Source organism: Urtica dioica, chromosome 3 (assembly GCF_054948205.1).
Source record: "Urtica dioica subsp. dioica isolate 48M chromosome 3, U.dioica_male_clone48M_v1_H2, whole genome shotgun sequence".
NCBI lineage: Eukaryota > Viridiplantae > Streptophyta > Magnoliopsida > Rosales > Urticaceae > Urtica > Urtica dioica.
Window position 1 is genome coordinate 283,489 of NC_142758.1, and position 68,073 is coordinate 351,561.

The 68,073-nt window shown below is 35.8% G+C and overlaps 5 protein-coding genes across 5 annotated transcripts; 1 reads left to right on the forward strand and 4 right to left on the reverse strand.

The window, feature by feature from the left end:
* Positions 1-384: 384 nt before the first annotated feature.
* Positions 385-1,776, reverse strand: LOC149401848 (NHL domain-containing protein). The gene has a single exon (XM_089610147.1). The coding sequence runs from the start codon at positions 1,579-1,581 to the stop codon at positions 511-513; it is 1,071 nt and encodes a 356-aa protein (XP_089466273.1). The 5' UTR covers positions 1,582-1,776; the 3' UTR covers positions 385-510.
* Positions 1,777-12,415: 10,639 nt separating this feature from the next.
* On the forward strand, positions 12,416-13,160 carry LOC149401849 (hydroxyproline-rich glycoprotein family protein). The gene has a single exon (XM_089608809.1). It carries the CDS (start codon positions 12,519-12,521, stop codon positions 12,936-12,938), a length of 420 nt encoding a protein of 139 aa, XP_089464935.1. The 5' UTR covers positions 12,416-12,518; the 3' UTR covers positions 12,939-13,160.
* Positions 13,161-22,970: 9,810 nt separating this feature from the next.
* LOC149401850 (putative aquaporin NIP-type) lies at positions 22,971-24,372 on the reverse strand. Its single transcript, XM_089609307.1, has 5 exons — positions 24,265-24,372; positions 23,947-24,168; positions 23,462-23,659; positions 23,296-23,357; positions 22,971-23,193 (listed from the first exon to the last, which is right to left on the reverse strand). The coding sequence occupies exons 1-5, from the start codon at positions 24,370-24,372 to the stop codon at positions 22,971-22,973; spliced, it is 813 nt and encodes a 270-aa protein (XP_089465433.1).
* Positions 24,373-49,015: 24,643 nt separating this feature from the next.
* LOC149401851 (auxin efflux carrier component 4-like) lies at positions 49,016-52,572 on the reverse strand. The gene is made up of 6 exons (XM_089609313.1): positions 51,914-52,572; positions 50,876-51,799; positions 50,706-50,791; positions 49,996-50,153; positions 49,829-49,905; positions 49,016-49,727 (listed from the first exon to the last, which is right to left on the reverse strand). Exons 1-6 carry the CDS (start codon positions 52,342-52,344, stop codon positions 49,661-49,663), a joined length of 1,743 nt encoding a protein of 580 aa, XP_089465439.1. The 5' UTR covers positions 52,345-52,572; the 3' UTR covers positions 49,016-49,660.
* Positions 52,573-66,654: 14,082 nt separating this feature from the next.
* NUDX25 (nudix hydrolase homolog 25) lies at positions 66,655-67,875 on the reverse strand. Its single transcript, XM_089609513.1, has 6 exons — positions 67,686-67,875; positions 67,513-67,563; positions 67,330-67,422; positions 67,166-67,263; positions 66,981-67,092; positions 66,655-66,893 (listed from the first exon to the last, which is right to left on the reverse strand). The coding sequence occupies exons 1-6, from the start codon at positions 67,749-67,751 to the stop codon at positions 66,792-66,794; spliced, it is 522 nt and encodes a 173-aa protein (XP_089465639.1). The 5' UTR covers positions 67,752-67,875; the 3' UTR covers positions 66,655-66,791.
* Positions 67,876-68,073: the final 198 nt, after the last annotated feature.

Below are 68,073 nucleotides of genomic sequence, written 5' to 3' on the forward strand. Positions count from 1 at the left end.
AAACATAATCGTAAAAAAGGAAAGAGACATTGAGTGTCAAAATATGGTAAGCATAATTTGTTGGTTGGTAATCAATATTTAATGTTCATCTTGTTTTCCGACTGGGGTACGTATGTGCCATTGTTCCATTTTATGTTTCAATAGCTAATGGTTTAATTTTTCAATATTTGATGTTTAATGGCTTTTTAAGTTTAAATTTGTAAGACTTGGGTATCGGGTAACTACGTTCAATTCACCACATAGGGATGAAATGGAGTTTATGTAAATGGAACCATCTCCTCTGTTAAGTAGACCAGTGTGACATAGTTAACTATGCAAATTCAGGTAGTAATAGTGGTTACAAACAAGCAAACTTTGAAGTAAGAAAAACAAACAGACTTGCCGTGCAAAATTGACTTTCCCGATAATAATTTATGTTTCGTTCAGTTCACAAAAAAACTCTAAAATTGAGTTCCCTAATAATTTATGAAGTGTTAAAAAAAGAAAAAGAAAAAAGAAAAGAGAGAGTGATTAGTTGATCTTCTTGTCCATGTTGGAGATAAGCCTCTTCATCTGAAACCTCCAGACCATGAAGTAGACAAGCCCAAACCCAACCAGCACGTAGAGCCACGCGCGCTCGTCCCTCGCTTCTTCCTCGCGGCCCCACCGAATCTCCTCGACCGCGAAAACCTCCCTCCCTGACCCGCCAGAGAGCCCCTCCCGCGCGTGCCCAAACAGCGCGTACACGCCACGCCCTTTCACCACGGCCAGTGACGTGGGAAACCTCTCCGCGTCCAGCTCAATCTCCGCCGCCACGGAGCCCTCGCCGAAGCTATCCTCCGATTTCACGACCCACGCCTTCCACGGCGACACCACCGCCAAAGCCCCGTCGCCGCGGACCACCACATCGTCGGCGATCGGAAGATCGCGGTCCAGCGGGACTCTCCGAGCGACTCCGTCGCTCTCGCTCACCTTGAAAAGCTTTCCGGTGTTGCTCTGGACCACCACAAAGTACCCCTTGCTGACGTAAGCGATCCCGTTGAGGCCGCAGAACGAGAACTCCGATCCCGGATCTAGAATCGGAGAGGAGTGAAACGCCGATGAGTTCGAAAACACCGCCGCGGTTCCATCGGGGCTCACTTTCCAGATCAGGTTGGCCACGGAGGAGGTGACGTACGCGTTCCCGGTTGAGTCGACGGCGACGGAGTTCGCGATCAGGCGGTCCTCGGAGAGGACGGAGAGGAAGATTCGCTCCTTCGATCGGAGGTCGTACGCGGCTAAGGCGGAGAGGCTTGGACCGTTGACCGCCGCCAGGAGGCGCTGACCGTCGACGGCGAGGCCGAGGAACGCGGAGTTCGGAGGGAGCTCGGGGTCGGAGATTAGGGCTTCGACGACGCCGGCGTCGGAGACGGAGACTATTTTGCGGTGGCGGGTTGAGCCCACGACGAAGTGTTGGGCGGTCGGGTCGTAGGCGAGGCCTTCCGGGTAGAGGTCCAACGATCGGAAGTTGATGACGTGGCGGCCTCGAGGATCGGGATCGGCACCGGCGGCGGAGGCCGCGATGAGGAAGAGTACGGCGATGAGGAGTGATTGGGGATTCATTGTTTACTTTATTGTGTGGTTTGAGAATTTGGGGATCGTTTGTTTGACTTTTGTAGGGTTTGGAATTGAAATTGGTTTCGTTGTTCGACTTCGACTTTACTTTGGACTCTCAAGACTTTGATTGGTGATGCAATTAAGCTCCTGAAAATATTTAGATTAATCATTAATTTATTAATATATATAATTGCTTTTTGTTACTTGTTCATTTACTTATTTTATACAATTTCTTATTTTATTTAACTTTTTTTTTTTTAAATCCTCTTATTTAACTACTTATTAGATATTTTCTTCCGATGGATATTATACTAGAAAACAAAAGTAGAAATTGCTTTTTTTTTCTTACCATATCATTAAAAATTATATAAATATATATTTAAATTTTTTATTACGAAAAATAATTTTAATTCTTGATTTTCTTTTTATCTTAACAATTTTTTAAAAATAGTTGTATACTGTTTTGGACACAATTTTAATTGGATTTATTGTTCATAATTTAATTCAGAAAGTAAATTTGTTTTCGTGTAAAAAAAAAAAAAGCTAATTTTGAAAGAAATTGAAATATCAACTATTTTTGAAATATTATACTTAAAAATGTTATCTTTGTAATTTTTCCGAAAAAGGTCTTGGTTCATTTTTGTTCCATCGGATCCCGAACTTTCCTCCGAGTCCTCCACCTCGAATGGGAACCTTGCCTCTTCAGACAAGAGCTCCTCCACATTCGCCTCCATGGGCCTTGTCTCCACCTAGCACGCCGACAGGTCTCGGACTCCCCAGAACCACTTCCCACGGCCATGGACCCAGCAACGCCGTCCGCCATAATCTCCGACTCTTCGGCATCAGCCCCCACGATTTTGGGCCCTTTGAGATCACCTGCCACGATCTTCGACTCTCCAAGATCACCTCCCACAAATCCAAGCTCACCAACACCATCCATTGCAACGCTTTGCCTCTCCGGACCCACACCCACGGATTTGGGCTCCTCCAAACAATTCTCCATGGCTTCGGGACCTTCAACGACCTCCTCCATGGAGTTTGGGATCTCATAGGTCTTTCTCACGTCATGAACACCCTCTGGGTCAAGAACCACGCCATGAGCACCTGCCACGCCGAGAGCTCGGACCCTCTCCATGGTCGTGACCCTCTCACCACCAAGCTCCTCCGCGGGACAAATCAAATCACAAGGGTTCAAATCAAGACCAAGCATGTTTCTCCCACTCTCAACACCCCTCTCACACAACTCAAAATCAAATGAGTGGGTTTCACCTTGAAGGTTAAGAGAAGAGAAGCTAGAATGTGTATTTGTAAGATGGAGTGGAATGTTTGCTAGAGAGGATTTGTGTGGAAAAAAAGAATAGCTATCTAACTCATCCAAGTCCCAAGAGCACCCTTTTCCACCATTAATATAGTCTATATTAATCATGAATGAAGAAGATGAAGATGCAAAGAAAAAAAAAAGACAAGAGATATAGAAATGGCCCACACCTTTCACTCTTCTCTTGGAAATGGGCATATGTGTAATGAAGTGAATTTCCCTCTTATGGTCATGCAAAACCCTATAGAAAGTTAGAGTTTTTGTCTTTAAAAAACAAGAGGGTTTTCTCTCTCACAAATTCAAAAAAAAAAGAAAAAAGAGGGATAAGGAAAAGCACAAGTCAAATCAAGGAAAAGATAATAAAATGGAATTTGCACAAAGCATAAAAAAAAAAAGCTTGTGTGTTTATATTATTTTAATAAATAGAAGGAATAAACAAATATTCAAGACCACAAGTCAACAAAAAGAAGTGGAAATTAACCAAGTGGTCGTGCCCGAGCTAGGTGCGCGGAACTCGAAAGTCTCGAGTGTCGCTCCTTTAGCTCAAGAACGATCTTCGTTCGTCCCGGAGATCTGAGAATAAAAATCAAAAGAAAATAAGCTAGAAGGGCACAAAGGTGGGGTAGGGGCCGTTATTCTATGAGTGAAGTGGGGGTCGTTATTCTTTTGAGAATATTTGAGATTTATGAGAGATTTAGAGTGAACACGTGCGGAAGGTCCTCTGCAGTGTTTCAAGTCTCTAAAAACGAGAAGAGGGAGTTTAGAATGGGTTGTGATTGTGTACATTTCCCTCTGGTTGAACGGTTTATTTATATAGAGGAGGAAGGCTTAAAAACCCACCTGGACGAGTGCATGGCGAGCGTGGCAGGCTTCTCTCAGCGCACCGCACGCGGCGCGCCAAGCCTTCCACGCCTCATATCAAGAGGCGCGCGCGGGAGGGATCTGTTAGGAATTCTTGCCCACGAGAAGATACTAATGTAAATTCTCATTGAAATTATTAATAAAATAAAGTTTGACATTTGTTATCTATTTGAATTGAAAGCGTTATTTCTTATTTAATGAGATTTATTAAACATTCATTATTCCATAGCCTCCGTATCTAATTGAGTAACGTGCTGGGCACCTGAGTTCGGGCGGTGTGCTAAAACATGATCGATGACTGATATACGCCTGGAAAACTATATCTAAAGTCATATATGTGGAACACATGGGTGAAGGCTGATCACTATGTGGGAGCATTCTACACTTGTGGTAAGTGTACGGGTGGTAAATGTACGACCCGGACAGGTCTTGGTGTAGATGTGTCGTTTAAGGACCGTTACGACACACTAACCGAGGCCACTATGATGGTCACAGTGAGACTTGATCTAAATCCTGAAGTGATCATGGACACTGGGTTATGTTACTGAGCTCTTTGACTCATTCGCTAAAAGGCTATTCATGCTAATCACAGCTTATGTCTTGTGAGTTTTCTTAGAGCATAATTCGAGTGAGAAATGATTTACAGATATGGAATCCAGCCTTCCTGAAAGAAGGTTAATGTTCTCTCACCTAAGGGTTGATTCCAGAACCGATAGATTGCGCGCACTTTCGAAGTAAGTAACGTTCGAAAGAATCTTTCGCTGGGGAAGCAACAATGCTTAGGGCTGATATGTATCAAGAGAAGTATAACGGAAAAATTGACTTCTCTTGACACGGGTTGAACCTGAAGGATCTTGGTCACGAACTGACTATATCAGTGGACACTCGTCACGATGAGTAAATATAATTCTAGTATAAAGGAGAGTTCAGTCTTGGCTTACAAGGTGGAGTATTTGACCAAGATTAAACGAATCGATGGAAAAAGAGAAAGAACTATTTCGTCTTTTTCATCGGATTTGTTAAGCTTTTATTACTAGGTCCATAGTCCCCGATTCGGCTCTGATAAAGGCGGATAAGAACTTTCGTATAATAATGTTTATCATTATTCATCTCACTTGCTGTAATTGTGATTGACAGCATTAATTCTGGAAAACGGGTATTCGCAGAATTAAATAAATATTTATGGTAGAATTGTTTATTTATTGTTTGATCAAGTAAATAAACAATTATTAATTATTTGTTTATTGTTTGACCAAGTAAATAAATGATTAATTGAGTTTTAAGCAATTGAGTCTTGCACACATGGAAAAATCGAATTAGGGTTTTGGCACTAGAAGTTGCGCAAATCCCCTTGGCCGTGTGCCTCCAAATCCGATTTTTTCAATATTGGTATTTACCAATATTTTCTCTTTAGTTGTTTAAATAAAGGAGAGGGAATAATATAAGATATTGTCCTATATTTTCTCTTTATTTAAAGGAAAATATTTAGGAGAATATATGAGAAGATATTTAAAGGGAAATAATATATTCTCATTTATTCTCTCACTAAATAAAATATCCTCTATTTAAATAGAGAATAATATCCCATAGATATTGATCTGATGGATGAGAGAAAAAGTATGATTCACTTGTTGAGATCCAATTGCCTAGATTTAATCCACTAGTGTGAACACAATAAAAAGAAATAAAATATTCTGGAAGATTTCATGAATATATCATTTTACTACTATAAATAGGGGTTCATGAGTAGGCAAAAATAAGCAATTATTTTGAGAGAAATTTCGTGCATCCTAGCCTCTCCTTGGCCGTGCATATGCCTCTCCCTCCCCTCGGAAATTCGTTTCCATTCTTAGTAAAATAAGAGAGAGATCTCGAAACACCTAGTTTCGTGATCTAGTGAGATAAAGACTGTGCCCACTCATCTTTCTTATTCGTCTCGGAGATTACGTTTCGGAAGACTAAGGTGTCATCACATCGAGTCCTTGAAGGAGAGTTCCTTATTTGATCGTGTGGAGGCTTGTACGTTCAAGACGAAAACGGATTGTGAAAGCTTTCAGTTCGTGAACCGAAAATCAATGTAAGTACTCGTTTACTCTTATTTCGGTTGCTTGACTTATATGCTCTCGCATAATTTTAATTAACGTAAATCTAGATCTTATCATATAATCATTGAATTAATTAGCTCATGATTAGCGTAATTAATTACTTTTCCGCATTTATATGGTTATATGGGGGAATCATCCCCGACAGGATCGGCTAGCGCCCATAGCGGGCTTCGCTCAATGCACCAGCGTGCTGCGTTTTTGTGTCTATGAGGCACGTTCGAGCATGGGATCGTCTTGGTCCTACGTTTTGTGGACTTTTCGATTATCCGGGCCCTTGTTGGACTTTCGAAATGGAATTCGTTGCAAGTTGTGACGAATTTAATATTTTCGATATTTCGAAAACGACCGCAAAGAGGAATAAGCGGATCGTAGTGGAAAGGAAGATGAATAGTCGTGAAAGCTTGAAGAAGAAGTTTATCGAGAAGAGAAAGAGATAGATCAAATAGTCGGAGTTTTTTTTTATTCACACACACGGTTTGAAGAAGAGAGAGACAATAATAAGATTACAATGGTAATTGTACAAAATATGTAGTCATGCTTTTAAATTAAATTATTAAGAAAGTCATACTTATTTGTGATAGTATCCCTAACATTCCTCCCTTGAACATTCTCCACTATTTTCGCGTTTATCATATTGGGCCGTTTGTCCACCATAATTTTATTTATCATATTGGGTTGTTTCTACTCTAGCCAGCCTAGTCGATTATTATTAGGGTAAACTAGCAACGTAGCCATTTTGAAACATGGTTTTTGGAATCTAGCCAACGTTTGGTAAATTTTGCAGTCTAGACATTTACTGAAATTTACAGATATAAAATACCTAATTTACCCTTTTTCTTATACTTACTTGATCAAAACACTAGCCCACGTTTGACCGGTTTGAATTGTATATAGCCAATTAATTTCATATTTTTTCGCAATTAATTGGATATTTAGCTAATTTAATAGGAGATTCGGTGATGTAATTAAAAGAGAAAATTTAATGCAATAAATGCACAAAACATTTACCATAATTAACAGAAATTAACAAATCAGCGGAGATTAACAAAAATTTACAAACATTTACACTGTATTTGCTTACACGGCTATAATTTCAGCAATTTAATTTCAGCTTTTTGAATTCATAATATGAGATTCGGTGATGTAATTAAACGGGAAAGGAAATATTTATTTGCTTGAATAAGTCAAATAAGATAATGAATACACGTAATTATGATAAAATCTCGTTCAAAATTAGAAAATAAATTTGGAAAATAAAAATACCGTATTAAATGCGTATTAAAGGAAATGAAAGAAATCGGCTATGCACATATGTAAATTTACCATAATTAACAGAAATTAACAAAGCAACGGAGATTAACAAAAATTTACGAACATTTACACTGTATTTGCTTACACGGCTATAATGTTCATTAAAGAAAAAAACGCTCAATAACTAACTTTGCCAAGTATAATTTTTTTTTAAAATTCGAAATATAAACCGAATATAACAAATTCGGCTACAAAACCAAGTTTCAAAACGTGGGCTAGTATTTTTTAAACCAAACCAAGGCTAATATAGTAAATACCATCTTACATAAATATGACACGTCATCAAATTTGGCTAGATTCGAAAATTAAACGAAACGTTGGCTAGATTACAATTGCAACGTTTGATGTGGCTTAGATCGACTAATTTTTCTTATTATTATTAGGATAAATTACACCGATGCCTCTTGAATTTGTTACGACTTAAAAACATGGTCATTACTTTTTTTTTTCTTAACAGCGGCAGCTTTAAACTTTCATTTTCTTAAATTAAGTCATCCCGTCTATTTTTTTCACGATTCTGTTAGTATTTTACTCACGTAAAAGTCACATGTATCGTAAAATCAGTTAAATTATTAAATATCCATCCCCCCCCCCCCCCTCTTTTTTTTTTTTTTTTTTTAAATAACACTTTACTCTTCTTCCTCGACTATGGCGTCAACAGCTCGGGCTTTCATATTGTCTCGTTTCGCCGATATATCTTCTCTCCGGTCACATTGGGCTCTCTAATCTCCATAACGACCGGCATTGCAGATTTCGTTCTCCGATTTTTAGCACAAGTAAAAATACAGATCCTGGACGATCGTCACCGTCCTCGTGGGTCGGAGCCCCGATAAGCTTCACAAAATCTCCAATGTATCTTTAGGGGAAGCTAGCATTACAGCGATGGACCTGAGCTTCTTCTTCGAAGATTCAGCGAACCTCACGGCGGTGTCGAGCTTCATCGCCGCCATCGGAAGCCTGGGATCCCTCTCTCTTCGATCGGCAAACCTCACATCGAACCTCTTGATTCCTCTGCTGCTATGAGCTCGCTCAACCTCTCATCGAACCTCCTCGATTTTCGAAGTCGATGAGAAAGAATTAGGTCTCAGTTTGAGGCTAAACTTAAAGGTTCTCAATCTCTCCTCCAACAAGATCTCTGGTCCGGGAATGATTCTATGGATTTCGTTGCGCAATACATGCTCGGAAATGACTTATTTGTCTCTCTCAAAGGCAACAAGATCGACAGCGACGCAAGTTGGGGAGAATTTGCATAACCTTAAAATTTCGTAGCTTGTCTGCAACTTTTAGCTCTCTAATGTTCGGCGAGACTAGTCTTCCATCATGCTGGCTTCTATTGTTACGAACTTCATTGTTTCGAAGACGTACATGAACATCAAGAACGACGGAAGCAAAGAGTGGATATTCAGAGGGATTAAGAATTGAAATCTGTGAATGTTAATCACCCCTTCACCGTAGACTTATTTTGTATATTAAAAACACACAATCATCTCTTCAATAATATCTTTCATCAATGTGGCCAAGTGGGAAATTCATTTGAATAGTATAGTACGTACTCTTTGCAATTGTACTTACAAATATGACCATCAATTTGGCTCACACAGACATGATTTCCACTCAAAGGTCTGTGAATGCAAAAAAAAAAAATCTACTTCTATTGTTGGAAAAAATAAGATTTTATTGTTGTTGCCAATAAGAAATAAAATATATGTGTGTATATTAAATGTGGGTTTCTTGGGTTTGTGAGAGGGGGAGAGATTTTTTTGTTTAAATAAATATTAAGAAAAACATTAAAAGTATTTAATAATTGTAAAATAAATATTTATGTTATTTTACCATTTTACTTTGTTTAAATAGTCGCATGCAAATCACATGGATAAAAATAGACGTAATATAGATAAATATAAACGGAATGACTAAATTCGTAAGAAAATGAAAGCTCAAAGTTAATGCTGTCAAGAAAAAAAGTAAGGACCACATTGCTAAGTAGTCAAAAGTTTAAGGGGCATCGGTGTAATTTATTATTATTATTATTATTATTATTATTATTATTATTATTATTATTATTATTATTATTATTATCTTTGGAATTAGGGGACTCGGCTACTTAACGATTCCATTAGCACCTACGGGCACTGGTTTATTTTATGAAAAGTATGTCCCAAAAAGGTACAACGATGGATTTGGCACCAAGTAAATGGGTCGAAATTTAATAAACAAAAATTATAAAAAAAAAAAAAAAAAAAATTGAGGAATCAATTGAGTTAATGATATGAAAATAATTGGGAGTAGAACTTTTATGTCTCACAAAAAAAATATGCTTTATTGAAGTGGGACGGTGAACTTTCTAGTTAACTTAAACCTCTTCCACTTTACTCAACATTCCAATTTACTTTTTGTTTTCTCCTTTTTCTCACATTACTTTAGCACCAAGCTTACCTTTGCTTGTAGCTAAAATTTTCATTGAGATCTACAATGATTTATTTGGACTACCATTCAATTTCGAAGACACGTACACAAATAAAGTCATTAAGTCACGACCTAGCTATGAAAAAAAAATGTTATGTCTAAGCAGTCGATCCTTGACTTTTTTTACGCTCAATTCTTAACTACTAGTATTGACTATTGACTATTGGTAGCAAAATTTACACACATAAGTATTTTTGATGCAATGTTAATTTTAGATTGGCATCCATGAAACGCGAGTAATACACGTAACATATCTTATATTCCAAACAGTCATGATTCTTTATCGAAGGGGAATAAAAATGTAATTTATATGCTTAAAACAACACACTGGCAAGACGATAAGAGCAAAAAGGGTGACATCAAGATTCCCTTGAAAGAAGGCTAAAAATGAGAGTTTATGACCGACTTGACTACATACGTGTGTGTCTAATATTGATTGCAATTTGGAATATCTAATGTCATCAAGCTTCGAGAGGAAAACAAAATTACGTCGGTTATTAACTTATTAGTTGTTAAATTATAATAGGTCGATCACCATTTATTTAATTATTCAGAAAAGGAATTATTACAAATACATTAAACTAACGTATACAATTAGACAAAATTACAATAGTCATGCTAAATAATAATGAGCTCAGACTAAAATCACTATATTAAACAGTAATGTAATAATTAGCTCAGACTAAAATCACTATATTGAAAAGTAGTGTAATATCTTAAGTTTGATTCATTTAATAAATATCTTATCTAGCCACATTATTTTTCATATATTGATTGTTAAGTATATCTTTAAACGTTTTGATGATACATAAATTTGGTTGGATCTATTACAAAACAATATGCGGAAATCAGTGAATACCAATTTCTAAAATTAGATTTTTTTTTTTTGCTATAACTAATTATAGGAGATACATAACTATTAAACAATTAAAATACCAAAATAAAACATTAAACTAGAATAATGACATAAACAGATAAATTAGCTGAGACTCCTTAAACGATCTCATTAAAAATATATATTTATCTCCGACGTAATGTTTGGAAAATACGAGCAAATCCTTCTCGGGATATAACGATATGCAAGAAGAACACTACAGTAACTATTCTATTATATATAACGAACAAAACTTATATTAAAGAACCACCCAATTACAACAAAGTAAAAAAGAACCAGTTTTTGGAGGGAGAGCTAAAGCAATCTTGCTTCAGTGCATATATGACAATGGTTCAAACACAATCATCATATAAGTCATAATTAAATGCTCATTTATAAACATTTTGTCACATACAACTCATTTTCGTGTACATTGTTCAATACTCGGCTACAAACAATGAAATCATGCAAAAACCAAGTTTGAGAGCCCAAACCCTTGTTCAAGGTAAGTGCATATATATGCTATAAAATTTACATACGCTTTTGAATATATTTTGTTTTCACGACGCATTTATTTCTTTCATAATATTGTATTCGAACACACTTTAATAATCAATTTCTTATTTATCTTACCTTTCATTTTAGAAAATAAATAACTTATATTACACCTTTAGAAAGATGAATAATAATCAACTTTCCTCACTCCAATAATTACAAAAAATCAGATAGCTAGTGAAAATAACTCCATTTTTATTTTCCTGCTTTCGAACAAAAGTTGTATGAATAATTCGAAATATAAGATTGGCTATCGTGCATTAACTCAAGTCCATCTTTCTCTTTAGTGAAGCAAAATTAGGCTGGATTTTCGTCCATTGATGGGCTGTCTAATTCTAATAGCGTAGTGCGTTTACGAAAATAAAAAAAAAAAAAATCATCTTTTGCTTGCCAATTCATATGGCAATAGACATTATGCCTCCTTTGGAACGTTGATAATTAATTATTGATCAATTATTTGAATAAAAAGCGTAGAGCATCCACATCACATTGCACAAATATATAATAAATCGTCACAGAAAAAATAAGTAAAGTTTCCCATTTAATTATTATTGAAGAAGGACCATGCAAAATGCAATATTAAAGATCCATATCCCAAATGGTACATAGTACATACAACGAGTAATACTAAATTACACAAATAAATACTCATTTGCAAATACGGTGGGGCCCAGAATTTGAACCACCCACATGCAATGTGATTCCTATCTTGAAAAAGAGCTGAAATCACTAATAGAATTATTAAGGAAAAGCCTACAACTACACGTCTCTCTCTCTCTCATCTTTCTATTTCACTCCCTTTCATTGATTTTGCATATATCTATTTTTTCTTCTTCTTACGATTTACAAATAAATTACATTTAATAATTAAATAAAAACTATACTGAATAAATTTTGGAATTTTGACGCGTATCTATTTTACAAATATAGTTCATGATTCATGAATCGAATACCTTAGGGGTAATAATATCTTAATCCCCACACACACCAAAATATAAGGGAAAAAAAGAAGAAAAACTAAGTTAGAAACTAATACTGGCTAAGTCTAAAATTTATAAATCACTAATTTTATTTAAAGTCGTTGACAAACTCAACCTACTATGTTGACAAAGAAAATAGGAAACAGATGAATAAGTAAATTCAATAAAAATGTTTGGATATGAGTAAATAAACAATAAAATTAGTTCTCCATGAATAAAAATTATGATGAGGTATTTTTGAAATACAAAATAGTTTGTTTTTTAAAAAAATAAAACCATTTGAATAGTGAAGCCCAGTTTAGTCTTTTAACGATTCCCATGCACCCAAGTAACGTAACAAAACCGCACTCTCCCATATAAAAATAAATATTCACACAACTAAGCCTAAGGTCTCTAGTCTCTCTCTCTCTCTCTCTCTAAATTCAAAGTCACGAAATTAGGCACACAACGCAAACTCTGAAAGTGAACCACACATGATCGCCAAAATGAAACGCTCTAAATCCAATACCACAGCAAAGTTGATCCTCATCAACCTCTTCATATTGCTCTCAACCCTAATTCCGGTCAACGCCTCAGAGTCAACCATTAGGAAGCTCAGTGAGAAGTGCACGCCGTGCGGTGATCAAGACCCTCCGCCTCCGCCGCCGCCATCTCCACCGCCGCCAGCACCGTGCCCTCCGCCGCCGGCGCCGAAGAAGCCGCCGCCATCTCCGCCGGCGAATGGACAATATTGCCCTCCGCCGCCACCGGCCTCGTTCTTGTACATAACTGGGCCGCCGGGTCAACAGTTGTACCCCGTCGACTTTAATTACAATAGTGCCCCCAAGAGAGGTCATTATTATTGTTTTCCAATCTTGGTTACCGGAATATTTTTTGGACTCCTAGCTTTTTGATCAAGTTTTATGTGGGGGAAAAAGTTATCATAAAGTGGTATCCATATGAATATTTTGTACCCACAAATGTGGAATTACTTTTTATTTTCTAGCCTTCTGATTAGTTATTTTCTTCTGTTTCGGCGCTTGTTAATGATAAATCTCGTCGGAAATTGTACTGCACATTTTATTTTTCTTTATTGCCCGATCGTTTGACAATAAAATAGAAGAAGTTGATCGCAATACCTTGTCATATTGTTATTTAATTACTGTTATTTAAGCTGAAATTAATTATTCTATGGTTATGTATATTTGTGAGGTTCAAAATATGAAAGGCACGATTTGTATAATGTGTAATATAGAATAACACATGATGATGATAATCTTCCAACAAGCATTAATTTTGGTGTCCACTAACGTCTTAATTAAGGACTTTTTTGGGCGCCACCAACAGCTTATAGTCATAGTGACCTGAAAAAGATATGACCTTCTTTGTACGCGTTTCACTTTTTTAAATCTTAATTAATTGAAAATGGATTTTTGGGTTTGGCTTAACAACCACTATTATTTCCGATAGCCAATGTAATGGGGAGAAATGCTTTGGTTGCAAATAATTTAAGCCTCAAAAGCTCAAATATTTAAGCTTTAATCTTCTAATTTTAATTTTAAATGGTTATTTGAAATTCGCAGCTAATATAAACGGATATAAGTCAATACAAATTTGCAGAATTATTTGCATACTAGCTAACGGGGTATTATAGTGATGCATATGCCGGGATAAGTCACATCTCTCATTTAATACTTAATATTATATATATATATATATATATATATATATATATATATATATATATATATATAAGTTCACATGGCCAGTTAGTTATCTATCAGGCTACATCATTATTAAATATATTCTAAATTACGTTACTATTTTTTCCTTAAAATTTTGAAATGAGTTAAATAATCTGACAATATGAAACATCTGAAGAACAGTTATTAACAAAAGAAAATAAGGTTTTTTATTTTATTTTTTTTTTATATTTTTTTTTTATATACGATGATATCTGTGAACGTATCTAGTAATGTTGTTGGGATAATCTGTTGAAGCAAAAGATTATATAGATGCATGTACACAATGATAATGTACAAATTTTCAGGTATATACGCACAATTCGGGGTCCATGCAACATACTGGAGACACTTATAGATTCCAGTTAGATGTGACATATTATCAATTTTAGCCTTAATGTGATTAAGAATAAGAGGAAAAATAATAGATCAGGGATGCAGATCGGAGAATAATGAGAAATCTCATCAACCGGAAAAGAAATCAGAGTTGCATTGTTATATACAAAATTCTCAGCATGTTGGTTTATAATTTCTTGGGTACCCTCTCCCAAATAATTAATTTTTGGGGATGAGTTCTACTAAAAAAAAATATAAGACACTCCAAATTAAATCATCGTGTCATGATGAACACATTTAAGAAATGTTTAAAAAAAAAAAATAACGACAGTCCCACCTTTAATTTTTAGTCTCTTTTTTTTTTTTTTTTTTTTTGAAGGTGATGCACATGCACCGTTAATTTTTAGTCAACATACATTGTAGGCTTTAGTTAATCACACGCATATCATTATCACTAACATTTTCTCTATAATACTTAAAAAAAAAAACTTTTTTCATCTCTTGTATACTCCAAGTTAGAGTCTCAAACTCAATATGCATGGTTTATATAGAATAAATTTATAAAACAAAAATAATAAAAATATCTCATAATGGTTGACCGTCTACTTAGCATGGAAATATTAACCCAGATGTCCATTGATAATAGACCCATACATATAACCCTTTTTCAATTGGTGTGTCTTCAAAAGATCTTATCATGTAATCTTCGTATGATTTAAATAACTACAGCTAAGAAAAGAACCTTAACATAAAACAAAAACGACCGAACTACTTGCTTTAGTTTATCCCTAAAAAAAATTACAAAACTTGAAAAACTATTTATATGATATTAGGTTGAATGACGGCCAATGGCCAGCCTAACTTTTCCACAGGACCCCCACAAGCTTATATTATATCACATATATATATTTCGATAAAAAAAAAAAAAAAAAAAATCACACACACATATATATATATATATATATATATATATATATATTACACATCATTGTGATGTGAAAAAGGGTAAATATGTTGGGGACCACTTTAAGTTTTGGTGAAACCGAAGATGATCATCATCAAACTTACTGACATGTGACATCTTATCAGAATGGAATTAGCTCTGAAATCACGATCAGGTTTACTTAAAAAAAGAAAAAAAAAAGAAAAAAAAAGAAAAAAGAAACCACGATTAGGTGATTGGTAGATTTTGAACGTTTAGTTCAGAAATTTTATTCGGTAATTAGATGTCGCAAAGTGAACGATGCATGCGATAATTTGTTCCGATGAATAAAATAGAGAAATATAAAATAATGTGTAAAAGTAAATTACTCAAAAATGATAATTCAGTTCGGTTCAACGTCACTTACTCTGAGAGACAGTGTGTCTAATGAAAAAGAAATTCATTATATGAAAAATAATAAATATTATAACAAAATGGACTTATATGAACGATCTCCGCTTCAAGACCATTTTTCTATTACTATACGTGAATTTCAATTCAGGCTCCCCATGAATCAGAGATCTCCTCACTTCCACTCTCAAACACTCTCTCAAGTGTTTGGTAATCTTCAATGTCAACGCTCGTGAATACTCAATCATGAAATCACAACTCAAACAAATCTAACACTCAATGGAATAAGAGTAGCGTTTTGAGAATCACACCACACCACACAGTTAGCTTCTCAGTCCGCCGATTGTGCATGTCTAAGAACTCTAAAAGTGCGAATGAATGCGTCAAGAAGGGCATAACCTCTTTATTTTATAGTAGTCAACATCTCTGGAAGTCGAATTACGGTTTCCTTACCCATTCACGCGGAGAAAATATAAGAAGAAGATTTTCCGCGAAACATTTTGGCGAAATAAGAAAATTTGTCAAAAATATTGATCTGCACATAATGGTCAAGAGGTCTCAACATATTCTGCAGCATCTTACATGGCATCTTGCCAAATAAATTTGTACTAAAAAATAAGCCAACAATACACGTAACAACAAGTTCAATATGTATATAGGCAATATTGTCTATAACGCATACTATGTATTTTGTATGTTTGTTTTTTCTAATCATTTGTATACATATTTATCTGAAGTTCAGTTTGGTTACAAGGATATTAGAAACCATAGTCACACGTGTAGTTAGATGTTTGTTATGTCCATGTATATTAATGTTATTTGTCTTGTTAAATAAAGTGTTACAACTTCTATTTTAATGAGATGTCTCACCATTATCCAATCTCCTTTTTCTGATTTATCATTCCTTTTCGTTATTCTCAATCATATTTTGGTCAGAGCAATCTTTCGCACTCATACTTCATTTTAATCTTCATCAACCGGATCAATCTTACATCACCACATAACTTATATGTCTTCTCCTATCATGGAAAATACAAAGTCTCTCCGTCTCTCGAAGATCACTTATCAACGATTCTACTAGTCAAGTATTTTCTTCACCACTTTGAAAGTGTTAGTATAGTCCTTGTTTCACAGATGATGAATGGTGATAACTAGAACTTGTGCAATCATTCGATGCCCTTTATCTTATAAGTACAAGCTAGGTTTTGTTGATGGTTCCATTCCAAGATCTGTTGATTCTGATCACATGCTTTTGAGTTTTGGATCCGCAATAACAACATTGTGATTCCTGGATCCTTAATTTTGTGACTAACCAAATCTCATCGTGTATACCTTTTGGTTAGTTTACTGTCTGCATTTGGAATGATTTAAGAGTACGATTTCAACAAACAATGCCCCAAGGATCTTTCATTTGCGCAAAGAATCGACCAATCTCATGCGCATGAAGTATAAAACGTCTTAAAAATATATAAGCATTTGAAATCATTTTCAAATTGACTTAAAATAGTCTATATGCACAATGTTAAATCACTACTGTCACGACTTTAAAAGTTTGTTAGAGTCATTGTCTATGCTCCGATTTTTAGCTTTGATTCTTGATCTTTATACTTTAAGCTCCGGTCTTGATTCTTCAAGCTTTCTGAATATGGATCTCCTTTTTGTTTCTAAAATTTTGACAACGACGATAGGATGCTTCGTCGTTCGGATCTCCAAAGATGACACCGTAATCTTCAGAGCCATAATCTCCGAAATAATAAGAATAAAGTGTAGGTACACTCGCTATCTCATTGAGATTAACAAATTAGGATTTCGGGTTGCGGTCGTGTTTTTGAATTTGGAATCACGAGTTCCAAAGGGAGATGGAGAGAGTGAAAGTTTGTTCCCCACAGAGAGAGAGGGGGCAAATTTTTGCTCTAGATGGAGTGTATTTTGGTGCTCTCTCTTACTCCTATTTATGGTGGTAGGAAAAATATTTTTTGAAAAAAATAATGTCTCTCGTAATATCTTTTATTCATTCCTTTTATATAGTTAATTATGATTCATTGGATCTTAACTATAATTCCTATTTTCTCTATCAACCATCAGATCAATATCATTGATTTAATGGTTCATTATTCTTCTCCACAATATAAGGAAACTAATGTGAGAGATTTAAAGGAAAATATTTATTTTTCTTATTTAATGATGAGAGAATATTTCAACCCTTAGTATTTTCTCTCATCTTTATAACTAGCAATTAATTAAAGAGAGAATATTGGAAAATAAATCTTTATTGTAGGCGCCCACAATACAATATTGGGCCTAGGTATTTCGAATTTTACAAAGTACAAGAAGCCTAACTTAAATTCAATTTAATTAATAAATTACTTGATCCAACAATAATTAATTAATTCCACCATAAATAATTAATTCCCCAAAAATAATTTTCCGAATGAATGTTGCGAGTCAATTTACTGTTGAATTTTACGAACATGAAGGTAAATTGTGTATTTTTTTTTTCAAAATTTACTGTTCTCTATGTATAAAAATACTTCTCTGTGTACGTGTGTGTCAGTACACATTATTAGAAAATAGTCTGTAACTTATTGGTGTCTAGGACATGTTTATCATACTGGAGAACAAAGAACTTATAGTGCAGCTTCATCGACAAGCAGCAAAGATGGTTTGTAATTGGAAGAACGATTGGAGGAATAAGTAGCTTGAACAAGTTCAAGAGTATGGTGAAGAGAAAGTCAGAGAACACAAACCCGACCAATGTCGCAGTAAGGAACAATGAGAGGGCCTGTTGAAATGGGTGGAGAGTCCAATAACTCAAGTAATTACATTTTTTTTCTTTTATGTTTAACACATATATAATAAGATTTTGTCTAACACTCTGATTATGTATATATGAATGCAAGGTCAAAAATTTATTCCAGAAATCGGTCTTGTGTGGCCGTTCAAAGTGGTCATAGTCAATTGCGCAATATCGATATAACATGGTAATTATAGGAGTTTATATCGATGTCTAGAGATTGTATGGAAATCTTATTTTGACCCTTTTTGCTAAATATGCATATTGTTGTGCTCTTTGATTTTGAACACATGTTACAGCGTAATATGGAGACAGATGAATGAGCAAGTCCAATCGACGCGTGGAGAAATTTACATTTTAAAGAATCGGAGTGGACTTCGATTGCCGCCCACACTGCTTATGTAAGTTCCTAGATACCGTTTTATTATGCATTATTTAGGAAGTGAATCAATCAAAGATTAGATCCTATAATAAGTAATGTTCTAGAGTATGATGAGATCAAGGAAAAAATAAAGACGTATATTCAGGTCCCTGTTGTTAGGTGTTATTTATCAGCAAAAAAAAATTATTTCAAAGTTTTTTATAAAAAGGTGTGAAGTTCTTAATAAGACCCAGTCAATTAATTTGTGCGGGACTCTTTCAAAGCAAAAGGCAAACAGGAAAAAAAATCAAAGAGTAATGTAGCTGGAGTGAAGAATATATGCCTAATTCACTTAATTTCATGATGGATAAGTATTGATATATAATACATGTTTCACAATGTATTACACAGCCTAGAAGATATGGTGAAGTTTCCACGCATTTAATGTATTCTAAGAAAAATTGTTTGTATATTCCTATGATCATAAATTTAGTGGTTGAGAATGTTGAGCAGGGCTTTAATCAAACGTTGATATACGCTTTTAACTCCTCCTTAAAGATGATAACTACAGTTTGGCTTTTAAAGTGCATTCATGATATTTTATTTAGTAACTTTTAAGGGAAAATAATTAAAGTGTTGAATTTACCTTAGGAACACATGGACAAGGTCCGACAACAACGCGATTCTGATCCGAACGATCACACTACATATGAGGAGATCATGAGCCAAATATTGCAATCTGGCTGCTCGTACACCAAGACATTAGGAGACAATGACTGGGAAGACGATAATAATTAGGGTTAGTTTTGAATGTGATTAGCTTTTTTTTAGTTCTATAATCTACGAATTTTTTGTTTCATCACGCTTAACAAACACCATTGACTATGTAGGAGATCTTTAGGTTTCAAGAAATATTTTGGTTAATTGTTCATATTTTTAAGTGTGAATGATCATGAATATCAATTATTTTTCATATTCGATGTATTAATTTTTTTTTACAATGTTTCTCAAGTTATCATTTATATTATCAAGATGTGTAGTTAAAACTCGATATTATTAATATATATATATATATATATATATATATATATTCCAATAGCGACTACAATTGTAGTCACTGTAGGAAAACTGTTGTAGTCGCTGATTCTTAACAGCGACTACTTCAATATGAAATAGCAACATATGTAGTTGTACCTAGAATTTTTTGTAGTGAGACTCTTTTAAATCGAATTTTCCACGCGGTCCAATCTTTCATTTTTTCATTTGGAATAAGAGTGTTTGAGCCGAAATCGAAACATAGATTGTCATAACTAATTCCTATAACAATTTTGCAGAAAAAAAATAATGGTCCATTACATCCAATCCCTTCAATAATGCATTTCTCCATTTCTTTATTTATGTTCAATTTCAAACTGTCGTGTGCAAGCATGATTACTTTCAACACCCTTCTTCAATATTCAATGTGTCTAATCTACACTTATAATAACTACCTTAATAAAATGGAAAAAATATTTCCAATATCGTACCATCAAATTTAATTTTAGCATTGACTTGTACACATGTTGATCTTTCTATTCTAAAACGTATGGTCTACAAAGTGATCGCCAATCTTATCTTTTATTATCTCATAAACCAGATATTAACCAAAGGCTGCTAAAACGTTCTTTACATTCTCAATCCTTTCCATCATATGTGTCTTAATTTAATAAGTTGGGAAGGATTGCTTGATTTTTATCTCTTATTTTGTCAATGTTTTTTTTTTTTTTTTTTTTTTTTTAGGAAAATATCAACAGTATCTCCTCTAAAAATATGTTATATCGCGTATTTCGATTAAACAAATTGAATACTATTGATATTTTCCCATATTTTTTTTTATAGAAAATTAGATGTACAACTAATGTGATCTTATTTTCATAAAGTAAAACATTTAGCTCATAATACTTTATAAAAAAAAGTTAATTCTAGAAAAATTATGTCAATAAACAAATGATTATCTTGAATTAAAATTATAGCTAAATATTTATATATTATCAAAGTAGCTTAATTTTTCGCTAACATTTCACTTAATAGTTAATATTACGCATGTTAGTTTAGTTTTAATCATTAAATAACTTAACTAAAATGTTAGCATTAAATTTAAATCGACTATATTTCTAATTCTCCCTTATTGCAATTGGTTGACTCAAAAAAATAATGAGAGTAATAAACATATTAAAAAAAATGATATTAGCTAGAATATAAAACCGTATGAGTGAAAATTATATACCTATAAAAAAAATGGTATTAAATTTTCAAATAGTTCACAATGAGGTAGAAAAAGAATGTGTTCATAAAATTACGAACCACATATAAAAGAAAGATATATTGAATTTATATTGGGCTCTTGGCTCTATATTCCAACTTTCATTCAACTAATTTATGCAATATATTTATTTATAGTAAAGTAATAGTAGAGATGAGAAAGAATCATTTGGACCACACTCGCAAAAGTCACAAGAAGTCTCTCATTCTTTTTCATTCCCATTCTCTCAAAAAAAAAAAAAAAAAAAACCAAACAACCAACGCCATGGCCAGAGCTTGGAGCAAAGCACTTCTCCTCATAGCCGCCGTGATAATGAAGTTGCCAACGCCAACGGTGTCCGACGTGGCATGCGAATACCCGTGTCCAACAACGCCGGTCGGAGGAGGAATCCTGTACCCGCCGCCCTATCCTTACGCATCAATGCCTCCGCCGGATCCAATACTGCCTTACTTCCCATTCTACTACAAAGAGCCTCTTCACCCACAACCACAACCCCAACAACAGACTCCTACGACGTCGTTTCAGGATTCATCCCAGTCACCGAGGTCCCACTCCCACCACTACACCGTCTATATCATTATCTCTTTTCTCTTCACTCATTTGCTCCGAATTTGACATACACACACACGTACACGTGTGGTGTTGTATTAATTTCTATCTATCTTTCAAGTTTTTTTTTTCAATGTGCACGCAAGTATTGCTTCTCATATACACTTACATATTGAATTTCATCTTCTTGTTGTCTTCGCATAACAACAATAATGAAAACTTATATAATATAGTCGTCTGGAGTTGCTTAATTAACAGAATAAATTACATAAAATTATGTTCAATTTTTTTTATTTTGTCATTTAAATATTAATCCATGTATATAAGCTATTTATCAAAAAAAAATTATTAACACCTAATATTAAATGTATCAACAAAATTGACAATAATTTAACTATGACTCTTTTATAATACTATAGTTTTCCCTATTTTTTTCCAGTGGGTAGTAAGTTAGGTGAAAGCTAGTGTTGGGTGTTGAAGTAGTGGTTGCAACCGAGCCATCATGATTCCATGAATTCTTTCTTTTTTCCTAACCCTTTTTTCATTTTGTTTCTTGTAAATAAACAAGTTGAAGAAGAAGAAAAAAAACAGTAGTATTGTCTGTTGCTAGTATGTAGGGTGGGAGATTCCAAATTAATTTCGGTGTGTGAGTGTGACACACCGAAACTAATGAGTTACATACAAACATGGCAATTGGCATATATATATATATAACATGAAAAATCAAGGTCCCATATTTTGTCACTTAATAATAATACATGCTTTTATTGGTGGAAGAACGTCATCTTTTGTGGCTATGTACAACGAATTAGTTATATTATATTCGGAACAGTCCAGGTTTTTCTATATTTGCGAAAAATTCATACAAAACAGAATAAATAATTATAACAAGCGTGATACGGACCTTAAAACAAGCGTGATACGGTCCCAATTCTTTGAAATAAATTATTAAAATAATTTACTTAAAAAAACGCTTTATTTAAAATATATAATTTTTTTTATAACAGTAACCCGTTTTTTAAATGGAATTATAGTTTTAGTATGTTACAAAACACAATTTAAACCTAAGCTATAGTCTTTTAACTAAGAATACATACCTTTTAATCAAAATTGTCCATTGGAGTTATCATTCTAATTGGGCCTCCATGAAATGTGATAATAAGTCATCCTCTGTTTTTTATTTATTTATCTATAATAAGTCACTAATAAATCATACAAATAGATAATACACTGACATTCATTTTCCTAAAATGTTCGTTTCACGTTAAATGAACTTCGATATTATTACGACTGACTAAATTTTATAAACTTAATTAAATCCATCAACAGCGATGTATTCGTGTGTACGGTTAAAACATTTGCAGAGTAATAAATAGCTCAAGTTTATTAATAAGAAAATAGTAATGAAACATAACGACCCGTAGAAGAAGTAGGAAGAGAAAATTCAGCTATCAAAACCCAAAATTTGGACCGTATAAGGGAAAATCCTAAAATGAATTAAGAAATAAAAAGAGCTACTATTTTAAATTTTAGACGCGACCTACACTCCTGGATGCACTTTTAAGAAACGAAGAGCTTCTTGTGATCTCTCGAAGTGGTTTGTCTGTGAATCTGATCAAATTGTAGGCCCCACCGCCCAGTATTGTACCAGCTATTGGGCCTGCCACGTAGATCCAAAGCCCATCGTACTTTCTCATCACAATCGCCGGCCCAATACTCCTCGCTGGGTTCATTGAAGCCCCGGTCACAGGCCTGTAAAAAAATTCCTTTTAATATTTGGAATCAATTCAAATTATAAAAAAAAATAAAAAATAAAAAAATTGATTTTGTGATGTATCAATTGCTTTTAGTTACCCTGCAACGAAGACATTGAGGAGAATTGTCATTCCGACGGCTATCCCCGCCAATTCTCCGATCTGAAATTCGAGAAAATTGAACGATAATCAAGAATTAAAAATAGGGAAGATAGAAAAAGAGAAACCAATTTTGTATGCTTTGTAAATAAGGAGAAATGACGAACCGCTCTATTATCCGTGGCGACCCCGGAAATGACGAACATCAAAAGAAAAGAAATGATGATCTCGATGACTAGGCTTTGCACGTCGGACCCCACCGGAAGAGTCCCAAAGTACGAGTCCTCCGTTACATGGAACAAAAAGCATAAGGTCTCGCTCGCTAGAATCGCTGCTAATACTTGAGCTATCAAGTACAACGGTACCTGAAAAAAAATCATGAATAATTATAAAAATATTATGAATGATTGACAAGAGGGGCCATCTAAGCTGGTAAACATAATACGACACTTGTTCTTCCGAGTCAGCTACTGAGTCAGCTTTTATTTCTTTCTCTTCTCCTTGTTTTCTCGGTTAGTTAGTTGTGCTAATCAGTGTTAAATACGATTGTATTATTTTTTTTTCAATTCATTCAATACAATTCTTTTCATTCTCTCAATTGAGAATCTTCTCTCTTCTGTTTCTCGAAAGTGTTAAAAACGATTGTACGTGCCTGTTTGAGGGGGAATTGACGGAAGATGGCGAAAGTGATGGTGACGGCAGGGTTGAAATGTGCGCCGGAGATGTGACCAACGGAATAAACCATGACCATCACAATCAAACCCCAAACGACACAAATACCCGGAAATGTAACGGATCCGTAGATCTTGTTCACCGCTACCGCCCCACAACCCGCAAATATCACAAAGTAGGTTCCTATAATCTCCGCAATCACCTACATCATTATCATCACAACTATTTCATTAAATAATTATCTTAGTGACATGCAAAAAATGAATAACCATTAATAGAAAATGATAATAACACTAACCTTTTGGATGACTTGTACCACCTCCGGGTTTGACCATACTTTGGGGCTTCTAGCGCTTGTTGGGCTATCGCCACGAGCTTCTTCAATCTTTGATAGACTTCGAGACATTTTTTTTTTCTTTGTTACCAAACTAGATTCTCTCTCACACACACACACACAAATATACGTACGAACCTTATCTCTCTCAAGCAAAAAGAATATATTAGGGCGAGACTAAATTTGGTAAATAAACAACATTCTCTTGTATTTTGTGATCATTAACGGTGTAACTATTTTGGTGGGAAGCTTATGGAACTTGTACACGTGCATTTCTTGGAAACAAAATGAACCGTGTATTATGGGACTAATCCGAAACAATGGATTTTGTTTTATTTTATTTCCGTACTGCAAGCTCTATTTTTTTTTTTTTTTTTTCTAACTGTTTTTAAAGTCCTTCATATTTTCTTTCCTCGAAAAAATGTCATTTATACAATTTATACTACCGTAAAACACGTTTTTTTAATGCTCAATTTGCGAAATCAAATTTAGTTTTTATTTTCACATACAAGTAGAATATAACTGCATACACTGAAAAAAAAAAAAAAACTACAGCAACATCATTGTTTTTTTTTTCTTCCGCTAAACTATAAACTTTTAAATTATAACCCCGTCTTTATCCTCCTTGATTTCTTAGAGAATAAATAATGAAAAACGGTTGTCTCAATATTGTGGTTTGCATTCTCCAAAATGTTAAACTCCCCAACTATAAGCAAGGTTCATGATTACCATATTCTGGATGAGATTATTCATAAACAATAAGCTAATCTATGTTGCGCGAGAAACAAGTCTTTCAAGAAGTTTTATAATTGCTTTCGAATGGTGCCATTAAAAAAAAAAAAAAAAAAAAACACAAACAAACAAACTTATTTGTTAGTTGTAAATATTGTGCCAAAAAAATAGATTTTATTTTATTATAATTTTTTTTTTGTGGCAGCCATAAATGAGTTTATGTGAATGGTCCAAGGGTCACTATTTATATACTTATGATTTTCAAGTAACAAATAAAGCCACGTTCTCTGATGAAAATGCAACCACAAGTTTCTTCTCTCGCAATTAACTACAAATCCTTTTCACCACCACGCCTTCATTGTCAATTGTCAATATTTGTTACATTATATACAGGATTACACGTTAGCCTATAAGCATTGTTTATGGACCAATACTATTAATTGTTAGATAGTTACGTAATATTCTTTATTTTTCAACATCTTCAATAGCTCATCTTCTTAAATTTCGAGACATTTCTATAAACCCTAGTAAAATTGCATATAGTAGTGTAATGCTCGTCTACAATCCCTTCTATATATTTCCATAGTGAAATGTATTCATAATGTTGTTGACCTATTGATAGAGACTTTATAATTGCATTTTTTTTTTGGCGATGTGGAGCCAAAAATGAAACCAAAAGAATGTTGATAAATATTTGAAAAGTACTAACGATACACAGAACTACGAATATAGCTGTTTTGGTATGTTTGACTGAATTTGCTTAATATATATGTACTTAGAAGTTAGAACTACAATATTAACCCTCGCTACATGGACGTGACTACAACTACTGTCAAAATCATGACGCAAAAACAAAAACACTAGTCAAAAATTCTGATTTGTAATCATAATGTTTTGACGTAGAGTTTATTTCTCTTTCTTCTTGTGAAATGCATAGCAAAAGTAGGGATTAACAGTCCCAACATGTACATTCCAAGAATATTTAAACATTCTTTTTAGTATTTCAGTCAATTTAAATTCTTCCACGCATAGGAATTATATCATGTCAAATTCTACAACCATCTGTGACATGCCATAAACTTAAACAATTGATTTTATCATTCTTTTTAGTATTTCAGTCAATTTAAATTCTTCCACGCATAGGAATTATATCATGTCAAATTCTACAACCATCTGTGACATGCCATAAACTTAAACAATTGATTTTATCTCATTGGTGTGTATTAAAGGATAATTTTGCCTCGTTGTGCTTATAGAACTTATTATTCTTCATATAGCCTATATTAAACATGTTAAGAATTCGATTATGTGATCGCATCATTGTTAATCGAATACGCAAACTTCTCTAAATACATAGAATAATTTAGATAATATAGATTTAATGTGTGCACCTTCTAATTAGGTACCTTCCGGCCATATATGTATACATACAAGAATATTTAGTGTACCAAATTGTTTCAAGTTTTATTTTTATATGTATATGTAGACATTATAATAGGTGGGAATGAATATTTGATAGATATCTGACATACAAACACTCAAGTTCCAAGAAGTTGGTGGGGACTGAATGTGCAAGTGTGAAGCTTTATGAACATACACATATATAGCAGCTGCCTCCATTATTAGGAAGAAAAAAAAAGTATAAATTAAGTCTTTAGCAGTGAACAGTCTATGTCACATTGGGGTCCATTTTTTTCTTTCACAAATATAATTATATAAATATAATTTATAAGTGGCAAATAAAACTATTTAATGAGTAATAAAAATACATGTAGAATAAGAATACAGAAAAAGTATATATTTCTATGTAGTCAGCAAGAGGGCCACGCAGAAAATTAGTAAAACCATAAACCAGATCGAATCACTGATTTTTAGACCAACGATTCGGTTTTAAATTGTTTAAAATTTCACCGATATAGTCCGATTTGTACTTTTAAATGGTCTGATCCGGTCTAGACCAGACCAGACCTGTTAGTATAAAAGAATTTAATAAAAAATAGGTATAAAACGGTCCGGTCTAATACGGTCCTATTTAACACGGTCCAAAAATGGACCGGATCGGTTACTATTTAAGAAAAATATAAATAAAAAATAGGTCAAAATTAAAACGGTCTAGCGGTTCAAAATGGTCCAAAACAGTCCGGTCTAAACAGTCTGAAACGGTTTAAACCAGACTGGACCATTTTAACCAATTTGGTCTAGTCCGTTTTTTTTTTCTTATTTGATCCGGTCCGGTTTAATTTTTTTAAAACTGTTTACACCGGTCCAATTTGATCTTTTGATCGATTTTAGACCGGACCGGACCGCGCACACCACTAATCAACAAGAGCAATTGCTCTTTTTTCCTTAACTTCAAAATTAAATATAAATAAGTAAGGTCATAGCTTGTTATAACCCAATATATAATTGGATCCTACCTTATTATCTTATTATTGAGAAAATTAGTAACATAAAAAACCTCCATATCTCCTTATCCTCGTAACCCCTATGACTATAAAGCTCATAAAAGTTTTCACCAAATATGAACGCTTTAAAATTAAACTAATAATCTATGTCGGTGAACTAATTTTTTAATTAAATTTCTAAGTAATTAAGTACCAAAATTTTTAAATTATTAATAGCTAATTTTTCGTTAATAATAGATAAATATTCAGTTGGGCCCAAGTTCGAGTGCATGACCGACAATCTTGAGTTTAGCCTGACATAGGCCCACTTCATTCCTGAGCTCACCCCCTCGTAAGCACATGCCCAGCTCATTTATATGAGCTCAACTCTCCACCATGGCTGAGTCCAGGGTGACAACGTGCTCACCCCGGAAGAAGCGGTCTTCATCCAACCTCTCTGTCATCATCAACTCAAGTCAACACGTACGTGGCTCCTTGAAGACCTCCAGTTTGACCACGTGTCACCGAGATCGACGCCGATGATGAGCTATTTGTGGCTATAAATAGATCTATTAGGAATGGATCAGGTTATGTTATCTTGTTATCGCTATTACTTGTCAAAATTGTACTCAGAGTATTAGTTGAACTCGTCTTCACATTGAGTTGAGGTTGTCCTTTCTTGGTGAGCGGAGCTCGACCCTAGTTGTACACTTTTGATAAATATTCAATAAAATCATCTCTTTTCGATTCGTCACTTATTCTATGTTCATTTCTTCTCTATTATTTCGCTATATATTAGTTTTACTCCATTCTCATACGACGAATTCTTGAGATCCACATAAATATAAATAAAATGACACACTAAATATAATATAGTTTCGTGATTGTTGAGAACCGATTCCAACATCAACAGTTTCGTGACCGTTAATAACATTAATTTACAAAATTACTGGAAAGTTAATATTATTTATTTTGATAATTAATAATATTAATCGTTAAAGATATTATTGAAATATTGAAATATTATTCTAATAAATTAGTTACTTTTTTTAAATATGTTAATAGTAGACTACAATTTTAAAAGAAAAAGGGTATGTTTGGGCTAGTTTAGCCCTCCCAAATTTTAATTGTGGAACACAATAATACATATACAAACACACCCAATTATGCCCTCTTTGGATCCAACCACTAATTTTCCTATATATATATATATATATATATATATATATATATATATATATTAAATTTATAAATATATATAACCAGAGAGGATGCTTTGGTTCAGCAACATAGCATGGGCATCAACATGATCGTGGGACCCACAGAACACCTTTGCCACGTGGAAACTGCGTACGACGATCATCATGGATTGGACTTTTTTATCAACCTCCACTGTCCATTTCAATTCGGTGCCATGCAAAAACCCCTTTCCCAAATCCAAGTATATATGTTCATAAATTTTTGGGAAAATGACATATTTATACCCTGTGTTTAGGTGTAATGTCGAGTTTAACCCTCGATTTTTAAAAATGTCGAGTTTATACCTTGTGTTTAGTTTAAATAACGAAATTATACCCTCAAACATATAATTGTGTCATAAATATTCATTTTCTTGACTTTTCCTAGATGTTGACCCAAATTTTCTATTTAATTCCAATTCTACCCTTAAAATATGCAATATATAAAAAAATTAAATAATAAAAAATATTCATTAAACACTATTTTAATTGAAAGTCTGAAACGTAACATACCAGACTAGAGACTCTTCGTGTTTCAAAAAAAAGAGAGACTCTTCGTGTTTCAAAAAAAAAAAGAGACTCTTCGTATTCAACGGATTCTTGACGCTTTCTTCTCTGATTCTGGGTTTCGGAAAGAATTTGTGTGTTTAAGGTAAGGTTTTCATTAATCAGCTCATGTTTTTTTTGTGTGTTTTGCTCGATATGCACTGTTATTGTGAAAACAACTATTTTTATGGGTTTTTTTTTTTTTTTTTTTTTTTTTTTTTTTTTTTTTTGTGAATGAAGGATCAGTTGTTGGGTGTCTTTATTTTGCGCAAGTTCGAAAATGTCCATTGACACGATTCTTGCTGTGTATAATGAGGCCGAGGAAGGGAGTGATGCCGATGATGTGAATGAGGCCGGGGAAGGGATTGCTGCCGAGGATGAGAGTGAGGATGAGTCATGGATTGAAGAAGATGAGCCGAGTAGTGAGGAAATTGAGGAAGATATCTGCAACGAGGATGAAGAAATTGATTATGTTAGTGAAGGAGAGGGGCATGAAAGGCCGGGCAATGCTAACGAAGATGTGAATAACCCAAATGCATGTATTCCTAAAGTGGAAGTTGGTGAACAAAGTGGAAAAGTGAAGCTTATGCAATGGCAAACGTTCAAGAATTACAGGGTATTTGGTTCTATTCTCAATGATTATGCGATCCAAGAGGGATTTGAGATGAGGAAAGTGAAATTTGAAAAATCAAGGGTAACGGTCCACTGCAAGGCCGAAGAGTGTGGTTGGAGAGTTCATGCCTCGCTAGCCCCGGATAAAATGTCATTTGTGATAAAAAAACATCAATGACTCGCATTCATGTCAAGCAATTATGAATAACTGTCATGTCACAGCTGCTTGGATTGCGAAGAAGCTTGGTCCAAAGCTACGCGAGAATCCCGACATTTCAATACACTCAATGAGGTCCTGGCTCAAAGATGACTACGGAGTCGATGTTGGCAACGTAAAACTTTGGAGAGCAAGACAAAAAGTTAGAACAAAGGCCGAAGGAGATCACAAGGAGTCGTTCAAAAAACTCCGGTGTTATGCTCAAATGATTTTACAAACAAACCCGGGCAGTTTGGTAGTTCTACAAAGCGAGTTCCCACCCGACACAAATCCAGAAGACATTAATGCTATTCCAACCTTTCAAAGGATATTTTTGTGCTACGCCGGTGTAAAAGAGGGATTCTTAAGTGGATGTAGACCTTTCATTGGCGTTGACGGTTGTCATTTGAAGGGTCGATACAAAGGCGTGTTACTCACGGCTATTGGAGTTGATGCCAATATGCAGTTTTATCCCTTAGCTTTTGCAATAGTTGAGGCCGAAAACAATGACAGTTGGAAGTGGTTCATGACTAATCTTCGACAGGCTATCGGAGACAACAACAACGGAATTCCTTGGTGTATCATGAGTGATCGGCAAAAGGTAAACAATTTTATATCTTTATATAATGCTTAACAGTTTATTATTTTTAGAGAATAATAATTACAGTTTGTGTTTTATTGTAGGGAATATTGCAAGCTGCTCCTATACTCCCGGGTTCACTTCATAGATTCTGTTGTTACCATCTCAAGAACAATTTTCAGAAATCATTCTCCGATGTTGAGTTGAGAAACAAGTTCTGGTCAGCTACAGAGACTGGAAACTTTGAAGAGTTCAAGCGTATTTTAAACGAGGTCTGTGTTTGACTACGGGGTTTTTTTTTTTTTTTTTTTTTTTTTTTTTTTTTTTTATCTATGCTTTAAACTTTGTTTGTGAAATATGCTTTAAACTTTATTTGTGAAATATGCTTTAAAACCTTTTGCACAGGTTCGTTACATAAACTCAGATGCACATAGATGGTTGTCCGATATACCTCCACATCATTGGTCATTGAGTTGTTTTGACACTCGACACCATGTAGAACATGTGACAAACAACCATACAGAGTCATTCAATGTCTGGGTGGACAAAGTCAGGTACAAGCCAATGATTGCACTTTTGGAAGGTCTACGCGTGAAGCTGTTTTCGTTGATGTGGTCTAGACGTGAGGCCGCGTTAAAGAATGAAGACCGGCTAACACCGAGAGCCAGATCAAGATTGAAGAAGTTGCTGAATAGAGCTCGGTACGCAAGGGTTTATCGTGTTGGTGAATACGAATTTCAGGTTGACTTTGACGACAAGCGATGTGTTGTGCGGCTTAATGACAAATACTGCATATGTGGACAATGGCAAGTTAGAGGAATTCCGTGCGTTCATGCTTGTGCTTGTATCACATACACTCGAGGAAATGTAGATGACTACTGCTCAGCTTGGTTTACAAATGAGGCTTGGAAGAAGTGCTACGAGACTCTCTGCCATCCCATACCGGACGAGTCTATGTGGCCCGTGTTCGAAAACATGGAACTCAACCCTCCTGTCGCGAAGAAGCAGTCTGGCCGTCCTAAGAAGGTGCGCATACGGAGCAGTGATGAACCGGCAAAGGCAACTGGCCAATCAGCTACTAAACGATGCAGAAACTGCTTGATGTTTGGTCACAACATCAGAAGTTGCAAGGTCCCACGCGCAGAAGGAGTCTCAGCCACACACCAAAAAAGACGCAGACAAAGAAGGCAAACCTCGCAGGTAATGAACACTTCAAATATTGCATTTTTGTTCCAACACTGTACACTCCTAATATTGGCTTTTTTTAGGTACAAGCTGACGAGGTTCCGATGAATCAAGGACCATCTCAAGACACCCGAGGAGCAGTGTAGAAGTAGAACCAAAGAATTCGAAGGAAAAAATGAACCTTTTTGGAACAGATTACATTAGATATATATCGGTTTATTTTTGGAACAATTAGAAGTAGATATGAATTGATGAAAATATGTATCAAATCTATATATTTTGGAACAAATTAGAGTGCTTATTAGCCCAATATGTATTATCAGATTTGTGTATTTTGGAACGAATTAAAGTGCTTATAAGCCAAATATTTATGATCAGATCTGTGTGTTTTGGAACAATATTATGAAGGGAATGATATATCAGACTTCTTTGGTACAAGTTAAGGGAGCAGTATTATCTTTAATGATTTTTTTGTTATTATTTAATTTTTTATATATTATATTTTTAAGGGTAAAATGGGAATTATAGAAAAATCAGAGTCAACATCTAAAAAAAAGTCAAGAAAAGGAATATTTAGGTTATAGTTATCTGTTTCAAGGTATAATTTCATCATTTAAACTAAACACAAGGTATAAACTCGACATTTTTAAAAACTGAGGGTTAAACTCGACATTACACCTAAACACAGGGTATAAATATGTCATTTTCCCTAAATTTTTAGATTCTTTTTCGCTACACAATATTTGTTCATTATATTATTATTGCTTTTCTAATTTGCCCCACAATCTCCGAATAAGTTCTTTTATAAACAAACAACAACAAAAAAATTTATAATAAAATACTATAAAGTATATCAATTGTTGGTTAAATTAAAATCTATTTAAATATGAAGGATTTTTGTACCATATTGAAAGATATAACCACATATTGCTAATTTGTCGTGTAGAGTTAATAAGTGTGTAGGCTAATTGTTGGGCATTCCTTATCGTTTTGTCACACTCATTTTGTCTCTGATCGCTCAAGAATTTCTAATCACAAAAAGGAACCGTTTTCATACAGGACTTGTATTAACTGTGTTGATAACCTGTAGTTTAAGTTACTCACTTTGTCAGGGCTTAATGAGAAAGCTCGCAAACACCATCTAAACACAAACTCGAGCACCTCCAAAGTGAACCCAAGAGAACAATGCAACTTCGTTGGAGGGTGAACTAAAGCCCACACACACTACTCTCTAATTGACGGACCGGTACTTAAGGCACCGCACGGCTTCGTGGAAAACATCCTCATCAAGGTCGAAAAATTCATATTTCCGACCGACTTCATCATCATCAAAATGGATGAGGACCGCGATATCCCCATACTCTTGGGAATGGCTTTCTTAGGCACATGTAGTGCTCGCATAGATGTGCCAAAAGGCGAGTTGAAGACACACGTAAAGAACGAGAAAAAGATGTTCGAGATCAATAAAGCCCAAAAGCGCGCGAAGGAGAAGGAAGATGTCTACTACCTTGAGACGGACCAAGTCATGCCTCCGCAGCCCCCACCACAGCCACATGCTCCTCCCAATAAACCCGAGAAAGGCGCTACAGAGGATGCGACACCGACGTCTCCATTCAAACTATGGCAGGGAAAGGTGATGACACCGTTGAAAGAGAAGAAGAAGAAGAAGAAGAAGGGTGATTCTACAATGACGGCGACGAAAAAGAAGACCAACGCCTGAGCATGACGGCGACGAATAGGGGCATTCTACAAACCCCGCGATTTAAGTTTTCTCTCTTACGTGCTTGTATGGCTCTACATCGAGGACAATGTAGATATTAAGTTTGGGGGGATAAACTAATTTGTGGGGGATTCTTGTTAGATTAGGTTGTTTTTAGTTATTTTTATTTTTCTTAATTTTTTTGGTGATTGCTTGTAAGTAGTTTGTGTTAGGTGTTTTCTCATGTTGATTGCCAATGATACCATGTTTTTTTAGAAGAAATCCGGTTTTGAGTAACAAAAAATTGTGCTTCATTGTGATTGGCTAGGGGTTTGAGTGGCATGGTCTTGGTTGATTTTTCCCATTTAGGCACACACGCTCGTACCGGTGTTTTGAGTAGTCTCTTAGGGGTTCGATCATATTTTAAATGTCTGTTAGCTCACGAACACAAAGAACCGCTCAAGCCCTCTTCGAGGCGATATGACCTGACACGGACATTGGGAAAATGAAATAGGCATTCTTTTGGACCGAAAGAACCAATTCGTACTACTATCCTTGACCACCCTTTAAAGAAGGCCGAACGATTTTTCCTTTCTCGATACTAAGTCAGAAAGGGCCTAGCCAATAATGTTTGAAATTCCACAAAGAACCTCGTTAACTTAGCGATTCTTGAGCGATATTTGAGTGAATTTTTATGAGAGTTTGTTCGACTAGTCTCTACGTGTTTCATTGTTCGTAATACACCACGCCGGTGATTGTTATTTTTATTTTTATTGTATCAAAAGAAAAAGAAAAAAAATGTTTAATTTCTGTGTTTTATTTTATTTTTTATATATTTTTTTTTTAGTTTTTGGCGTGGTGTTATGTGACTTTACTTTGAGAGACGTTTGATGATTTTTTCTTAGTTGAAGTTTGGGGGGAAACATTGGAAAATAAAGACTTAGGAAAATGAAACGTTCTTGTAAGACGAGATTATACATGAATGTGGGAAGAGTTTAGTGAAGTGACAACATGTGAGGTTTCGAGAGTTTTGGTGAGATTGAGTCGCTAGGTTGACATTTGAGCCACATTTTTATCTTATCCGACCGTTGACCCTAGCCTAATTTTACAAGCCAACAAAGCCCTATTAATTTTCGCGATAAGTGTCTTGCATTAGCGGAGAGTGAGCGGTGTTTGAGTCATGTATTTCATTTATTTTTTTTAGCATTGGACATTAGAGGGTGTGAACAAACTTTCGATTTAATATCTTTAGATTTCGGGACACATTTCACACACGAAGATTTTTTTTTATTAGGATTGTGTCGTTGCAAAGGTCACTTAGTCAGTCTAAATCTTTTGGTTTCATATGATAATTGACTCGGATTTGAAATTTTTGTCAGTTGAGACAACTAACACTTGACACCGTGATTATTTTATAATTGTCATTTGTGTGTTTATTTTATTGTCTAGTTTTGTGTGTTGTTTGAGGACAAGCAACAATTCAACTTTGAAGGTTTTTGATGATTGTATTTTATACGTACAAATCTCTCGTTCTCGGATAAGAATCTAGCAAATTCTCAAGTATATTTGAGTTATTTTGTGTTTATTTAGTAAATTTCAAGTTTGGGCGTGCATAATTGAGTATCGGACGTCATGGGAATCATTTAGAAAAATCGGAGGTCAGAGCAAAACAATAACTTTTGAGTAAAGTAAACAAAATTTGGAGCTGGTGAACGTTCTGGCGAGGCGCGTAAGTCTTCAGCGTGCCGCGGTGAATATGTCGAAACAAACTGTGCTCAAACGTGTGCACCAGCGCACTGCGCTGACCTTCTACGCGACGCACTGACTTCCAAATTAACAATGTAATTACCTGATTTTTTACGTGTCTGAGCCTTTGGATCCATTCTAAAGGCTCATATTGCTCCGAAAAACACCCCCAAAACTATTTAATGTATCTTTGTAACCTAAAAACACATCTTTCTTTTTATTTTAATATTTGTTATCGTGTTTGGTTATTTTTGGAGAGCTTTTCGAAGAAAAAATAGTGTTGTCGGCGGAATTGACAACCCGACGAGTCATTCTTCTCCGAATTCAATCGTTCTTCTTTCTTCTCTTCTTTTATTTCTTTTTTTGCTTTAAATTACATTTTGACCTTGTTTAATTTAATATGAATTCGTTTTCCTTTTCAATATTAATTTTTTTTACTTTTAATTATTACTTGTGCTTAGTTTCGCGTATTCATTCATTTAGCGGCTAGATTTTTATGGTGTTGCGATGTAGCCCGAGCCGATGTTAAAACATTGATGATTTCCTTATTCTTGTCTATTTCTCGTTCCGAAATATGTTTGCTTGATAATTGGTCATGCTTAATGTTAGTTCGTTGATTAGCTACCTTTGAATTATTGTTTTGTATCGTTTGCTGCTCGAGAGAGAGTATCTTATCGTGTTTTTGCTATAAGGCGATAATGCAATCGTTTGAATTCTTGTTCTTTATGTGTGTGATTGTTTTAATATGATTAAAAGTCGAAATGATAATAATCCGTCAATTGCATAGATTTGTTAGAGCACTCGAGATGATAATATGTTAGAAAGAGTAAGATTGGTAACATAGGTACAAGGCTACAATAGAAAAAATAGGGATAGTTAACGTAGTCGGTTTGTGGTGAAATCGTGGCCCTTCTTTTCTCTTTGATTAAACTTGTTTTATTTGCAGTTTTCTTTATTTAAACTATTTTTTTATAATCATTAAATCCATCCTACTGTTATTTTGGAATCGATTCCCGTTAAGCTGAAGAAGTCGTTAAAATTATTAGTATTTGTGGGATCGATACTCATACTTCACATACACTATATTATTTGGGCGACACGTACTCTTGGGTGTGTGATTTTATTGCAACAAGATGAAGAAGGAACAAAGGTAATCCAAACCCCACACGCAATTGGAGGAAACAAAAAAAATAGGAGAAAAATTAGGCATGCAGACTAAAATATTTGGTTGAACAAAAACTGTAAAGCAAAAAGAGAAAAAAAAATGTTGACCAATTAATTATTAACATGTAAAAAAAAAAAAAAAAAAAACCCTTATACATCAAAAGTATGGAAATTACTCGAGCTATCTCAATTTAACAACTCTTTTTAGAATACCTCGCTTTTCTTTTTTATTTGAGATATTAATACCAATTTATTGTCACTTACCAAAAATCACCAAAAACTCAAAATTCAAATGGTATTATTGTTGTCAATATCCATTTTATTTTGAAAATTGTTTGTTTTATTTTAAAGATAGCTCATTATTTTATAGCTTTATCTTGAATTTATAGTATTATCAGACTTATTTTATAATTTTTTTTAAATTTCATTTAAATCTTTATCTGTAGTTACACTTTCATTAAGAATATATGTACAAAAAAATTCGAGTCTTTCGCATCTTAACGGAAACTGCTTTCTACCACTAAATGGATTTGGTCTAAGATTTTTGGGTGTAAGTCAGCTCAATCATATCATTTGGTTCTACTAAGTTTCCTTTCAATTTAAAAAAAAAAAAAATGCAAGGCTGCCATTGTTCCACGCAACATATCTGAAATCAAAGTTCCAAGTCATCATAAGAAAGAATTTTGAGCGACTAGATACAGGAATCAAATAAAAGTCTCCAATGATAACATTACTTAAATATAAATTTTACAATACTTTTATTAATTATAAATTTTACACTAATTTTGCTCAAAATAATAATACACCATATTTTATACTAAAGAGAGTATTCTAAAATTATGTTTTAAATTGAATTCCTTAATTTATTAGTTACTAAGAATGACTAATGTGGGAATTGTCCCACATTGTATACAAAAAGATATTCACAATTCGTGCTATTATACATAGTATAGTACTATATTATGTTTATTTATCGCCAGTTTCAATCCCATCACAGAAGAAGCTTAATAAATTATTAGTTCCATCACATTAATTTGATTAGGCTACAAATAAAATCAATCATAATATATTATTATATGTAGCGCACACATACATAGATATAGGTGGATATGGATAGAGGCTAGGTTGGATTGCATAAAGAAAGAGGCTCAACACACGTGGGGGTGAGACCAATGTTACTACACAACCATGTGAGACCGTACCGTTCACCGTCACTTATTGTCGTATTAGACAACGACACGTCGCTTTCTCGCCGAGCATGTTGGGTCTCACTCTTAACTCCTAATTCTGAGCTCTTTTCTCTAATTTAATCTTCATTTTTATGCCAATACAATTCTTCATCAAACTTCATTATTACTCTAACTTTCTTACCATCCCAAGATAAATATTTCACTCGTCCTACCCATAACTTTCCATTTGGCAAAGGGATTTGGGGGCACTATAAGCTCATTTGATATATTCATCGGAATGATCCAAATTTAATCTAAATTGAATACTTCTGTCTTCTTCTGTCCCCTTCTAATGCTACATTCTTCTTAATTTGAGGCCTTTTGGGTTTAACAAAAATAAATTATTCTACGCTCTTATTTGTGACCAAGGTGGCAGTTTCCATGGGTCGGATGGAATTTAGCAGGGATATTTTAGTCATTCTATCATCTTACATTTCCAAGTTTAAACCAAATGTGAGTTGAGGTGCTCGCCATTTTTGTTTTCATGTACTCACACTTCTTCCAAAAATGCTCTTAAAGAAGCCCAGTCTCATACTAGAATATTGTTTAGAGCCAAATATTTACCAAGTATATTAATACGGGTTAAAATGATTATTGCGAGGGGTTGATTTTGTTATGGACCATCTTCTGTCAATGAAGTAATGAAAAGTTAAATTCATATTTAAGAAAAAGATAAATAAAATGGAAGAAAACGCTATTTCAATACAAATCCCAGTGTCGAGACATCAATGTGTGAAACCCAAATGCGAAGGCATGAGGTCCCAGCGCGAGGACATTAAAAGGTGAAGTCATACGATGTTAGGCATGAAGTTCCGACGACAACAGCTAAAGGCATGAAGCCCCAACACCAAGGCGTGAAGTTCCAACACCAAGCCAACGTCTCATGCAAGGTCCCGCCTGCGGTAGAGCCTAAGAAGTGCGCGAAGAGATGGAATATACCACTGATAGTGCTGGTGTCCATAGAATCACCGAGGATAGTGCTGGTGTCCATAGAATCACCGAGCCTAGGCGAAGAAACCACTTAGGCCAAGAAAATCATGATGTGGGTATAAGGAAAAAATTAATTTAGCGATGATAGATCCCATAAAATCAAATGACATTGGTCAATTCTTGCACTCCTAACATCAACAAAGCATTGAATGAGCGATGGGTAGATTATGCGACCATGATCCAAAATTTAAGGGATGAAGTCCGCGAATTACGAGAAACACAAACCCTACTCCAAGGGTTTGAGACATCGATCGTAGCCGAGGTCACTCTCCCTTTGGTGAGAATATTCTAAAGGAGGATTGGTGTGATGATTTCGGCCTACCTCCCATAGCTTAATACAATAAAAATAGAGACCTCTTTGATCACATCAAATAATATGAAACTTAGATAATAATCCAGAAATAATCACGACCCACCATGTGCCAAGCGTTCAGCCTTATCATCTTAGGGAGAGACTAAGAGTGGTACAAGAGTCTGGGGAAATGAACTATACATTAGTTCGAGTAGCTGAAAACGCTCTTCTTAAATTGTTTCACTACTTCACGAGTCCTAGAAAAGGCAAAGTTCCACCTCTGCTCCATTCAACAGGAAAATGGAGAAACCCTCAACTGGTACCTCTCCCGATTCATGGAGGAACCAAACAGTGAAGAAACATTTAGGGATAACAATGTCATTGCAAGGATCATTGGAGGTCTCCCGAGCGAAGATTTCCTCAAGTTCCTTATCTTGGATCGCCCTAAGACAGTGGTGGAGCTCATGGCCTGAAAAATCCAAGCTTGTGTGCATTGTGGACTACCTCTAAAATTGAAGGGTTGGTGAAGGAAGCTCAAGAACGAGACACGAGGCCGAGTTGGGCTATAACGACTTAACAAGAAAGAGGCTGAATCACTAATCTTCGTCCAAATTAGGATTTACATTACTCAAATGTCAGATTATATCGTGGAGTTAGCTCGAAACAAATTCACTTTACCTACTCCAATTAATCAAGAAAGATCATGCATGAAGGGATAAAGAGAAATTCTATGATGTCCACCGAGATCACGGTTATGTCACCACCAAGTGTTTCCAATTGAGGAAAGAAATCGAAGCTCTCGTCCACCGAGTGTTAGCCAAGTCTTGTAACATCAAAGAAATAATAGTCTACTCGGACTCTCAACTGGTGGTTAATCAAATAACAACTGAATACCAGATCAGAGGGAAAAGCATGATGCAATACACCACAATAGCAAGAGCACTGGCGAAGCATTCGAGCATATGGAGTTCAAGCAAATCTCGAGGGAAAAAAATATCAAGGCGGACGTCTTGGCTAAGCTCGGATCCCGTTTAGTCGAGGGCACAATGGAACAACAGATCATCGACATCGAAGTACCGAGTATCCACATAGCCGATGTACTAATGATCGAAGAAAAGGAATCGTGGATGACGTGGATGACCCCAATCATTCAATTCCATAAAAATTAAACTCTTTCGACGGATAAGATAGAAGCGAAGAATATGAAATATAGAGCTGCTCGGTACACTCTACAAGGAGATTCATTGTACAAGAGAGGATTCCTCGCACCACTCATGAAGTGCGGGGACAAAGAAGATGTCGACTACATCTTGAGAGAAGTACACAGAGGAATATGTCGAAACCACAGTAGCGGAATGGCCCTCGCCCATAAAATATTAAGACATGGAATTTTTTGCCTACTTTGAAAGCATATGCAATGAGGTTTGCTCGGTGCCTTTTGCCGAGTGGATGATTGATTTAACTGGCCCCATGCCGAAAAGAAGCAGAAATTACAAATATGTTGTGATCGTAATCGACTACTTCATGAAGTGGATAGAAGTCTAGCCTCTAGCAAGCCATTACAGAAAGCAAAATGGAAATCTTCGTTTGGAAAAACATCATTTTCAGATTTGGCACCCCGAAAAGTAGAGGTGAAACTGGATCGGTTCGGTTCGGTTTTTGACATTTTTAGTATCCGAATCCGAATTTTCGGTTTTTAAAAACTCGGTCCAGTATCCGGTCCAATTTAGTCTAAAACCAAAATTCGGTTATCCGAATATTCGGTTATCCGGTTTCTTAAATCCAGTATCCAGTCCAGTATCCAGTTTTTAAAATTCGGTTATCCAGTTTGTAAAATTTCAGATCCAGTTTAATATCCAATTTTATCAAATGGATATTCATTTTCTAAAATCCAAATCCGGTTTGTAAAAATTCAAAAAACGAGTACAAACCACTCTTATAAAGCTCCAAAATGACAATACATAATCTAAAACTGAGTAAAAAAAAATAAAATTCAAAAGGATACTCGTCTCCAACTACATGAACATGTAAATATCATAATATAAAATTAAAATTACAACCCTAATGATCATAATAACCATACAACGATTGAATTTGTGTGTTACTTTTATAGATCACATAATCAAGTTGTACATGTAGTAGCAGTAGGAGTTGATATATGAGAAGTTTGTTCTTCTATGACAACTTGAACATCATCTGTTAATAATAATGACATAAATTTAAAATAAATTTGTTTTAATAAACAAACAACAAATGAATATGTCAGATAACTTATCAAATTAATTATCTTACCCAAAACAACTTGCTTAGAATCATTTAGTGCTTCCACTTCAGTAAAATCTGATTTGGGAAAAAAATAAAAACGCTAGGTCTCTCTCAAAATTAGGTCAAGTCTTTTTTTTTTAATATATATTTATTTTTAATTAAAAAAAATCGGTTAAATAACCGATATCCAGATTTTTCCAAAATCAAATCCGATATCCGGTCCAGTTTTGTAAACCGGATCGGTTATCCGAATCCGAATTTCGGTTAGCTGACGTGGCTCCAAATTTCGGTTTCGGTTCGGTTTGGATATCGGTTTTATCCGATTTTCGGTTCGGTTTTGTACAGCCCTACCGAAAAGATCATCACTGACCACGAAACATAGTTTGGCTGCAGACAATTCAAAATATTGTGAAACATATGGGATCCAAAAAGCTTTCTCCACACCGATCAGGCCCCATGCAATGGTCTAGTAGAAGCCGTTAACAAATCGATCAAAAACGGTCTGAAAATAAGGCTCGGTGAATATAAAGGAGCCTAGGTCAATGAATTACCATAAGTCTTGTGGGTATGCTGAACATCGAGGCACTCCTCTACTGGGGAAACTCATTTCTCAATGGCATTCGACACTGAAGCTATTTTACCGGTTGATGTCGGTATCAATACTCCTACTTGAGATAAATATTTCGAAGTGGTAAATAATATTAATCTCAAAGCAAATCTCGATTTCTTATAAGAAAAAAGAGAAAATGCAAGAGTGCATAATTTGGCTAACCAAGCAAGAATTGCGTGCTATTCTAATAGATCAGTACATTCAAGAAACTTTCGAATAGGCGACAAAGTTCTCAAAAAGGTGTTCATACATACCAAAAATTCAACAGATGGAGTGCTTTGACAAAACTGGGAGGGCCAATATACGGTCATCTCATCACTCAGTAATGACGCATATAGGCTCAGCGTCGGTGGGAGAGAAGAGAAAATTTACTGGAATGCCGAGCACTTGATCTGTTTCTACCCTTGAGACTTTTTAACTTCAATCAAGGCCGATGGCCATGTTTTTGCTTTCAATCAAGGCCGATGGGCAAGTACTAGGAAATTTCAAGGCGTTTATCCGAACACCCTTTAATTTTAAATCAAGGCTTAAAACCAAGCATTTCCGTTTAATTGCTTGATTTCAATTGTTACATTTATTTAAAATACTTAGAAAATTTTGTGAAAATACTTTGTTCAATTTTAAAACTGATTCGGTAATACTATCCATCGAGCAAATTTTAAAGGGGAATCTAGCAACGTAGCCAATTTCAAACATAGTTTTAAGGATATAGCCAACGTTTGGTAAATTTTGTAATCTAGCCATTCACAGAAATAAACTGTTAGAAAATATCGAAAATACCCCTATGTAACATAAATCATAGAAACCAAATACTAGCCAACGTTTCAGCCAGCCGAGGTTTATCGTGCGTAAAATAAACGAAAATTAACAGAAATTAATCCAAGAAAATTTGATATACTGAAATTTACAGCTATGAATTACCTAATATACCCTTGTGATCAAATTTAATTGAAGAAAATAGTAGCCAACGTTTGAGGGAATTCTAATCTACACGTGACTGAAATTTGGTTAATTTGAATACATAAAAGGATATTCGTTAATGTAGTAGGAAAATAAAGAAATATTAATTGATTGTAGAAGTCAACTAAATAAACGCGTATTGCAAATTTGATCGGCTTGTGAATAACACCGTATTAAATGCGTATTAAAGGAAAGGAAAGAAATATCAATTGATAACACCATTGACAATTTCAACATGGTGGGCATTGATCGGTTCTACCTGAAAATATGTAAATTTACCATAATTAACATAAATTAACAAAGCAGCGGAGATTAACAAAAAATTAGAAAGGAATATACGCTCAATAACCAACTTTGCCAAATATAGAATTTTTTTTTAAAATTCTAAATATATACACGTGTATTAACTTCGAAAATTCGTATTGAAAATTTGATCGGCTTGTGAATAACACCGTATTAAATGCGTATTAAAGGAAAGGAAAGAAATATCAATTGATAACACCATCGACAACTTCAAACTGGTGGGCATTGATCGGTTCTTCCTACATATATGTAAATTTACCATAATTAACAGAAATTAACAAAGCAGCGGAGATTAACAAAAAATTAGAAAGAAATATACGCTCAATAACCAACTTTGCCAAATATAGATTTTTTTTTTATTCTAAATACATACACGTGTATTAACTTCGAAAATTTTGGTTGATCAAACGTGGGCTACAAGTTTTGTAATCAAATTCTAGTAGATGATATTATAGTAATTAATATCTTACATAATTAAGACACGTCATCATTTTTTGTTAGAGTGAATTTGGACGAAACGTTGGCTAGATTACAATTTCAACGTTTCAGGTGGCTTAGTTCGACTAATTTTTCTATTTTAAATATTTAAGAAAAATACTTTCATTTTACTTATTCATAACAAAAAATAATAATCATAAAAAAAACAGTTAGATAATAATGGTTGTTAAAGTCCGAACCACGGACATTCGTTCCAAAAAGAATGAGAAAACTCATATTTATAGGCAAATAAGCCGAATCGACGCAACGAATCTTCCAAGGGAAGTTTCCGTAATGAACGGCCAAGATCGTTCAAATACAATCTAATGGCTAGAATTTGAACCGTCGCTCGGATAAGGAAACGGCGCCGTGAGAAATATCTTGAATTGAGATGCGTCTAATACAAGAACAATCTCATCTTTATACTTAACAGATTAACAAACTATAGAGAGAGAGAGAGAGCGAGAGATGAGATAGAGAGATGAGTCAAGACTGATTGATTGTATTGACTTTTCTGAATGATTACACTTCAACTGTTTGATATAAATACATGAGACGAGCTCTAATCTGAGCCGTCCATTGTGTAACTAACTGTAACAAACTGTATCCTACGGTATACACTTAATACGCCCCCTCAAACTAGACATGGTCTGTGATCATGTTTAGTTTGGATGAGAGAAAGTCAAACTTGGGTATAGTCAGAGCCTTGGTGAAGATGTCAGCGACTTGCTCTGTTGTAGGAATGTATCTCACTTCGACGACCTTGTTGGCAACTTTCTCACGAATAAAGTGAGCATCTATCTCGATGTGTTTGGTGCGTGCGTGAAACACAGGATTTGCAGCAAGTGAGCCTGCACCCATGTTGTCGCACCATATCACGGCTGGGCCAGGATCTAAGTTGATGCCGAGTTCTGAGAAGAGAGATCTCAGCCAAATGATCTCGCTGGTGACTGAAGCGAGGGCTCGATACTCTGACTCAGTGGAGCTGCGAGCTACAACGTCCTGTTTCTTTGAAGACCAGGATATTAGATTTGGGCCAAGGAAGACGCATAGTCCAGTCGTTGAACGCCTGTCGTCGAGATTTGAGGCCCAATCAGCATCAGAAAATGCCGTCAGAGTAAGCCGCCTAGCTGCTTGAAACGAAGGCCTTGAGAAAGTGTGCCAGCCAGGTATCGAAGGAGTCTCTTGCACGCTACCCAATGTTTGACTGTGGGAGCTTGTAAGAATTGACTTAGTTTGTTTACAGCAAACGAGATGTCTGGCCTTGTCATCGTCAGGTATTGTAATGAGCCTATAGTGCTTCTGTATAAGGAGGGTTGGTCAAACGGGTCACCGTCACCTTTGTGCAGCTTTGTACTTGAACACATGGGAGTAGGACAAGGATTTGCCCCAGTCATATTAGTCTTGGCTAGTAGGTCTCGAAGATACTTTTTCTGTGTTAGGCTTAAGCCGGTCTCATCTCTGCATGCCTCAAACCCCAGAAAAAAACTGACCGAGCCTAGACTTTTTAACTTGAATGATTTGTCCAAGTCTTGTATTGCTTTGGCAATGAGTTGTGGACTGTTGCCGGTGACCAGAATATCATCCACATATACAAGCAAGTATATGCATGTTGACCCTTGCTTGTATATGAACAGTGATGTGTCTGACACTGAGTTGATGAAACCCCAAGAGAGCAGGGCAAGATTGAGTTGCTCGTACCACGCGCGTGGTGCTTGTTTGAGACCGTACAGCGCCTTGTGAAGCTTGCACACATGCTCTGGTTTTGTCTGGTCAATATATCCTTCAGGTTGATAGGTGAAGACCTCTTCATGCAAGATGCCATTCAGGAAAGCATTATTTACATCAACTTGTTTGATGTCCCAACCATGAGTGACTGCAAGACTGAAGATCACTTTCAGAGTTGATGGCTTAACAACTGGGCTAAACGTCTCAAAAAAGTCAACTCCTGGTGTTTGTTCAAACCCCCGAGCTACAAGTCTCGCCTTCAACTTGTTTAGAGAGCCATCTGCGTTCTGTTTGGCCTTGAATATCCACTTGTTGGATACAATATTTGAGGCTTGACTTGCTGGGACCAGTGACCACGTTTTGTTGTCCTGCAAGGCATTATACTCTACATCCATGGCAGCTTTCCACTGTGGGTTAGACAAAGCATCATACACAGTAGCTGGTTCTTCTATAATATCACATATAGTTGATTCAACATTAAAAAGCTTTGGTTTTGTGATGCCTGTTTTTGCTCGAGTTAGCATGTGATGTGAGTTCTGATTGGGACGTGGCTGTGGTAAGGTAGTGATTGACTGATTTGTGGGTATGGTTGTGGCAGGGAGGTCAACTGGTACTTGAGAGGGTAAGGCTATTTGAAGAGATCCTGTGTTGTTTGTGAGGTTCTGAATTTCTTGGTTTGAGGTTGTGGTAGGACTGTCAGTGTGATCAGAGGTGTCTTGGTTTCTGTTGTGACTAGAGGCTTGTTGAGTGTTTGTTTGACTGTGCATGGGAGACTGAGCTTGGTGACCGGTTAAAAACATGTTTGGATGGAGATTACTATGTGGAAAAGACAGACTCGGATATGTGATTTTACCAGTGGACACTTGACCAGTACTTGTATGAGGTTGAGAGAACAAGTGAGTGTATGGAAAACTGGTTTCATCAAACAAAACAGACCTGGAAATGTAGATCCTACCTGAGGTGTGTAGACATCTATAACCTTTGTGAGAGGGACTATAACCAAGAAAGACACACACAGAGGATTTAAACCGAAACTTGTTTTTGTTGTAAGGTCTCAAGTAAGGATAACAAGCAACACCAAAAACTTTTAAGAAATTGAAATCAGGTGTGTGTTTAAACAGCATTTCAAACGGTGACTTGTTTTGCAAGTTTTCAGTTGGCAAACGATTGATTGTGTAAACAGCTGTGACAAACGAATCCCACCAGAATTTGTAGGGCATTGAAGCAGTGGATATGAAAGTGAGACCCATTTCAGTGATGTGTTGGTGTTTTCTCTCGGCACGCCCATGTTGTTGGTGGGTATGTGGACAGGGATGTCTAAAAACTATTCCTAGTTTTTGCAGAGTAGGAACAAGAGATCTGTATTCACCCCCCCAATCTGTTTGTAAGGTTTGGATTTTTGCTTTGAAATGTCTATCAATGTAGTTGATGAATCTGATGACAATGGGTTGTGTTTCACTCTTGACTCTCAGTGGGAAAATCCAGGTGAATTTTGTGAAATCATCAACAAAATGAATGTAGTATTTGTATCCATCTAGAGACATATCTGGTGAGGGGCCCCACAAATCTGAATGTATCAGTTCAAAAGGTGCTTTTGTTTTTGTTTCAACTCTACTGAAATGAAATTGATGCATTTTGCCAATGGCACAGTTTGAGCAGAAATTCAGTTTATTGATATCAAAAGAGTGTTTGACAGATTTCAGTACAGTACAAAGAGTATGTTTTGATGCATGACCAAGGCGTTTATGCCAGGTATTTACATCAGTAACACTTGAGTTGTTTGAAGTATTACACACAAAAGACTCTAGTACAGGTACACAATCAGACTGTTTGATGGACTCATTTTGACACCTAACACTACTTGGTTTCACACTGGTACATATGGATTGTATGACAGACTTAGACACAGGACTACAATCAGTGAACACATTTCCATTCAGAGAGGAGACAAAAACTTGAAATTTTGGCTTGAGAGGCACTGCAAGCTTTGAGAGATCCAGTTGGTACAATCCGTCTCTAAGAGTTGCAACCAGCAGGACTCTCATCGAAGCTTTGTCCTTGATGAGACATTGATCATCATAGAATTCAATTAGAACATTGTTGTGTTTTGTGAATTGAGATATGCTCAGCAGGTTTTTGGTAATATTTGGCACATGAAGGATGTTTTTGAGAAGTAAATTGTTCTGATTAGCTTTTAGTGTTGAATCACCTATGTGTAAAATTGGAAGAGAAGAACCATTACCTACTATGAGCTTGTTCTTTCCTTTGTAGTCTGCTTGAATGTTGAGGTTGGATAGATCTGATGTGACGTGGTTTGTGGCACCACTGTCCAGGTACCACTCTTGATTTGTCTGATCTTCCTGACCTGTCATGTAAGCCTGTGGTCCACCTTGATTATGGCCTTGTGAGTTGTTGTAGGTTTGCTGAGGAGAGCTTTGAGTAGAGGTATGCGATGTGGACCCTTGGAACGCCAGATCGAAGCGATGGTAACATTTTATAGCCAGATGACCTACTCTTCCACACAGCTGACATGTAGGTTTGCTGCTATTGTTGCCTCGACCTCCAGATCTTCCACGACCACGGCCACGATTGCGTCCTCCACCTCCATTGCTTCGACCTCCTCTGAAGGCAAGATTAGCCATTGGTGCACTTGACGGATCTGAGTTTGACACCGAATTCTGAGCTTCGATTCGCATTTCTTGTGATTGAAGTGCAAATTGGACTTCTGGAAGCGAGAGAGAATCGGATCGACTGGTGAGATTGACAACTACTGAATCGTATTCAGCACCGAGACCACCAAGAACATAGAGCACAAGATCGTCATCTCCAATCACAGATCCAGCACAACTCAGATTGTCTGCGATTGTCTTCATCTTGAGGATGTATTCATCAATGCTTAGATTGCCTTTCTTCATTGTCTGAAGTGCAAATCTTAATTGCATCACTCGCGCTTTCGACGTAGTTTGAAAGATCTGACCTAGAGTGGTCCAGACCATCGCCGAATTGACGCATCGATTCACATGGCCAAGCATACTCTCCGATATCGACGCAAAAAGCCAGCTAAGGAGAAATTGATCATGTCTGAGCCAGAGTACATACTCTGGATTTGGCGATGAACTTGTGACGCCATCGGAGCTGCTAACTCGAAGAAATTGAGGAGGACATTCGAGTGTTCCAAGAAGAAAACCTTCAAGGCCGTGAGCTCTTGCTGTGGAGATCACCTGAGTACTCCAGAACTGAAAATTGTTCCGATCTAGTCGGAGACTGAGAGGATTGACGTGCGGCACGAAATTCTGATACACTTGCATCTGTGCGGAAGCTTGGATCTGAGGATCAGCGATTGTTGGAGACGCATTCGTGTTCGCCGTCGAGAACGCCATTGTTGCGCTTGAAGCTAGATTTGAGAAACTAGCTCTGATACCATAACAGATTAACAAACTATAGAGAGAGAGAGAGAGCGAGAGATGAGATAGAGAGATGAGTCAAGACTGATTGATTGTATTGACTTTTCTGAATGATTACACTTCAACTGTTTGATATAAATACATGAGACGAGCTCTAATCTGAGCCGTCCATTGTGTAACTAACTGTAACAAACTGTATCCTACGGTATACACTTAATAATACTTAATGTATTATCAAGTCTAGTCGTTATTTGTTGTATAATCGTCGAGATAATTGTTGTATTTATTATGACATCAACAATATATATATATATATATATATATATATATATATATATATATATATATATATATTCCGTTATATTACACGAGTAATCAGTAGCGAAGCTCATCATATATTCCGACGTAAAATTACAATTTTAAAATGCGACAAACGCTGCAAATAATTGCTGGATCCACCGACGAATAATCAAAACCAAACTTTGAAACAAAAGCTACGCAGTGAAAGCAAATTAATAATAAATACTAACAAGTTAACAATCCATATTATATACTAACACTAATACTAATAGACGCTCTTTCTCTCCTAATCCCTTCTCTTGTTCTCTTTCAGTTCATTCACAATCAGATATCACAACTAAAAAAAAAACAAAAAACCTAGATGTCACCATATATATATATAGTCTTACCCTTTGTGCTCTCTTTTCTGTGTGGCTCTTAACTCGTGGCCTTTAATATTGTATGCCAAAAGATGATTACAAGAGGTGTTTTTTTTCCTTCTTCTTGAACTAAAGTCAAATTCTTCTAGCTAGTTTCTCCAAAAATAAATTGGAAGCATGAAAGTGATCTTGGGCTCTCCATTTGTAGAAATATTCTGAGGTAGTGAAGCTAAGAGCGAGGTAAGTCTGGTGTGTACTTCCATTTGATGAGCGTTGAAACTAACTCTCCAGAACCAGAATTAGTCAACGATGGTGAAAAAGGAACACATCTTTTACTTCTTTTTTTTTTTGGCACATTTACTTACACCCCAAGAAGTATGTAATACAGAAGAGTGATGGGCAAGGCTATCAACATCCCGAATATAACCCTGCAATAGTGACCAATTCAATCAATAAAAATAAATATAGGAAAACAAAAGTTGTACTAAATTCTAAATTCGTGCTTTAATTATTATTTAATTTTACGTACGCAGTGCTGAGAATGGCGGGATGGACATTGTACTCTTTAGCAAACACAAATGGAACAATCCCTTGTGGCAGAGCAGCCTAATATATAATTATAATACAAACAAACTAATTAATTAGTACATAATGAATAAACATAATTAATTCTAAGAGTACTCAAAAACACATTACCTGAACAATAGCCACGTGGAGAAGAGTGCCACGTAGGCCGACGGCGATGGAGGCCACAGCCATGACCGCCGGTCCGGTGAGGAATCTGACGGCCATTGCGAAAGTTGCGACGGAGTTCCCACATGCAATTAGCTTAGGTTGAAGAGCCATAAACAGACCTGAAATGAATAATTTAAAAAAAAAAAATATGAATATATTATTATTAACTAATAATAGAGCTCACATATACGACGACATTATGATTATCCCCACCACCCAAAAGATAGGGATACATATATAATATTGTCACGGATTCAATTCAAAGTTTTGCAACCACCTGATTATGCATATATATATTTAGAAAAAGATAAAAGGAAAAAGAAAAAGAAAAAAGCAGCAAGCGGCGTTGGGGTTGGGCCCCACATGTCGGGAGGTCAATCCTCCCAATTAAATATTTAGTTAAACTCCTTTGTCGCTTCCTTTATAGTAACAAATTGCAACAACATAAGATTAATTTGTGAATAAAATCAGTCACTACATGTGATGTGAACAAAAGTAAAGTTTCACACAATCCTATGCTCTCTCTATGATGCCACCACGCCTTTATACAGAAAAAATTAGCAATTAAGCACTCGCTATTGGACTGAGGAAGGAGATCTCAGTGAAAGTAAATAAATAAATGAAATAATTGAGTTGAGTTGAGCGGATATGAGAGAGAGAAAGTAATTAACCTAAACTGAACATAGCCATGCCAAGTCCAGCATCTGACAGTATGGAGATTGATCCTTTTATTATTGCCGGCATTTCCACATGCCAACTGCAACCAAATCATGAATTATTATTATGTTTCTTTTTTTCTTTTTTCTTTTTTAATTAGAAAAATAAAGAAGGAAGTTAGTACCGGAAAGAGACAAGGGACCAGATGAGACCGACGAGGCTGGAGTAAGTGTTTGGGTTGCGGATAAGCTTCCTCCAAACCATTATCATTATCAGCCGAGTCATCACGCTCGCCGGCGGCATCTGCTTCCCTCCTCCTCCGCCTCCGCCCAGCCCCGCCGCCGCCTCCGCAGCCCCGCCGCCAATCTGCTGCTGCTGCTGATAGTGATCCCCGGCCAACCCCAGCGACTCGCTCATCTGCTCTTTCATCGGATGCTCTCCGTTCGCCTGCTCCGGCGGAACCAGCATCCTGATCTCCTTCGCGCCGTCTGCGGCAGGCTGCTCCGGTGCGGCGGCGGCGGGGTTGGCGCCGGGGAACACCTCCGAGACCGGCGAAGCGCTGGAGCTCCACACGAACATGTGGAGCTCCTTGCCGTCGTGGTTTTGCTGCTTGGCGATCGGAGCCGGCGGCGGCGGCGGAGGAGCCGGCTTGGGGGCGGAGAAGTCCGGGTTGGGCGCCGGGTAGAACCCGAAGCGTGGGGAGGACGCCGACTGCGGCTCGTCGAAGTTGGAAGGGCGCGGCGTGGGCCCGCGCGAGGAGAAGTTGGAGTGGCGGGGGGCGGCCGCCATCATGGAGTAGAAATCGGAGTGGTTGAAGTTGGAGCCGCGCGGCGTGGAGCTTAGGGAGTAGATCTCCGCCCCCGTGAGGTTCGAGGGCCGCGGCGTCATGGCCAGCGAGCGGCGCGACGCGTTGGACTTCCTCAGCGTGACGTGGAGCTTCCCGTCGCGCCCGATCTCCGCGTCCGTCTCGAGGAAGTCCCGCCCGTCCAACGACATGACGTCCGAGTCCACCTTGAACGACACGATGGAGGCCGCCGTCTCCGGGAACTGCTCCATGATCAGAAGCTTGGCCCCGCGGTACTCGAACAGGAAAAGCAGAAGGGTGTACCTGTCACAATGAATAGTGTGTGAATAGTGTGAATAGTGAATTTGTTTGTTCTTTCTTCTTCTCCTCTTATTGTCAATTGGTTTTGAGATAGAATTGGTCGTCTGTCAGTCTTACCAGATGATGCACTGGAGGACGACGACCTGGACCATGAGCTGGCCGGAGTAGGGGCCGTACATGGCGATGAGGAGGGGGATTCCCATGACGAGGGTGTTGGGGAGAGTGGAGAGGGAGAAGATGGTGATCATCCACTCGAGGCTGCCGTTGCGGGACACGTTGGCCCACACCGCCAGCAGGGCCAGCATGATGAGCTTCTGGAGAGTGTCGGCCGCGATGAACCGGAAGTTCATGGCGTAGATGTCGTTGTTGGAGATGAAGTGGAAGCTCAGGAGCGGGACCGCGAAGATCGCCACGAACCGGTTGATCCCGGAGCACTGGTCCGGCGAGAATATCTTCCACCACCGCACCGACCCGTACGCCAGAATCATCGCCACGTACAGCGGCACCATCGCCGACATCACCGTGTAAAAATCATGCCAACTTATCATCTCTTCTGCTCTTATCACCTACTTATTATATATCTATCTATCTATCTATATATACCGTTAATCAATTAACCGACTAATTTACTGCCAATTCTCTCTGTTTTACTCTCTGGACACAGTAATCAGAGAGATTTTATTCGCAGGTTACTGCGTGAAGGAATATATGGAGAGGAAATGAAGAGAGAGAGAGGGAGTGGTGGTTTGTATATATAAGCAACTCCAGACTATGTTCTGCCGAGTCACTCACTTGGGGGACCATATTTAAGAGCCAAACCCAACTCTGGTCAACATGCCGGGTTAACTTCACCACCCACTAGAGTTACTCTCTATTCACATTTATATTTTAATATAGACGTATATGCACTATTTATTGTTTTTTGGACCTGCCTATCTGGCATTTTTCTGCTGGTTTTCGTTTTTCAATGACGTCGACTCTTGCTTTTTTTAAAGAATTTGTGTGTGTATTTCATCCGTAAATCCTGTTTGTTGAATTGATTAATTAATTTGGTAGAAACCGTAGAATAGAATATGAGAAGAAAGGTGTACCAGTTTTCAGGGCTTGTTATCGTCTTATAAAGAATTTCGTTTATAGGCCATATACGCTAGAAATACATGCATGCGTATATTCATGCAAAAGCTCTTTGCTTAATTAATTTATTAAGCTCATGAGTCATGACTAGAATAGCTGAGGTAAGAAGCATTCGTATCACTCCTATTTATATATTATTTTGTTTTCAACTAATTATTGCAGAGGAAAAAACGCAACATGTTTAATTGGACAGTACTCAATCATTTTGTCACATTGAAATAACTTGCATGATTCCACTTTATATAGTAGTAAAAGAAATTGTAATTAATGATGGCGAAAAAATGTAACCAAGCTAATAATTAACCTTGATGACTTTTTTCATGCTGGCATTATATGAATGATTTAAAGAATACAGTATGTTTACTCTCTCTTTTTTTTTTCTTTCTTTTTTTAAATAACGAAGCATACATGCTTTGTATGCTCTATTCTCTATTTTTCGCCCAAGTTTTTTTTTTTTTTTATAAAATGATGTTTAAGCCTATTAGAAATCCATTCTAATAGATTTATTTACATTTCTACTTTCTTATGAAACTAATGGTGCCTTTTTAACTTTGCTAATCAGGTGGGACAATACTTTTTCTTATTCTTTTTCATTCTGACATTTTATTAGTAACCAAAAGTGTGATTTCTTCTAGTGGTGGGTGTATTGGTTAAGAAAATAAAAGAAATTATACGAAAAAAAAAACATGACATTGATTAATAATATCAGCATTATAGAAGATACGACGACTATTTTACAATAAACCTATTTTTTTGAACAGTAAGTATTTATCTCTTTGTTTTCAAATGAATGTTATATTTTAATGTAAAATTACGTGTAGAGACAATTAGAGTCATATTATCTATTTTCCCCCTTAAAAGGCATGGGTTCAACTTTTCTTTTATAGTTTTTTGTGATAGTGTACATTTACTATTACAAATTTTTACCTACGAGATGGAGATTTGACGATGGAAGTTAATTCCATCTTGAAAAACTACACTCCTTGCTTTCCAGGATGTCTCGTCATGATGAAAGACGCTTTCCACGACGAGAATATCTTCCGTCGTGAAACGAATCGATATTTTACCTTTTCACTACAACAAATGATTCACTTCATGGTAAAATTTAATTTAAAAACTAAAAAATGGTTAACCAATAAGCTCGTAATGACGACAAGATTTCTCTCTCTCTCTCTCTCTCTCTCTCTCTCTCTCTCTCTCTCTCTCTCGTGCTCTCTTCATCGTGATCGTTATGCTCGCTTGCTCGTCATGCTCGCTCGTGCCCACCTTCGCAGTGAGTCTCCTCGCCTAGATTGCCCAGGCTGGACTGAGTCGGAGGCCCGCACGGAGGAGGCGGAGGCAGACTGTCTTGACCCACTCGGACTACCGATGTGGATGAATTAGCGACCTGAGGGGAGGCTGGAAGATTGGATAGGAATCGGTCTCCCCTGCCGAGGTTACCTGGATTCCAGTAAAGTCCAGACGGGTGCCGGGAGGAAGGGTCCGACTCGTCTGTGCAACTGAAGTCGAGCGTCGGATATATCCCGAGGTGGTTATCTCACCTATTTTGGTTTGTGATCCCAAAACAAGTGGTGGTGAAGTCATGAGACTATCCAGACAGGCCTGGATGAGTCGGTTGATTTCGTCTTGGCCATCGGCTCTTTTTAGCAACATCTCCAAGATCAACTTCAACCCGGAATGGAGATGATCTAGTGATGTGGGTTTTTTTTCGATCTTAACTTGTTTCTTGCGAAGTTGGACTTCTCGATAGAATTCCCACAAATGGTGCCAAATTGCTAAAGTCCTTTCCGAGCCTCAAGAATCACGATGAAATAAAGATGAAAAGTGTTTATATCTTTTTATATTTTAGGATTTGGGTCTCGAAAAGTTGTCACGCATAAATAATGTATACCCATAATAAAAATAAAGGTAACGAAATGAAATAAGGAAAAATGTGATTTTATTAATAACATGAACTCAATCACATAATCCGAGTTCAATCAACATGAATGATGAAATGACGAGCTCGAAGAGTACAATCAAAGAAAGAGAGAGAGAGAGATAGAATAGCAATTGCGATTATAAGGAAAAATCAGGTTCATTTCTTCTTGTAAGAAATGAATTTATAGAGCAACGAAGTGCGCGATCCTCGAGGACACATGTTGGCGACTTCGTCCTTCATTATTTCTCGTCACGCCACGTTGTCGCTTGATTGGAGTGATTTGGTAGAAATCATAACGTCCCGGGTCTCACAGCGAGATCGCGTAGTTCCTGCTGACTGGATCAACTTCGTGGACATGCATTTCTTAGAGAAGATGGGCCGAGTTCACGACACGGAATATGAGCCATGCCCAAACAACTTGCTGAATACGCACGACAATAGATATTCAGCGACGAGGATTCTATTAATTATTTGTCGTTTGAGTGTATATATATGGCGTAAAAAATTATGCAATGTGTGTATGGTGTTTGGTAAAAGTGTCTAATTATATTGAGCTTTAATTATTTTTTTTAGAAAGGGCTTTAATATTTTCTTTTAGCACAGATAACCTTCCCCATCATTTAATTTTTTTTTTTTTTTAAATTGTGCAACTAACTAAATGACCTTTGCCCAACTACTAGTATTACTAGTATTTCGTCGACGATTGTGGGGATTCACAATAACATTATTGATGAGAGACTCAATATTGGGGCCGACAAGGCTCACCTCTTTTGACTGACTTGTGCCTTCAAAAACTCTTGTTACAATGCACCAAATTCACTTAAACAGACCAAAACGTCGAACTCCTCAACTTTGGACCACCCTACCTATATTCTTCTACAATTACTTCTATCAACAGCCCTTTTTCTCATTGTTTTTCGCTCTTCTCATCCTAGTTTATTTGCTTATATTCTTTTCCATTTTTAACACAGTATCACCACCATTCCTACAAATACTCAATTTCATTAAATATTTAAATTCCCAAACAAATAATAGCATAAAAGAAACGGTTCAATTTGAGAATCTCCATACCTAGCTAGGCACAGCTTGAGATTGACAACTTAATACTAATATGTTGATTTATGCAAGAATGACACATAATTAGTCGTTTACTTAGATGACAAAAGGTATTTGTAGTTTCCTCTTGATTTTAGTTGGACGATAAAAAGTTGCAAGGAGTTAATGGGTTTCGGGTTAAATTGTCTTTTCAAGAAAAATAGTTACAGAGAAGGAACCTTTAGAGCGCAAACAATAGTTAGGAAAGTTCCACTCACAAAGTTCCATTAAGTCGAAAACCAAAACTTGTAGTTAAATTTATTCCTACAGGTGTGTGTGTGTGTGTGAGAGAGAGAGAGAGAGAGAGAGAGAGAGAGAGCTTTGATTGAAATTCAAACAATTATTTACGCACGCGCATATGTTTGTGATAAATAAATTAAATTATTCATCTGATTTTCATAAGTGACTATTAAATTTAAGACTTCGACAATTTGACCTTTACTATTTTTTTATTATATTCGTATTTGAAATTGACACTCTTTGATGCAGCAAAATTTAAAATGAGACGTAACCGGACTACGATTGTTGATTAGACACACGAATACCCAATCGAAAAACCTTCTTCCACCTATTGATTCGCTCGCGAATGCTAGATTTTGGGCATAAATTTCGGATCCTCACAATAACACTCGAATTTGGAGCTAAGCCTCAAAAGTTTTAATTTGTCATTCTCCATCATAATCTTTTTTTTTTTAATACAAAACGACTCATCAAGATTTGCAGTGCATCTTAAGACCTTTCACAATCTAAAACTGAAGAAATTAATACACATAATTAAAACTACTTAACACACACTAACACATGAAATTAAAAACTGAAATTAAGTAACGAATAGAACACAAACGGTCGTTTTGAGGGGCTAAACTTCACTAAAAACACTACTACTTTTCTGTTTCTGCGATCCCAACTTTCCAAAAACCGTAATCCAATGTGCCATGCATCACTCTTTATCTAACCAAAGTTACTTTTGGAGTACTTCATTTCAAGTATACACCGCCTTCGTCTACCTATTATGTGGTTTTACAATATTTATCCACAACTATTACATATAAAACCATATAAGTATGCCATTTATCCTAATATAAAAAAAGGCCGTTTGAGTCAGATGCTTTAGATTTCATCCAAAAATCAGCGGTAGTACTTAGACAAGAGAGCTACAAAAATTTAACTTCTGGAAATTCAAAAACTAGAAGTTACATTTTGGTTAGTATAATTGCTAATTCACTCACATATACACAACACACATATTAGGAAAACACACGAGTGCTATCAAATAATAGAAAATGATTTTATGAATTAAAATCCTACTTAATTAGCTTGGGTATTGTTAATACGTTTTTTTAATCGATACTCACGAGACACATGTCGGAGCACGAGCTTGAGACGTGTCTCGATCTTGAATTACAAGCGTCGAATCTCTTATGGTTTCGAATAAATCGTGACAGGTCGAGAATATCTCATGGTGTTACGACCGTGGTGGAGACGTTCGGAAACTCAACATAGGTGGTGTGATTTGCCTTGTTCTTCTTTTCTCTTATTAGCTGAAAGAGAATATGCAAAGGGTGATATGAGAGAGAGAGATAGAGAGAGAATATTTCTTCTTCAATTCTAGAAAAAATGAAGTAGATCATTCATATTTGTGTTTTGAGGTGAGATAGTTTCTCTTCATTGAGAGAGAGAGAGTGTGTGTGTGTTCTCCTTTAACTCTATTGAAGATTTTAGAGAGAGAGAGATGAGAGAGATAAGTGGTAGTCTTTTTTTTTAGAGAATGACTTCCTTTTTTCTTCAATGGTGAAAGATGAGGGGTATTTATATAATTTTTTAGTGTGAAATGTCATGGGCATGTGAGGCTCACTTGGTCGGAGGGATTCTCCGATTTTGATATTCTAACGGAGGGGTCCTATGGTTTTGTGGATTTTGACGGAGAGATCTTCTGATTTTGGACAAGCTAGTGGAAAGATCCTCTGATTTTGGGACCTTTGGCAGAGAGATCATCAGATTTTGTGGGTTCTAGCGAAGGAATTCTCTAGTTTTGTGAGTCCTGACGGAGAGATCTTTTGGTTTTGGACAAACCAACGAAGGGATCCTCTGGTTTCGAAACCTTTGGCAGAGAGATCCTCCGGTTTTGGGAGTCTTGGTGGAGGGATCATTTGGTCTCGACATTTTGACAAAATGATTTTCCAATTTTATGTCATTTTTTCTTCGAGCTATCGTTTTTACTTCTTGAAAAAAAAAACGGCATAACAGGTATTAAAACTCGGCATAGGTTTCTGGTTCTATCATATATCGATATGTAGATAATCGATTTCGCCTGTTATTTGCTGGTCTTAGCGAGACCTCAAATAATGACTGATCAACACAATACGGCAAGAAAATGACATGGAAGCACACTTAGTTCGATGGCCATAAAATTGCAACTAAACAAACCCCAAAATTTGGGATAGGGTTTGGCTGAGAAAAAATGTTGCAGAAATGCACGTGTGTTGGAACCCCACACACTATGCATGGTCATATACATGCCATTAATCATTGCATTATTGCCCTTCTCAACATTGGATATACTGATATACATATATGTATGTATATTTCTATTTCACCCTTATAATGCACCTCTATATATTAGTGAAAAAAAAAAAATTAAAATTTTAATGACGAAGAGGTTTTCTATCATTTTGAAGATTGAACCAACATCATCACACAAAAATAAACCTCACAAAAATGAGGTATATCTCAAAATTATATATTTTTGAAAATTTCATATTATTATTAGGTATCTAGCCCAAATTGACCCCCCCTCTATTAAAATTATAGCCCAACTATCACAAAATTTAAGTAAGTAGCTCAATCCACTACCAAACAATTTCATATTCCTATATTACCCTTAGTTCAAATAATAGAGCGCAAAACACAATTCCCTCATTCGAAACAAACCTCTCCGCCAAACGAATTTCTTTTACCCTCATTCGCGAACACGAAACCGACGATCTCTCCACTTCCGAAGCCGACGAAGAAAAAATGGTGAGGATCTCAACCTTCAATCTCTGGTAATTTCAAATCCTTCAATCTCTCAACTTCCGGCGCCGACGAAGTAAATTGGTTAGTTAATATTATTAACAATTCTTTGCGATCTCATAAAACACCCAAACTGAAACCCTAGACCTCATCCCCGCTCAATTTTGTGTTAGATTAACCATTAAATTGTAAGTAAATATTATTAACTGAACCTTAGACGTCATCTCCGAACGATTTTGGGTTAGATTATTCATAAAAATGATAAGTAAATATTATTTACAAATCGCCGTTCGATAGTAAATAATATTTACAAATCGCCGTTCGATAGTAAATAATATTTACAAATCGCCGTTCGATAGTAAATAATATTTACCATTTGAAAAAACCAACATCTTGAAGCGAGAAAGTCAATGTCGTTTATAGTGTGATCTCTTCTCTTCATCTTTCATAGTAAAACGTGCAAAATGAAAAATAACTGCAGTAATGTTACACATACTCGTCGGCTCGTTCCAATTTGTCCAAATCATAACCTTGATAGTAAATAATATTTACAAATTGCCGTTCGATAGTAAATAATATTTACCATTTGAAAAACAACATACCTGTCTCAGATTTGGCCAAGATCGAGGTCGCCTCGCCGATCTTGACGCAATCGCCGTCGCGGAGCTCGACTCCGGCACCGGGAACGACGGCAAACGCCTGGAGAAGCCATTTCCCCTTCTCCGAAGCGGCGGCGCGTGGGCGATCCCGTCGACTCGCCGTCGGATCTTTGATCGCCGGAGGCTCGGCGGCGGGGAGAGAGTCCAAAAGGAAATCGCTGGTCGGAGTGTGATTATTCATGGCAGAGATTATATTTTTGAGCTTCACGGTCCGGGAATGGTGTGCTAGGCTTGTAGAACTCGCTCCACAGAAGACGAAGAAGAAGAAGAACCACAGAGACGAGGAAGAAGAAGAAGAGCTGGGTGTGGAGGAATAAAACGTACGAAATTGAGGGTAAAGGACAATTTTGGAAACTCAAAATAATTTGGGCTATTTCCCTAATAAACTAATAGTTGAGCTATTATTTTAAAACTTCTCTCCTCAAGTGGCTAGTTGTTTACAAATCTCTAATTACTTAATTGGTCAAATAACGTCGACAATATCCAATCATATTCCTCTAGGATAAATTAAACTTGATCGTTGAGTGGGTCGTGAATATTCCCAGGATTATGTGGAAGTCTTTATTTTTTACATATCACAGATCACAAATTACAATAATTTTTTGGTTTGTTATTATATTTTCTTATTATTTATGTTTTAGGTTAGTTTTTTTTAGAGGAGGTGATTTGAAAGGAAGGAAGGAAAAAAAAAAAAAGGAGCTAACTTTTGGGTGATGAGAGGATATGTTGAATCGTCAATCATGCAGGGGCCAAGGAGACTGGTTTATTTTATTAGGTATGTGAATGTGACTGATGTTTATTACTCATGAACTTCCACTTTCTATAATATTCCTTTTGAGATGGATAACCCAAATCATTACTACAAAATATCTCTCCATTCTTTGCTCTTTTCTCATTGGCCTTTTTTAATCGTCATTATTTAACTAATTTCTTTGGTGTTTAACTACTCACAATATATATATATATATATATATATATATATATATATATATATATATATATATATATATACCATTCTAATGTGTGTTGTCCTTCGCTAGCTTTCACATGTTTGAGCACTGTTCTTATCCGATAATGAGACAGCAGAAAAATAAAAGGGTTAAAGAAACATGAAGAAAAATTTAAAAATAAAAATCATTCATAATGGTGCATTGAAATATGTTGATTTTAATTGTCTTGAGACTCTTAATGATGCTCACAGACATACACATATATTGTTTTGTTACAGTTTTTGGTAGTTTATTTTTATCGGTAAAGTGTTGCGGGAAGAATGTCTCTTGTTATGGTCCGCACTATGTTAAGACATTTTGACCGCTGTAATCAAATCTCGTGATATTTTCTTGAGTCCAATATTTTGGAAAGTGTCCATCTTTGGTCAAGATTATGTACGCACAAGATTTGCATTGAATATTTTCTATGCGTTTATGGTTTGGAAAACCCTAATTAATTCGACATTCATCGATGTTAACCACTATAAAAGAGATAGTCTTCCTTTGATACTCTTTTTTTAGCATTTTACATATATGCAGGTGTTTTTGGGCGTTTACGTTTGTGAGTCAAGAAACAGTGTGGTATGTATCTCTATCTTGTTGATACCACTTTCATATGAGTGATAGTGATATGAGTTTGTAATTCGTGAATACTATTCATTGTAATGGAGAGAATGAAACATTTAAGCGAGTGTTTGAGTGTAAGTGAGAAGATCTCATATTCAGTGAGAGCTTGAATTAGAATTCACGAGTAATACTATATAAAATGCACTTAACATATGATCATCCATATAATACCATTGTATATATATAATTGGATACCTATTGTTTAGTTAATTTCATTCTCACTAGGCTACAACCATCTAGACGTAGGTTATATCACCGAACTATGTTAACAATTCCTTGTGTCTTTTTACGCATTTTCTGATTTTTCATCCACTGCATTAGAACATCTTCTCACACTCGTTGGTGTACAACTTTGTGTGTGACATCTTGACTATGAGTGAACAAAATTTTATTAGCTATCAAAGCAGGCTCCGAGATCTCTTGGGTGTATTCCTTGTGTATCTATCATCTTTCTATTTCAAGAAATTATAGATGCGAAAGTTGGACTTTTACACACGAAAGGCACTTTTTGTCCTAGTGAGTCTATCTGGCGCTATTTCTCAAAATCACACTTATTGGATCTCTAAGTTGAAAAACGTAAGCTCTGGCGCATAGAAAGCTTGGTCATCTAAATCTAAGGAGCACAAGAAAGATTATGTGTGAAAATGTTATTGTGGGGATACTTGATTTGAAGATTGAGGAAGGAAATATCTTTGGAGAATGCCAAGTTAATTGAGAAAAAGACCAAGATGTCCCATTAGATATATAGTGCAGTATAACTGCTTACGATCACTCGTATTCTTGAGTTGCTTCACATGGATTTAATGGAGCCCATGCACATTACAGCCTCGGAGGAAATAAGTATGGTTTTATATGCGTCGATGACTATTCGAGATACATTTAGTGTATTTGAACCCTTATTTCACCGTTTATGGCGTGAGAAGGGTGATTTCATTGGCAAGATCATTCACATTCTCAGCGATCATGACAGAGAATTTTGAAAATTCTTGTTTCTCATACTTTTGTACGTTTGAAGGCATATCCAATAAGTTCTCTGCTCTCATTATTCCTCAGCATAATGTCATTGTTTAAAGAAAGAATAGTATTTTGAAAGAGATGGCTCGAGTTATGCTTCATGACAAGCAAGTGCCATAGTGCTTTTAGGCTACAAAACCTTCGTCCACTTCTTGTCATATTCGTAATCGTGTTACTATTTGTCCGGGGAATATTATCAAAATAAAGTGTCATGGGCTTGTTCGTACTTGGAACACCTTCTAGTTATACAATGCAAGTTTCCTTGATACTTCTACCAATCATAGATCCTCCATTCAAGGGTGAACACAGATCCTGACATGAATTTTTTGTAATCCTTATCTGGGTAAAAGTTGGAGTCGGTGTCAGTGAGATTCATGAAATGTAGAAACCTTTCTTGGAAACTTCCATCTTGAAGCGATTCATGAGCTCGTTGGTGTTTACTAGTATATGTGAGATGGTGTTTGCTAGTTTCCGTGAGATCGATACGTATACTTAGATACAAATATACAATATACTTGCACGAGTGAAAATATAACATCACATTTTTTTTTAGTAGTATAACAACACATTTTTGACAACTAAAAGCGTTGCCAATTTAAGGCTGTGAAGACTAAAACACCCATATTTAATTCAGACTAAAGACTATAATGTCTATAAATCTTAATAAAATCTTATACCATGTCAAAGTGTCTCCCTAAACCCGCCATACGAAATCTTATACACTTATCTATGCTACCGTATTGCTACGGAATCAAGTATATAAAATGAAGATCGAAAGCATGCATGTGATAGAACATTCCTTTTGAGATGTGGCAGTGATAGATTACCAAAAACACTTCAAAATGTTGTTTGTCAGCTTTCATTCTATAAAAGCTGAGAGAGCAATATCCAAAGTACAGCTAAGACCCATATCTCATCGCTTTGGAATTACTGATAAGTTCAAATATTATAGGAATTATGAGTGAAGGAAGATGAAGAAGAAAGAGACCAGAAAGGGTATCATTTGTATTAGACATGTTGAGTATATTATCATCTCACATCATTTTTTAAGTTGGGAAGCAAAAATAAAATAAAATAAAAATGTACATATTTATTGATTTAAAAAAAAAAAAAAAAACAGATGTGTGCTATGTTCGATTCGTTAGATGGTACGTATAGTTCATATTTAATTTATGGAATTAATATCTCTTTTTTAACCAATATAAGAAAAATGATTAGTTCTAAGCATTCTTTTCTTTAAACTAGATTTTAATTCATAATTTAATAAATATGCAATATGAATCCTATAAAATAGGCATGTTTTGGTCATGATAAATTATATGTGATCATTAACTAATTCAGCATCTATGGAAGGGCGACAAAAAGCTTCAAAAAATCCGTTCAACTGACCTTGATTCTTTCTCTCTTTCAAATTCTCATTCTTCTGTTCATATAATTAAGGTTTAGTTTGGGGTTTTTTTTTTTTTTTAATCTGTCACGTTGTATCAATTTTCATATTTTTGTTATACTTTTATTCAATTGGCTTTCTTAAAGTATTTTACTTATCTTGCAAATTTGTCTAGTTCCCATGATATTATTCATAATATCGCTAGCAGGTTTGATCGACCGTATGATGATATGTATCCCTAACAATTTACTAGGTGTTCGAGACAACTCATACATTCTAGAATATATAAATCCAAACTTCATATTTGTATTTGCATGTTTTGCTCCTAAAATTAAGTCAAAATAATGAAGATAGAAGTTATTGGTTGCTAACATAAAAACACGGTAAGCGATGCTAGGGGGTTCAAATAAGAGAAGGGGTCAATTATTTTTTTCTTCTTTTTTATGGAACTTATTCTGATTGTTGGCTTTTATACTTTTTGAAATATATGCCCCACTGGAAGCTTAAATAAGTCATACATGGATATGATTTTTATTTTGAAGAATACATACATATGTATATATAGCGTAAATGTATACCATTAGCTGTAAAACTAATTTTATTTTGGTATGGACTCTCTTGTCTCAGACAAGATCGACATACTCTAGATTTTTCCAACTTTAGGAAAGTTGATGGACATTTCTTAGCTGTTATATAATGAAGTCCATGGAAACAATTATGTATTTGTTGTATTGATTCTTACACGAGAAAATTCTAACCAAGATTTTTTTTATAAAAAGGATTATTGAAGATATACATATTTTCTATGTATAAATGTTTTAATGTACGTATCTTGACAAAGTTTTCGAAGTTCTATAACAATTAAAAGGACTCGTAGTTCAGTTCAAAAAAAAAAAAAAAGGACTCGTAATTATTTTGAATATATGATAATATGACACAAATATTCTCTTTACTGAAATATCTGAACCTTTATAGTTCAACTTCAAGCAAGCAAAAAATAAAAATAAAGATCGTCCTTAAACACAAATAAATTATTTGCAAATATAGTCTTAAATATATGGGTCCGTTAGAAAAATAGCCAACTTAAACGTTTAATATTCCTAAATAGCTAACGTTTGGTAAATATTAGTTAAATTTATTAGGCCACGTCATTATTTACGGATATTTATCTAAGATTTATCAAACGTTGACTATTTAACAATGGGCGTGTTTGACACAACTTTTTTAAGCCTGTTTTTTATGTTAGCGAAAACCAAACTGCAATCTTACTGTTTGGTAAAACAGTTTTTAGAAAAAAAATTCAAAAACGATTTTAAAAATTGTACATGAATCACAAAAGTTACGAATCTTATCTTTTAGAAAAAGCGTTTTTGTATTTGATATAAAATTACTTTAATATCCTCTCATGATTATCCATAGCACTGTTAAATATTTATTTTATGTCTATTTTAGTCTTTTTACTATAATATATTTATTTTACCAAACGCAAAATCAGTTTTTGTTACAAGCAACAACTGTTTTATAAACAGTTTACCAAACACCTGTCAATTTAAAAAAAAACAGTGAATCTAAAAGCGTTTTTTTTTAAAACAAAGCTATGACAAACGATGCCAATGTCAAACGTTTAAATTGACTATTTTCCTAATTTACTATTAATATATATTTATATTACAGTTTTTTTTTCATGTAATCTTTTGAATTACATTTGAGCTTATGGAGTCGGTTGAGATAAGAAATATTGCATGGATTGCGCCTAGTCTAATCTCATGTTGTTTCAAAAGCCGACGAAAGTCGTCGAAAGTCGTTTTCGGACCATAAACAACCGGCGACATCTCTTAAGTCGTTTTTCCCCAAGATTTTGTTCGGTTGCCGGAGAAACGATATGTCGTTTGGACGAAAAATGACCGACCATTTTCGGATCCTTCTCTTCATAAATTCTGTGAAATGTCGTCGGGTTCCTCAGTTTGTCGAACAAAACAAAAAAATGCGTTTAATCCCAGCGGCGGCGGCAAGGTTGGAGACAGCGGAAATCGGCGACTGCCTTTCCGTTTCGAGAGGTTGAAGAGCAAAAGTCACAAATTATCGGCGACTTTCGGGCATCTATTTGAAACCCCAGATTTTGTATTTCTTCATTTTGATGAGAAATGTGATTTTCTTTATTTTTTTAAGAACATAAAATCGCACCAGAGGTTAGAGAGGAGAAGAAGAATCGCACCAGAGTTGTTCCATTGATGTATGCATCACTATGTCATATTTTATTGCCCTTTTTAATTTATTATTAGGCTTGTGGTTGTAGATGTTTTAAAAACACAATGGCTCTACGGTGCACTACATAATGGACCTTATTTGCATTATTTAGTATTGCATTTTGGTTGTAGATAGTTTTTTTTTTTAAATTAAAAAATATATATATTGCAATTAAAAGAAAGTATTAGTATTTGAGAGATAGTTTTACTGAGGTATGTATTCAAATTTGAACATTAAAATATATTTTTGTTATTCTAGTTAAAAATTTAACATGTGTTTAAAATAATATCTATTTTATTATACTATACAACATTATTTCCGTTCGATTTTCCATCGGGCTGTCGGTTTTTCATAGAAAACGGTATTTGTAAACGATAAATTAGTTATCTTTTTTCAAAAAAATTCCGTTCGATTTTCCGTCGACGTGTCGATTTTCTGTAAATCAAAAAGCTCGAAACGACATCGAAAATGACATTTCGAATATGAACATTCGAGAAAATTAGTTATCTCACTTGAAGGCTTTTGATGTGATCCTCTTGGCAAAAGGCACATTTCATTTAGCATACATTTCCCCTCTTGGTTGTAGGATGGGCTTGGCCCAAAAGTGAGCTTGTTGGACCTCTTCTATTCCAACACTTGTATACAAGTATTTAGGTGGACATGAGAGGTTGAAAGTGCAAATGCATTTTTTTTTACTATTTTGCATTAAATCAAAGATAGGAAGCAATAATTTGCAAAAAAAAAAAAAAAAAAAAAAAGAAGCAAGATATTGATATTGTGAGAAGAGAGAGAAGAGCAAACAATTTAGTCATGAAGTACAAAACACATCCATTTACAAGAAGCTTTAGCTTCACCATGACCAAAAACATGAACTACATACACTTGAGGTTGAAAGCATATGGAAATGGAATCACCACTTAGTGGATTTACATTTGGCAGATTGTTGAGTCATGAAGTAAGGCTCGAAATTTGTAAAAACTTGCTCGTACGTAGGTCTCTTATAGTCCACAGCCTGAAGAACATCCATATCTAAGAGTCACTTTCATTCCCAAATGAGTAAACCAAATCAATTCAAAGCCAAAATTAATCGAAGAATTACCTGTTCGATCACTTCCTGCGGTGTGGCCCATTTCCACTCGGCGAACTCCAGATCTGCTTCTCCGTTTCCTAAGTTGACCTCTGTGTCGTCGTTCGTTAATCTCATCAGAAACCTGTCACATAAAAACATTCCGGTCAATAAATACTTGTCCAAATGATTTATTGAAGAAAGAGTTGGATATTTACCACTTCTGAGCTTGGCCGTGCCATTGGCCTCCGCCCCAGAGACGGTTGACCTTAGCCTTGACATGTGGCGGGAAGTCGTAAGTCAACCAATTGGGGACCTAAACTCAACACAATTAGAGCAGTTGACTTAATTAACAAAAGTGATTAATTAGTAAGTGAATTACCTCGGCAACGAACTGAGCAGAGACTATACCGGTCTCTTGTTGGAGTTCCCTAAAGGCCGCTAATCTGGGATCTTCACCATCTTCAATCCCTCCCTGATATCATCATATCAACACAAACACTTATTAATTAAGAGACTAAGCAAACAGCAATTAGCACAATAATATTCGATCCAATTCACATACCTGAGGCATTTGCCACGCTCCTGGAACGTTCAATCTTGCCGCAACAAATACCTGAACGAACAAGTAACCATTCCATTCAATCAATCAATCATCATAAAAGTTGTCTTCTTTTTTACAACCAGAGCAAAAGAAGAGAGAGAGAGAGAGAGAGAGAGAGAGAGAGAGAGAGAGACCTGGTCATGAGAGTTGATGAGACAAACGCCGACGTTGGGACGGTAACCGAGAGGAAGATCCTCCATTGAAGAAGAAGAAGAAGAAAAAAGTGAGAAGAAGAGAATGAGAGAAAGCGCTGACTATGAGCCAAATTGAGAGAAAGATGGGTTTGTTTATGTTTTGGGTGCTTTCTAATAATTAAAAAAAAAAGTCAGAGAGAGAGACCACGCCACCCGTGTGTAGGCTTTTTCCATCCATTCCATTTCTCTGCTCTCTTCCTCACCCCCTTACCCTGCACCCACTCTTTAGTCCTCACCCAATGTCCTTTTCATTCAAATTTGTACTGTACGAGATTTGGACGCAACCTTAGACTTGTATTTGGGACATGAGTGCATGGTAACAAAATGA

What these genes read in the sequence shown, in the direction of transcription:
- LOC149401848 (XM_089610147.1), bottom strand. Translation starts at nt 1,581, where the DNA reads ATGAATCCCCAATCACTCCTCATCGCCGTACTCTTCCTCATCGCGGCC.
- LOC149401849 (XM_089608809.1), top strand. Translation starts at nt 12,519, where the DNA reads ATGATCGCCAAAATGAAACGCTCTAAATCCAATACCACAGCAAAGTTG.
- LOC149401850 (XM_089609307.1), bottom strand. Translation starts at nt 24,372, where the DNA reads ATGTCTCGAAGTCTATCAAAGATTGAAGAAGCTCGTGGCGATAGCCCA. An exon ending in TGGTACAAGTCATCCAAAAG is followed by an intron (nt 24,169 to 24,264) that starts GTTAGTGTTATT and finishes ATAATGATGTAG; the next exon opens with GTGATTGCGGAGATTATAGG. An exon ending in GTCAATTCCCCCTCAAACAG is followed by an intron (nt 23,660 to 23,946) that starts GCACGTACAATC and finishes ATTTTTTTTCAG; the next exon opens with GTACCGTTGTACTTGATAGC.
- LOC149401851 (XM_089609313.1), bottom strand. Translation starts at nt 52,344, where the DNA reads ATGATAAGTTGGCATGATTTTTACACGGTGATGTCGGCGATGGTGCCG. An exon ending in TCCACGTGGCTATTGTTCAG is followed by an intron (nt 49,906 to 49,995) that starts GTAATGTGTTTT and finishes ATTATATATTAG; the next exon opens with GCTGCTCTGCCACAAGGGAT. An exon ending in CCCGCCATTCTCAGCACTGC is followed by an intron (nt 49,728 to 49,828) that starts GTACGTAAAATT and finishes TCACTATTGCAG; the next exon opens with GGTTATATTCGGGATGTTGA.
- NUDX25 (XM_089609513.1), bottom strand. Translation starts at nt 67,751, where the DNA reads ATGGAGGATCTTCCTCTCGGTTACCGTCCCAACGTCGGCGTTTGTCTC. An exon ending in GAGCGTGGCAAATGCCTCAG is followed by an intron (nt 67,423 to 67,512) that starts GTATGTGAATTG and finishes TGATGATATCAG; the next exon opens with GGAGGGATTGAAGATGGTGA. An exon ending in CGCAGGAAGTGATCGAACAG is followed by an intron (nt 66,894 to 66,980) that starts GTAATTCTTCGA and finishes GATGTTCTTCAG; the next exon opens with GCTGTGGACTATAAGAGACC.